The sequence below is a fragment of the Pinus tabuliformis genome, chromosome Q (genome assembly GCF_031772625.1).
Source record: "Pinus tabuliformis cultivar Carrire ecotype Pingquan chromosome Q, CPIR1, whole genome shotgun sequence".
NCBI classification, from domain to species: Eukaryota; Viridiplantae; Streptophyta; class Pinopsida; order Pinales; family Pinaceae; genus Pinus; species Pinus tabuliformis.
In genome coordinates, this window is record NC_142296.1 from 1,312,796,177 (window position 1) to 1,312,868,265 (window position 72,089).

The following is a 72,089-nucleotide window of genomic DNA, read 5'->3' on the forward strand; positions in this document are numbered from 1 at the left end:
GTGGCAACACTGGACCCCAAGGAAACTGCACAAGGAAATAGTAGGCTTGGAGATCAGAGGAGAAGGTTTGTGAGAAGCGTTTGACTGTATATGAGCAATAGAGGGATTGTACTGATATCTGGATAGCTTCCAAGCTAAGGCTTTGTGTAATCTAGACTATATTTCCACTTGTATGATAATACAAAGTTGGGGTTTTAGGCTGAGGCTTTCCTCGGGTAAATTATTCTGTGTTATGTGTGATTGATTCCTTCTTATTAGTTATATGGGTTCTTATTGATCTTGGTCATGTCCGATTAAGCTTCCGCTAGATTGTTTGTAGAAGTAGATCAAGTGTTTTTCTTTAGTACATTGCATTACCTCGTGATTTGGAGGTGGGAAATTTCTACATGGTATCAGAGCTAGCTGATTTCTTGAAAAAGTTCTACATGGTATCAAAGTTGACTGGTTTGTAGAAAAATTCTACAAAATTCCACAATAGGTGCACCTCTTGGAGTATTCTCAAAAGCTGTAATTATGTCGTCAGCTATAACTATTCTCTTCGCTTCAACTCCTCTGTACTCAAAATAGCAATTAATTTACTTATAGGACAAAATTTTGGTATCCCTTGTAAATATAATGTTAAAGAATAAACCTGCTCTTGGATTCTTCTCATATGTGTCTTCCAAAAATGGATCGATAAGTTCCTAAAGTGGAGCCTTTTTCTTAGATTTTCCTTCTTTCTTCATGTTTCCGTAATGAATAGAATTAGAGTTTACATGTAGCTGATAGGAATAAGAACCTAGAAAACTTACTAATTAGCAACAAATTAGTGCTCGTGTAAAACAAATCCTTCTAATAAAAATACCTTTTTTGGAACAAATTAATAAAATGAAAAAAAATTAATGTAAACGTTTTAAATTTTGCGATAGATTAAAAGCACATTTAAATCCATTCTGTGAAACAACGGGAAGCAATGTGAATATTACCACATAAGATTTCAGGATTGGAATATTCGAGAACAATTTAAAATGGACTTACATTATAATTACTTTCCAAAATAAGAAGCTACGCAATGAAAATCCTCAAAATGCAAAGGCTTCGACAATAAAGAGTCATGAATTAAGTATATCGATAATAAAATATATTGAAAATCTTTCAGAAGATTAATTTTTCATAAGTTTTACCAAATAACAATTGCGAAATCCACAACTCCAATCTGGAATTAACTGAAATAGAATGATTTCATCATGAAAAGGGTCATTGAAAAATGAAAATTTGGAGGTGGAACATCGAAAATATTTTTAAAAGGTCCCTATATAGAACAATTCTAATAATATATGATTTAGCATTGGGAATATAACTTCATAGGTTCAAGCCCCAAGCATTAGCTGAGTTGGTAAAAATTAGTGCCTCACCATTGGGAGGACACATGGTCCATTCTCCCCAAACTCCTTGGGGTCAGGCCTAGCTAGTAGACAATAGGGCTAGATTCCCTTCAAGGTCAATCAGCCCAGATTTTTCCATGGATGTAACACCACCAATTGACCATGGCTTCTATGAACCATAGCCAGAAAAAAAGAAAACTTCAGAGGTCCAATTTATTTTCACTTATGATATTCGAAGTCTCGATATAAAGATATTTTTTAAATATTAAATGAAAGTATCGATAAATCATACTTTGGAACAAAATTATTTCGTAATATTTCAAAAATAAAACTTACAATATAAAAATCCCCATTACAAGTGACCCAATGAATAAAAAACTTTAGAGTGTGGGTCCATCGAGGGTTAACATTTCATAACTTTTTGTAAAATAGCTCTGATAATGGAACTCCGATGATATTCATTCTCATAAAGTCAAAGAATAATTTTTATTTTAATTACAATTACAAACTTATTACCCTATTGTCCTTTTACTAAACGAAGATGATTTATGTACTTAAAACTTAAGTGAAGTGACAAGGGTCCCATTATTTATTTGAAACTAAATAAAAATTGGGGATTATTGTTTGCTATAACAAGTCCTTGAAAGGATCCATTCTGATGTCTTTGGATATTTCTTGATAACCTAAACTGCCAAGCATAGGGATTATGTTATGTTTGTAGATGATTTCCCACATAAGTGCTAGATTTTGTTCATGTAGAAGAAAAAGCATATATTCTCCAATTTTGTTTAATTCAAAGCACTAGTTGATAAAAAAACTCGAAAGAAAGTGAAGGCTCTTAGAAGTGTTAATGGAGGTGAGTACGTGTCGAATGAGTTTAAAATTTGATGTGTAAAGGAAGGCATTCGATGGGAGTTGATAACATCCAACAATCCAAAAGAGAATGAGATGGTTGACAGGAATAAAATAATTATTATGGGAGAAACAATGGCGATGTGGCATGAATAAGGCCTACCATTGCACTTGTCGGCTGAAACATGCAACATAATGATCTACTTTTAGGATAGGAGTCCTCATCGTATTATTGACATGAGTACATTAGATGAATCTTTTTTGGGAAGATTCCAAATGTGTCACACTTTACGATCTTTGTTGCAATAGTTTATTGCCATGTCTTCAAAGAATCAAGGAATAAGCTAGAGCTGACAATAGAGTTTGGGAAATTTGTGGGGTACAAAAAAATTTCTCACAACTATAGTTTGTACATGTCATCCCTCATAATGAAAGTTGTGTGAAGGGATATGAATTTTGATGAGGATAAGAAAATGAGATGTTCTCTAGAGAGGGAGCTTCAGTTGCATTCATATCAGGATATTTTAGCTCCAAAGGAAGAACCTCAGGAACTTGTGGAGAAATCAAAAGTAGAGGAGAAAAGAATGGAGAGAGACACTCAAGGAAAGACATCAATATAAACAAACCAGGGAAGCTAAAATATTATTGCATGATGCTAGAAAGAATGTAGGAGTACCCACTTGATAACGCAGAAAGATGAGGTCACCAGATTGATACACTGGCTAAATGGCTCTAATGACTAAGCTTATAGAGACTGAGCCATCCTCATTTGAGGAAGTAGGAGATTAGCATGTATGGTATAAGAATATGATTCCATTATTAACACTAGTATTTTCGAAGTGGTCCCAAGACAAGAAGATAAATTAGTGGTAGGTTTGATATATATCTTCAATGTGAATCATGTAGAATATAGAAGCATAAAGAAATAGATGATGATATTTGTGGCCAATGGGTTGTGTTAGGTTGAGGGAATTGACTATGAGGAGAACGTTTTTCCAACAGCAACATACTGATCCATCAGATAAATTATAGCATTGGTTTCACAGAAGGGGTAGAAGATCCACTAGATGGATGTGAAGACCACATTTTGCAATGGAGTTATTAAGGAGGAGGTGTACATAGAGCAACTAGAGGGTTTTGAGACCTTTAACAGAGAGCCACATGTGTGGAGACTCAATTAAGAGTTTTATGGATTGAAGCACGCACCCCATGCTTGGTACACCAGGTTCAATAAGTAGCCCTCTTGGTTTGGATTCACTAGAAGTGAAGCAGATGTAAACCTTTATCATTGTTGGCTTGATGGGCCCTCACCCATGTTTAGCGTTAATTAGCCAAGAAAATGCCTACACTACTGGCACTTTTGGCAAGAATCGTGGAGTCCGAACTGAAGTTTTAGCCGAAGTAGTGTGGGGGGAACCATGGACAAAGTTTCCAGACCTTGAGATGGCGCTAATGTCACTTTATACCCTAACACTTCCTTCCCGTAGATCGATAAGCCTTTTAGAGTTGATCGATATAATTCCCTTAGTTTTCCTCTAGACCTCTGCAAAGGCCTACAACTGTCTTTCACGTACCCTAAATAGTCAATCCAAACACTTACATGCCTCTGTAATTACTCTTACTACTGCGTTTACCCTAATTAGCTTATGTAGTGGATAACTTCAACATGCATTATGATTATCTTCCCATAAATAGATATTATTACTCACATTTACATGATAAAGTAAAACACATAGATTCACGCATCAATACCACATTAGATCATAAACCTAGTATTCAACATAACATAGTCACATGCATTCATAGCAAAAGTAAAATAGCTCATACATAGGTAATTCCGGAATAATACTCTTTATTGAGGTTCAGATCTCTCTTATAGAGTTTAACTACCCTGTGCACATAGCTTCAGGGCTCCATGTACTTAGTTGTGGACTTCTATCCTTGGCCTCTGTGAACTTATCTATACAACCTCTTTCCTATGCTAAGAATATTCTCAGTTAGCCGTCACAGACCCATTTCACCAATCAATTGCAAAAATATACCAAGAACTACCTTAGACTCTTCTAAGACTCTCCCTTTTAAACATTCCCATGGTCTACAGACCAAGGATGGATCTCATAAATCCGTTACAAGTTACCTAAACTAAGAGTGGAAATCATTGATGACTCTTTACATATTCGTGCTTCATGGCCAAAAAACGTGGAGACTTTACATTAGTTGTACAAAAATTGAGCCTTTAGCCCCAAAACATGGCCAAGGATGGATGTCATAAATCCGTTACAAGTTACCTAAACTAAGAGTGGAAATCATTGATGACTCTTTACATATTCGTGCTCCACGGCCAAAAAACGTGGAGAATTTACATTAGTTGTACAAAAATTGAGCCTTTAGCCCCAAAACATGGGATTTTAACCCCAAAATTGAGCCTAGGGGACCCATTCCCAATAGGAAACCATTTTTTGGCTTGTTGGACACTGATCCAAGTTCAATGTTAATTAGCCAAGCCAATCCCTATAGTACTTACCCTTTCGGCATTAATTCGTGGACCACGGACAGAAGTCTCACCCGAAGTTGTTATGATGTTAACCTGCAAGACCAAATGTTATGAAACCAACTCAAGAAAAGATAGAAAAGATAGATCAACGCCTTAGAATTCAGCCTCTTCGAGGGGGCAACCTCCTTTACATTACATAAATGAACAATTCTTGGATTATTCAAATGACAAAACCTCCTTTCTATATATAGGAGTCTAAGGAGTCACAATATAATCTAGCCTACCTAAAAATAATAATATAAAGCCACAACAATAACAATAAAGGGATTCTATGGGCACATTAATAACAATATGGGGGCAATGGGGGCACAACGATATAAATAAGGGCTATAACTACAATAGAAATGGGGTAATAACTAGTATTATAGGGACCCAACATGCCCCTCTCCTTCAAAAAAGTGTTGTCATCAACGCTTGAGTAGTTCTGGATATTTCTTCAAAAAATTCTCATCCTCCCATGTGGAATCTTCAGCGGATAAGTTCTTCCACTTGATAAGGTACTCTGAAATTGATTGATTTCGTAGCTGTCGAGTTCTTGCTTCTATAACTACTTCCGGTTACAATATAATTTTTCCTTCCTCGTCAAGTTCTGGCAATATTGTTTGAATTGGGAGCTTGTCGCCTATAACCTTATTTATGCATGAAACATGGAAAACTGGGTGCAATCGAGAAGCTGCAGGAAGCTCCAATTTGTATGCCATAGTACCAATCTTTTGCAACACCTTGTACGGACCATAATACTTTGGTGATAATTTATTATCCTTCTTAGCTTGCTTGAGGGACATTTTCTTATATGGTTGTAGCCGTAGGAATACCCAATCACCTACATCAAAACTTCTTTCACTGCGATGTTGATCTGCCAGTTGTTTCATTCTATTATGTGCCAACACAAGGTTATCCTTTAAGAGTTGGAGGACTTGTTGTTGATGTTCGATGTGATGTTCCACTGCCTGAACCTTAGAATTTTCTCTAAAGTATGATGTGATGGATGGTGGTTGATACCCATAAAGTGCCATAAATGGGGTCATTTTTGTTGTTGTATGAAAGGAAGTGTTATACCACCTTTCAGCCAGAGGCAACCATTTGACCCATTGTGTCTGTTTATTAGATACAAAGCAACGAAGATATCCTTCCAAGAATTTGTTTACTATTTCAGTTTGCCCATCAAATTGAGGATGATAAGATGAGCTATGAGCTAACTGAGTACCAAGACGAGAAAATAATTCTGTCCAAAAATTTCCAGTGAAAATGGGATCTCTGTCACTTACAATAAACTTTGGGTTTCCATGTAGCTTTTGAATTTCCATAAATGCAGTAGAAATTGTACTGGCTATAAATGGATGTGATAATGCACAAAAGTGTGCATACTTGGTAAGTCAGTCAACTACCACCATGATGACGCTCTTTCCCTCAGACTTGGGTAAACATATGATAAAATCCATTAATACCTCCTCCCAATGTTGGCTTGGAATGGATAAAGGTTGTAATAGACCTGGTGTCTTAATTGTTTCCACTTTATTTTGTTGGCAAACCAAACATTCTCCCACAAACTTTTGAATATCTGATTTAAGGCCATCCCAAAAAAATTCCTTCTTAACCCTGTGATAACTTTTTAAAAATCCTGAGTGCCCTCCTAAGGGAGAAGTGTGCAATTCCATAAGAATCTTTTGTTTTAGCTGGGAATTCTTACAGAGGTATAAGCGATCTTTGTACCATAACGAATAATTTTTCCAGCTAAATGTATTAGATGTACTGAAATCTTGTTGTAGATTTCGAATAAGTGCCCACACTTCTTCGTCATTCTTCCATTCCTCCCTTGCTTCATTTATCCAATCTGGTTGGATGATAGAAATAGCGCACAACAATGCTTCCACATCCTCATCCTTTCTTAAGAGTGCATCTGCCACCACATTTTGCTTCCCTTTTTTGTAGATGATTTCAAAGTCATAACCCAACATCTTTGTGACCCACTTTTGTTGCTCTTCAGAGGATAATCTTTGTTCTAAAAAGTATTTAAGGCTATCATGATCCGTTTTTACCTTGAAGTGTCTTCTCATTAGGTAGGGTCGCCATTTCTTAAGTGCATGGAGTATTGCCAACATTTCCTTCTCATAAATAGCTTTTCTTAGAAACTTTCCCTTGATTGGATGACTTTCAAAAGCAATGGGTCTTTCATCTTGCATTAGAACAGCACCAATTCCATTTCCTGAAGCATCACATTCCACAATAAAGGTTTTTGTGAATTCCGGTGTAGCTAAGACCGGTGCTTGGCACATTGCCTCTTTAAGATGTTCAAAGGCCTTTTGTGCTTCCGGAGTCCATGAAAATGCATATTTCTTCAATAATTTCGTTAGAGGTGCTGCTATTCTCTCATAATTCTTAACAAACTTGCGATAATACCCTCTCAACCCAAGAAATCCGTGCAAATGCTTTATGGATGTGGGGATTTTCCATTCCTTAATGGCTTTAATTTTGCTAGGGTTTACCTTAACTCCTTCATGAGATACAATATGACCCAAATATTCCACCTCCTGGACTCCAAAAAAACATTTGGATCTTTTGGCATATAATTGTTTCTCCTCCAATAGTTGTAGCACCCTGTCAACATGTTCAACATGATCCTTCCAATACTTGTTGTAGATAAGTATATCATCAAAAAATACTAACACAAATTTTCTAAGGAATGGTTTGAAAATTGAATTCATCAAACCTTGAAATGTTGAAGGTGCATTGGTAAGGCCAAAAGGCATGACCAAAAATTCATAATGACCCTCATGAGTTCTAAATGCCGTTTTCAGAATGTCTTCAACCTTCATTCTGATTTGATGATATCCTGAACGAAGATCCAACTTGGTGAAGTAAATTGATCCATGCAATTCATCCAGTAATTCATCAATGACAGGAATGGGGAACTTATCTTTAATATTGAGCTTGTTGAGCTCCCTATAATCCAGACACATGCACCATGATCCATCCTTCTTGTGCACCAATACTACTGGAGCAGAGAAAGAACTTTGACTTGGTTGAATTATACCAGCCTCTAGCATTTCTACAACCATACGTTCAATTTCACTTTTTTGGACATAGGGATATCTGTACGGCCTGATGTTTGGAGCAACACTTCCTGGAATTAGATGAATAGCATGATCATGATCATGCATAGGTGGGAGACCTTCGGGAGTCTCAAACACCTTGGAATGATTGTCCAAGACATTTTGGAGATCTGGAGAAATAGATGATTCTAATGTGGAAACATCTAGCGAACATAATTGTGCAATTACACCCCTTTTCTCCTTTTTTAGAAGCTTTGTCATACCATTAGAGCTGATTATCTTTCCTAGTTCCCTAAAATACCCCTTAATTCAACTTCCTTTCATTCCGTAGAAAATTTGATGAAAAGTTCTTGAAAATTAAAAGCTATTGTACCCAAGGATTGTAGCCATTGGACTCCTAGTACAACATCAACACCTCCCATTGGAATGGAAAGCATTGGGCTCGTCAACACATATTCTCCCATGGATAGCTTGATATTATGGCACTTTCCAGAGAAATTTATTGTTCCTCCATTTGCAATCATCACTTGACACTATGGTGCTGGATATACGAAGCAATTCAATTCTTTTTCTACCCTACAATGAATAAAATTGTGGGTGCTTCCTGAATCAATAAACACTATTACCTTTTTCTTCTTGATTTGTCCTTCTATCTTGATGGGTTGAGGAGTGGTAATTCCTGCCAATGCATTACAAGATATGGTCAGATTTATTTGTTCTTCATCAAGGCTTTGTTCCTGGAGCATATCCTGTTCTTTTGACTTTTCTTGCTCCTTTTCTTCTTCCTCTTCACAATCCATGTAGAATAGTTTCTTCTCAGCACACTTATGACCTTTAGTGTATTTGCTATCACAACTATAACAAAGCCCTTTTTCTCTGTTTCTTCCAATTTTTGTGGTGTCAACCTTATAGGTTGTGGAAGACTAGGGGCAATTGCACTTCCGTCTTTATAGTTTTGAGTGGTATGCTTCCTGGTTGCCATAATTTTGCTTTCCATTTTTCTTGCTAACCTGAATGCCTTCTCTAATGAATCAGGTTCCCAAAGTCGAACATCATGTTGGATATTATCCTTTAAAGACCCCATGAACACATCAATTCTATGCTCCTCTGGAATATCTTTTACCCTTATGTTCAATTTTTGGAACTCCTCAATGTGCTCCATTATTGAACCCTTTTGTTTGAGACCTATCAATTGGCTAAAAAAAGTGTTTCTTTTTGTATCCTCATAATGTGCTATCAATTCTTCCATAAAAATTGCCCAAGTGATAAATTGTTTATGAGAGCAAAGCCATTGATACCATAAAAACTGATTTGGTTCCAAATATAAAGTTGCCATACGTACCTTTTGTGTGTTTTGCACATTATTGAGATCGAAGAACTGCTCCATCTGTAATATCCATGTGGCGGGATCCTTGCCATCAAACTTCCTCATATCGATTTTTGGAATATGGTGGGTCTTTGATCCAACATTAGAGTCTATGGAATCATGATTAACATTTCTTTTGTTCACATCATGAGTTTCCTTTACAACCTTTTCACCATTAATAAGTATTTCTTGTAGAAAATTTGTCAAATATGTCTTCAAATCTGCCATGTTTGTCTTCAAATTTGTCCTCAAATCTACCTTCAGATCATCCATCTTAGCTTACATGCCCTTTATCTTAGATTCCACGCCATTTATCTTCGCATCTGTTAGCTTTTGTGAGCGTGACATTTGTTGCACTTGTTCTTGTAATTTTGATATACTATGTAGCATTTTTTCCTCTTCTTCATGAGTCATGCTAGAGCATTCAGGTTCCTTACTAGGTGTTTGCATTTTCTTTCCTTGGGGAATCAGTTACCAATAATAATGCTTTACTATGCCCTTTGAATTCCTTCAAACCAAGCTTATGCAAAAATTAAAAAAAAAAAAAACTACACACCTTTTTTTTCTTTGTAGAAGCCTGATATTGAATCTGATATATCTCTGTAATTTTGAATCATCCAGTTCCAAAATTTTGACCTGTAGTAGCCTTCTATGTCCTCTTTCCAATGCCACTATTCTGATCCAAATTGGATTCTCCAAGAAAGAGTTATGCACAATCGCCCGCAGTGTCCTGATTATAGACTAGTTGAGTAGAGTGAACTTGTATCAAGGGCCACGTGTCACTGTTTCAACCTCTGACTCTAAAAAGTATATAAAAGAAAACTAAAGTCTGTCCTCTTTCTGTACCTTCTTATGAAATTTCAATCTGATGCTCAGAAAGAAAGTTATGATGATTTTCCCCAGGTCACCTGTTTTGAGTGTAATTCAGGAGTCTGCAAAAAGACCAACTTCCTCAGATCATATCTCCTAAAATATCGTGCGAAAAGCTATGAAATTCATACCCAAGGTTCAGCGAAATTGTTTCTAAAATGGGTTTTTTTTGCGACTTCTGAAACATCACAGGAAAAAACTTATAGCGAAAATTCCACGATGACCTGTTTGGAGCAGCGAAACCCTAGAATCCAAAGCTCTGATACCAAATGTTATGAAACCAGCTCAAGAAAAGATAGAAAAGATAGATCAACGCCTTATAATTCAGCATTTTCGAGGGGGAAACCTCCTTTACATTACATAAATGAACAATTCTTGGATTATTCAAATGACAAAACCTCCTTTCTATATATAGGAGTCTAAGGAGTCACAATATAATCCAGCCGACCTAACAATAATAATATAAAGCCACAAAAATAACAATAGAGGGATTCTATGGGCACATTAATAACAATATGGGGGCAATGGGGGCACAACAATATAAATAAGGGGTATAACTACAATAGTAATGGGGTAATAACTAGTATTATAGGGACCCAACACGATACCAAAATACCAAATATAAGAAATAATATACCTAGAACATAGAACAGTGAGAAATAACAACAAGTATTTTATTATTCATAAAGAAATGTTCACTTCCCTCTTTGAGGGGGCAACCTCCAATAGAGTAGAGCTCGATTACAAAATAAGACATGGTCCTCCTCGCAGGGAGTCTTTATCCTTTATATAGGATTGATACATGTGATACCATGGGGCAATACCATGGTTATTATTAATACCATCTATCTAATACAATGGCCCATTTGCAACTAATTGTGGTCCCGTCGTTAAATGTGAGTTAACCACTTACAATTATTAATATGGGCTTTATTGACTCTTTACTTAACTATAACTATGACTCAATCCTATTACATAAATAAGGGGGGGTTAGGGTGCGACCCTAATAGAAGCAGTATGGGGTGATCGCAGGAAACAAGGTTTCGCACCCTAAGATGGCAGTGATGTCACTTTATACCTTAACCCTTCCTTTGGACAAATCAATAAGCCTTTTAGGGCTTATCAATATACTTCCCTTAGTTTTCCTCTAGACCTGTACGAAGGCTTACGAATGTCTTTTGCGTACCCTAAATAAGTGATCCAGACACTTACGTGCATCTGTAATTACTCTTACTACTATTTTTACCCTCATTAGCTTGAGTAATGGATAAATTCAACATGCATTATTATTATCTTCACGTAAACAAATATTATTACTTGCATTTATATGATAAAGTAAAACGCATAGATTCACACATCAATACAACATTAAATCATACCAATATTCAACATAACATACTCACATGCATTCATAATAGAAGTAAAATAGCTCATACCGAGGTAATTCGAGAATAATTCACTTTATTGACCTTCAAATCTCTCTTACAGACTCTAAATACAATGCACACACAGTTGCAGTGGTCCATGCACTCAACTATAGACTTCTACCCTAGGCCTCTATGCACTCATCTATACAGCATCTTTCCTACACTAAGACTCTTCACACTTAGCTCTCACAGACCCATTATATCAATAAATTTTCAAAATAACCAAGTACTTCCTTAGACTATTCTAAGACTCTCCTTTTTATACATTACCATGGTCTGCGGACCTATGGTGGATCTCATAAAGCCGACACAAGCTATCTAAACTAAGGGCAAGAACCCTTGATGAGCCTTTACATATTCATGCTCCATGACCACAAAATGTAAAGACTTTACATTATTTATACAAAATTTGGGCCTTTAGCCCCAAAACCTAGGCTTTTAACCCAAAAATTGACCCTAAGGGACCCGTTCCCAACAATCATATTATGTTTGAAGCTAAATTATTTATTATTTTGTTATATTTAGATGATTTAATTTTAACTGATGATGATAAGTTGATCAAATATTGCAAGGAGGACCTTCCAAGAGAATCTGAATTGAAGTACATCAGACTCATGCATGATTTACTCAGTTTGGAAGTATGGAAAGGATATGGGGAACTTTTTGTATCTCAAGGCAAGTGTGCTAATCAAATAATGAAGAAGTTCTGCATGGATGGTAGAAATCCCATGGAAAATATTCTAGCAGTGAATTGGAGGAAAGAGGATGCCACTTCAGGTGAGGAAGTGGAAGCTACCATTTATCAGCAGCTTGCGAGTTCACTAGTGTATTTGGTGAACACATAACCAGATATGTGCTATTCAATCAATCAACTTAGTCAAGCTACAGTCCAGCCAACGAAACCTTATTAGAAGCCAAGAAAGCATGTGGTGGAGTATCTTAGTGGGCCCACATGGTTTTGACTATGGTATTGGCTGACAGAGGGAGTGAAGCTTCAAGGCTTCACAAATGCATATTGGGTGGAGATTCCATCAGAACAGAAGAGCACATGATGAAGATTTTTTAGTGTTGGTTCTACAACAATTTCTTGGTACAACATGAAGCAAATTTTGTGGAAGTTGCCTGAGCTCAGGTACAGTACATGGCTTCCAGTCATGTAGCATGTGAGGTGACCTGCATGAGAAATATTCTTGTTGGCTTATTTGGTCAGTTGATGGATCCTACCATGATCTATTGTGGTAATCAGAGTTATATCAAACTCTCACAAAATCTTGTATTTCATGATCGATTCAAGAATATTGATATCTGGTATCACCATCTATGAGATTATGTACAGAGCCAGATTATGTTATTGAAATACATTCCTATAGAGGAACAAGATGTAGATATTTTGAAAAGGGCCTTGTGAAGATAAAAATTTGAATTCCATAGAGGCAATATCAGGGTATCTAATAATCCGTTTCTTTTTTAGAGGGAGTGTTGAAAATGCAGCAATAAAATATCACTTTGACTTTGCTTTGGTCAAACTAGATTAAAATTAGAATTTCTATTTCAGTAGAAATATTGGAGGTAGTTAACTAAGATGACATGGAACTTATCACTTAGTTAAGTAAATTAATTTGAGTTGGGGAAGCTTGAGTTCAATTTAGTATGATTGATTGCCAATTTGTAGTAATCTATTTTAGTTAAATTGAGTTATGGTTAGTTAAGCTAGTTCAAACGCGTAGAAGAACTAGTGTAACAACTAAGCGTGGAAGTGTAACTTCAACTCACTCAGCGATAAACTAGTTAATTAACCAATCAACCCAAAATAATTGATGCATGCAAAGGATTCGACTTACCTAGTTGAGATGGAGCTTCAAATGTACTGTATTATCAGTTGTAGACTATTCTGAAGTGTACAAGTGGTGCATGCAGTCAGAGGATGAACCTAGACGTATTGCAAAATTCCAATTGATAAAATTCCTCACAAATAGGGACCTAAATAATCAAGGAAAAACACAACAAAATAGGATCTTGGAGGGCTTGAAAATTGACTAAGTGTTGGTCGGAGTGGATCTTGGAGGGCTTGAAAATTGACTAAGTGTTGGTCGGAGTGGCTCAGTGAGGCATAGGGATAGATTATATAGTTGCAAGCTATGCTCATGCTTGAGAAAACATTGTATTTCATCTCTATTCCCAATTAATGCAATACAAATAGGAAGGGGTTTGGAGAAGTTTCTTTCCCCTAGATAAATATTTTTGTATGTGTGATAAATCTTGATGCATGTTTATGATTTGTCTTCTTGATCGTGAATTGAATTCCATGGATGAGTAGAGTAGATTTCAATCTTATGTTTCTGTACACTACATGAGAAAATTCATATATACACATTAATTTCTACAATAATTTTCTCCTTTGATTGTCAAATTGTTTGTGTGATATATATTTTATTCTAAAACCAGCCCATACCATCAATGCATGCATCTACTATAACCACATCAAATTTTAGTGCATACATGCACAAACTAAAAAACTTTCAACGTTGGTTGCATTCACAGATCACTATGTACAAGGTCAATTAATTAAACCATATTTTATACTAATTGGTAAATGTTGAATCATGGATTGGCCCTTATGGGTAGGCCCAAAATTGGAAACCATAATCTTGATATCAGTGTGGATAATTGGTCCTTACCTAGCCATGATTTTTTCATTCATGGGGACTTATATCCTTAGAGATTGGAAGTGGGAGCATAAGAGGCATATAAGAAATTATGTGTGATCCATTGAGCCCGCATCATTCCTTTTCATATAAATTGAAAATAATATTAATATGAATATGAATGATCTTCTCTTTGTTTCATGAATAATATATTCTCCAATAAAGAAGGCCAACCACATGGAGGTGGAAGCTCATATGCCCCCACCTCCCCCTCACATCACTCCCAATTCCACAACAACCAATATATCTACTATAAAATATTTTAACATGAAATAGAAATAATCAAGCACAAGAACTAATAATTTTTTTTTTAAAGGTAAATGAAATATAAAAAATCAACGGAAAACATATAAACACATACCTTGTATGTTTCAAAATTTAGATATCAACAATCTTATTCATAATCCACCACAAAATATGTATCATATACTTCATTATTGATGTTGAAAGGATTGGTCATATCAACATCATCATCAATATCATAATTTTCAATCATATCATATCATTGTCTCCTACATTTGGTTCAACTTGTTTAATTTCTTCATTTACCATTGATTGTCGATATTAGCTTCATCTAGAAGATTTCCTTGAACATATACTTCATGAAATTCTTTTACGTATTCATATAACACATGAAGTAACTTCTCTTCTACATCATATTATTCCTCAATAAAATATTTTTCCACTACATTATACTTTATCAACCTTCCTCTTGTATCATATCAAACAACATATGACCAACTCCCTCTACCCATAAATTATGAGTAAAATACCTATTCAAATTGGTTTGGAAGAACATGGGAATCTCATCTTGGCTCGATATTCCTTTTATTAACCATGGTAAATCCATTAGCATACTCAATAATAGTTCTCTCAAGACCATGTTCATTATTTTGTATCATGTACCATTTGATATCCAAAAGAGCTATTTTGGACAATTTAAAGTTACACTAAAGTAAGTTTTTCAAATACATATATTATTGATTTTCAAAGAATTCTATATGTCTATGATTTCTAGAGGAAACATTAATAATATAAAATACTATATTTATCCCATTATCATATGTTTTCATCTTTCTATCCATTTTTTTATGCAAAATTTGTGGCCATTGCACCACATAACATTGTAGTGTTTCAACTGCAATATGTGAGGCACCTAAAAAATCAATTCTCAATTGAGAAACATATTTATACCTATAAATTATGGAAATCAAGAATAAAAACATGTCGTATAAATCAATATAACATTATAAAAAATTAAATAATATTGGTGGATATGCTTTCCTATTTATCTTTTAAATTAATTTCAAAATCAATTTCCCTCTCTATAAGATTGGAATCTCTTTCACATTCATCTTCTTTGACCAATGTAGCCACACCATGACATGATAAGTTACCATCATTATATTTTTTACACCATTCAACCCATACCTTCATACAATCAATATTGTTTGCAATGTATAATTGTATTGCATCTCACTCTCTTCCAGCTATATTAAAATAAAACAATAACCATATAATTTGTTACCATAGTATATGTTCATAATAATGGGGCATTTAGAAAGACTAAAAGTTAAATAAGTATAATGTACATATAAAAAATTCAAATGTGTTATAAATCTCCACCATCTGCTTATATGTCACTTTCCTCATTCTAACTTTCCCCAATAGGTGATCACCTTCAAATGTGATGACAGAGTTGGCATCCCAAATGAAATACACATTAATACTTGTAGTGAATCTAGGAATATATTGAGTAACATAAATCATGGTTTGATATACCATATATCCCTTTACCATAAAACCCTTAGGCCATGTTCTTTATCTAACCAAAGAATTCAATGATTTCAAGTGCATCTCAACCATCCACATTGACCTTGTCTATACAGATCCAAACCTTTCAAACTCCTTAACTAGGTGTATGAGGTAGTGTTCTTGTGCATCAAATATTTTTGGAGGTAGATACTTTTTCATTGCAAAAATTACACAAGGAATTTGTGTCCTCCAATACCTTATTTCTTCTTTATCAATTTATTTATATGAAAACCATCTATAATTGATGCAAGAAAATGACAAGTTTTAATAAAAAAGGTATATGCAAGTAAATTACCAGTAAAGAACATGCAGTCAAATCTAAGTTGCATGACAAATTGGAAAAATTACACTTTGAAAATAAATCACCACTTACCTCATATATTTACTAAGTTTACATATAAATCATTTTACATTGTAGTCAAAGATGTCTCAGAGAGATAGATGTAGAACATATTTCAACAAAAGAAATCAATCATTATTTATTCCTAAATTAGTAGAAAAAAACTAAAAATATATTTGACCATAATAAAAATACATACACCAAAATAATTACCTTTATCAAGGTGTGTCAATCATGAGCTTTCACCCCACCTAATTCACCTTTATTTGTTAGGATATTCTTTATGTTTGAAGAAAATATAGGGGGAAGTTTAATATTTTCAATGACCACATTTACATCCTTTATTTGTTTCTCCATCAACAACCATGGAAGGGTGCTTATATTTTGGTCTTCATCACTATTTGAATAACACTTTCCATTGCATGATTCACCTCCTTAATTTCATTACAAATCTTGACATTTTTTTCTTTGTCACCCCAAACATCTAAGATTCAGTATAATTATTCTATTAAATTCTTCCTCACATGCATTATATCAAACAAATGAACAATTTCTAGGCTATAATAGTAAGGGAGCCTAGTGAATTGTACAGGGTAAGTTTTCTTTCCTCATGGAAGTTCCTCATTGTTAATTCCATCATGACAACCTTCAAGGTGAAGCATAATTAAGGATATTGCAATAATTCTTGTGAATTAATACAATGAACAAAATACAATAAAAATATAAAACATTCCAAACATTTCATGTATGATACATAGATGAATTGTCAATCCATATATTGATGACTAATTCTATTACATAGCAATTTCCATAGATGAGGTTTCATTCTCCATGGTTGTAATATAGTCCCTTCTTTCCCATTGAAAATATAGTTTTTGGTACTTCTATACCTATGGTTATTATAGAGAAAGTTTCTATACTCACAAAACACATCCTTTCCTAAACTTCTAGGATGATAATATTTCATCTTAGGACCACAAATTACACATGCAATTTTACCATTTGTTTGAATACCTATAAGAGATGGATTAATTTGTATACCAATTATTTGAAGTATGTACAATGAAGGGATTGTTGAAAAAAATTCATGTCATGAAATTCATAAAATTAAACAGTATTAAAGTGTAGTGTAATGCTATAACACTCCATATAAATGTGTTAGTCTTTGGCCATCATGAATTTTCCATACAAGCATTGCATGGAATTGAAATTCCCTTTTCACACCTATTGGTCTAGAGATATCATGCATACATATGCCATTCTATAACACTATTAACTCATTTATTAGAGGATTTATATATACATTCATATTTTTGACTTGATACTTACCTAAATGATTGATAATACAATACATAATTACTACATATATGGGTAAATAAAAAAATATCAAATATCAAACATCAAAGACATTTATGAAACAAGAAAAATGAGATGTTACATTGTTGAAAGAAATTATTCTAAACAAATACGTGGAACAACCATTTCAAACATTATGTGCTCCCTTTATATTGACATATGCAGAGGAATGTTATTGTTGATAACAAAAACATGCCACAATGAGTAAGTATATATGATCTCTACAAATGGATTGACACCATCAGCTTCGAGTGAAAGCCTATTCTTATGAGATTCACCTTTAAAATGTGGTCCTATTTCCTTTATATTATTAAACAAATATCCATCTATAGACATTCAAAGAACACCATGTTTACCTTTTTTTCTTTCCATGGTAATCCATAAACTGTGCCATGCTTTTAGACCTGAATAATCATTGCAAAGGTGGAATTATGAGAATGTAAGAAGAACCTTGTGAGGGACATTTTTTGTTTATTAATTTGTTCAATATCTACCAATTTGACATTTCAGGAATTCTTAGTTGAACACTTTTTCTCCATAATAAATAATCTAATCATTAGAACATCCATGAATATCTTAATACTAGATTCTAATATATTTCATCATGGCATGTAAATATCACTATGTGTGAGGTAAAACATTTGATGATGGTAACAAAAATTCACCTAAAAATATACAACATAATTAAAAAATAAGTACTACTTAACGTAAATAAAATTAATAATACATATTATATTGAAATTTTACAGATCATCATCTTGTACAAAATGTTACAAAATATATTACATACCTTACAAGTTGCATGACACAAGTTTCTAGAAAACCATTCATATGCTTTAAGTTCACCAACAACAATATAGTAGAGAGAAGACATACTTTATAGCCTTCATAAAGAGGTTGTGTTTCCTTTTAAGGTATAAATATGTTATGAAACTAGCTCAAGAAAAGATAGAAAAGATAGATCAATCTCCTTATAATTTAGCCTCTTCGAGGGGGCAACCTCCTTTACATTACATGAATGAACAATTCCTAGATGATTCAAATGACAAAACCTCCTTTCTATATATACAAATCTAAGGAGCCAGAATATAACCCAGCCGACCTAACAATAATAATATAAATCCACAAAAATAGCAATAAAGGGATTCTATGGGTCACAGTAATAACAATATGGGCGCTCCCGGATGCGGGTGTCTCACACGCGTAGCAGCCCAGTGGCTCGTCACATGGGCATGTGTCAACCTGGACGAGCCACGCAGTACCCGGAAGATGGTTTCATAAGGGTGTTGGTGGTTGATCCTGTGCGAGAGTTAATACTAGTCCTTTCAGTCTTAATTGTTCTCCTACGAATTGGTATAATGGCGCTACAAAGGCCTGAAACCTCTGTCACATTCCTGCATTCTTGCATAGCGTATAAGCACTCGGCGGCAGCATTGGAACATCCTCTGGTTCTGTGGGGGATAGTGCAGGGACATTCCTGCTCTTTGGTTAACCTGGCGATGCAGCGCGAGCGTCTGAGAATGAGCAGTCGTCGAGGAAGCTCAAGGGGTCGTGCTTTGGCTTAGAGGTCTACAATTTCTCCCTCTTCCTCAGTTGAGGTAACTTCCGACCATCACCGCTCCCGGGGTTGAGCAGTAGGCCGTGGCAGGGCACCTGGGTATGGAGAAATCATGGAATGCGGACACACAGCACATCCCACTGTCAGGTATAGAATACCCTGCTCTCTGGTAAATTCCACATTCATCGTTTCGGTTTCTGTTGAGCATTGTGGTAATTCCAGAGGTCAATAGGAAGCACCGCAGGGAAACCCTCCTCTGGTTCATGGGATTGTACCCACAATTGATATGCAGGTGCGTATTGTTGATCTGTTATGCCCTATCAAGGAAAGCTTTTCCCCAGACTCTCAGGCTACCCTTGCGGGCCGCAACGAACCGGCTCAGAGGATCCAGCTCTCCGACTCGGATGTCCCCAAGCACTTCAGGGGCAAGGTGGAGGACGAACCGTATACCACCAACGATGAATAATTTGACCTACAGTTCGCTCTTAGTCGTCAGGAAGGGAAATTGTTTCTTTTTTTTCACTCATTTTTATCTTGTCTGTGTTCGGATTCAGTCCAGATCTCAGAATCTATGTGTTGGCTATCCATATGTTCTATGTGTCAGCCATAAGCAATGTCATGTGTCGTAATGTTAGTTTGTCATCGCATCCAATTTTTGTACCTGTTTAATTTCGGATATGTCTAAACTTGGGAAAACTGTCAATCTCTCAGCAGGAATTACAGGGCTAAGGCCCTGTTGTAATACTGATGTAATTTTTTACTTTTTGTAATATAATAGAATAGCCTGATTCAGAAAAAAAAAAAATAGCAATATGGGGGCAATAGGGGCACAACAATATTAATAAGGGGTATAACTACAATAGTAATGGGGTAATCACTAGTATTATAGGGACCCAACAAAATATATAAAAAAGAATGATTTAGTTGGTCGTCATGATCATAAATTCAAACATTATTATATTTCTTACATATCAATATATTTGTCCCCTGTTTTTCAACCGTGTTATTAGCATCATCATCTTCCTACATAGGATAATTAACTTAATCTTCAATATTCTCTCCATGTTCTTGAAGAGGTGCTTGTAGAATGGCCACATCATCCTAATCCATGGCCAGTGCCCTCGGGCACTATTTCTTTATAATTATAAATAGTCTAGCAATATTAGTGTACATAACAATTTAAAACAATGCAAATGTTTAAAAATATGACATAGGAAAACAAAGGTAACAAAGACAACAAAAAACAACTTAGTTAAGAGTGAGAAAGAAGAAAAATGGTCAATGATGAAGCTTATGCAATTTATCAATATGTTTGTGAATCTATTTAAAAAATATAGGAAAAATGTTAGGTTTCTTGACATGTAAAAAGAGAGACATTTTGTGAGATATATACTCACAACTAGGAAAAAAAACTTATTTTTATTTCTCCTTCATAATTGTTCCATATTTTTTCTTTATTTCACTGAGAGGCCACAAGTCTGGTGCGTATGGAAAATTTCCCTAGACCAAGTAATTGGAGGACACGATTGAATTCGTAAGGGGTTCAAAGATAGGGGATTAGGCGGTAATCAATTAGTGTTTATGAAGTTATTGGTCATCCAATCATCAGGTGTACTTAGGAGTTAGTATTTTAGATGGATAAATTATCTTAGCTAAAAGTAAGAAATAAAAAATAAAAATCAATGATGAAGTTTGTGCAATTTATCAAGATGTTTACAAAATATGTTGGAAAATTTTAGGATTTTTTTCTTTTCTTGACATGTATAAATCGAGACACTTTGTGAGATATATAGTGGAAACTAGTAAAAATAACATATTATTGTTCTTCCTTCATCATTATGTCATATCCTTCCTTGATTTCACTTGGTGACCATCTGGGATATTAAGTCAATGGAAACTTTCCCTCTAATCCCTATCCATTAACACACACATAACCTATAAACCATTAATTGTCCAAAATCATATATATATAAATATATATATATATATATATATATATATATATATATATATATATATATATATATATATATATATATATATATATCGTTCTCCAGCTTCTCATGGAAGGGAGCTACAACCCGCTTTGATCTTCTACTAGCTGATGTACTAGTATGTAGGTGTTGACCTACAGAAGGCTACTACCTTCTCCTTTCTTCCACGGACCACGTTTCATATATTTTCAGACTAGATCCTTTAATAAAATCAATCAAACATCAAATATATCTGCATCAAACAATCTCCTTTGCCCCAACCAAAAACTGAATCAAACAATCACTTCTTCAAATGTTGTAACCAGAATACAGTAATAGTAACCCGAAAACAATCCTGAACCCAGAACACTGTAGCAATAAATAGAAGTAGCTAAAACATATTTTATGAGATGTACACTACTTCAATATATAGAACCTATGTGCATACGTTGTTATATTAAGGCAAACATGCATATACATCATTTTGAATTACCAAACCAGTGTGTATACGTGCCTTTGCTATGATGAACCTATGTAAAGATCTATTAAAGATAATTTAAGCTTTTCAATTATTCAAATATTAGTTATACCTAGATTATTAGATTTATAGATCAAGTCATGCACCAAATATAACATATCAAAATCAAACAAAGATACTTCTCTTCAAACCTTAAGATCTTGAGCCATCAATAGAAATTATCCTTCTTCTAGCGCTTAGGTTCCTCCTTTATTCAGATTCAGCTATGCACCATAACCTAATGACAATTATTCTAGATCTTTCTCTTCATCAGATATTCAATCCTTGAGTGTCCTTTCCTAATGATCTCCTTCCGCTTTTATAGTCTTAGGCCTTGCTCAATACCATGGTTCAAAACCACTTAGCACCAATACATGGGTTCATATGAGATACCATGGTCCAAAACCATAGGTCCAAATACCAAGGATCAAAGCCAAATTATCCAAACTATACGCAATTTTCTGTGCATGAAAGTGCATGTATATGCATATGCATCTTTGGTCTGTGAATCTGTGTGTATACATGGCTTGGTCAACAGGAACCTGCGTATACCTCCTTTTCATTTATTTTGAGATCATGTCAGCCCAAACAATCATCTGAATGATTTACCGAGTGAGTTGCCATCAAGGACAATACCTGTGCCATAGTGCCATGCCTATTTCATAATGCTAACAATCTCCCTTTGGACTTGATGGCAACCCCAAGTCACTCTCCCCCTTTGTCATCAAGGGTAAAGGGTTATGCTCCCTTTGAGTACATGCTGAAATCTCTACTCTGTTATGTTGTCGATATTGCCCCTGACTGTAGGCAAGGTCTGCAAAAGGATTTTCTAATAACAAGATTACTCTATACATGATAAATGACCTTCCTATCATTGAAGACTCATACATACATCCATCTCCCAACCAAGTGTGGATACATCAAAAGTTTATACATGATAACACGAGAACCGTACATCATCCATCCCAGGCATAGTGGGGAGACAAAATGGGACGCTACATGATCTTGATAATAAAAGATATATATGACATAGAGATAAAATATCTAAGACAAGACTATGATAGTCATCAACAACTATCATCAGCAGCATCTGTTAGTCACTATCCAGACCAGAAACCATGATCTCCCTTTGCACTCGTTCCACCTAAATCAAAATAACTATGAAATTGTACAAATATCTTCGAGGGTAATCCCAATAATGATAATGCATTATATTATGCCCTCGAACCTGTGCCAGATGATCACTGATATATCATAATCTTTTCATCCTGAGTCTAGCCCATTAATTTCCTTCAAACCAACATATACATGACTGTATCCATAGGAGCAGGTGTATGTACATGGATGCTCTTCATGAAACTTGCGTACACCCACTTTTCTCTAAAATAGATACGTGTGAACAACAAGATGGTGCATAAACTACTCCCAGCTTCTGTCTAAGGTATTCAAATGTCTCCTTGGGCAGTGGTTTGGTGAATATATCAGCAACATGTTCCTTTAAGGGAATGTACTCCAATTTGACCTTTTGTTCAAGCACTTGTTCCTGGATAAAATGATATTTGATATGTGCTTGGTATTTGAATGCATGACTGGATTCTTTGAAATACTGATTGAACTTATATTATCACATAAAATGGATATGGGTGGAGTACAAGTGATTTGAATGTCTTGCAATGTTTGCATCATCCAAAGGAGTTGTGTGTAGAAGATGAAGTAACCTGATATTCTACTTTAGTTGTAGATAATACAATTGAACTTTGTTTCTTGCTGAACCAAGATACTAATCTGGACCCCAGAAAGAATGCACCACCAATAGTGCTTTTTCTGTCACCCACACTTCCTACCCAATCTGCATCTGTATATGCATGAAATGTGATATCTATATCTCTAGGACACCATAAGCCATAATTTTGTGTTCCTTGAAGATATTTGAAGATCCTTTTAACTGCCTAAAGGTGTGCTTCTTTTGTATTAGCCTGGAATTTTCCAGCTATTCCCACTACATGGATGATGTTTCTTCAGGTTCCTGTTAGATAGAGAAGTCTATCAATCGTCGATTTATAGGTTGGTTGATGTACTACTACTGATCCATCATTTGTGCTGAGGCTGCATCCTGTTACCATAGGGGTACATACTGGTTTCGAATCTTCCACACCATATTTCTTCAAGGTCTACGTGAGGTACTTGGTTTGTGATAGAAATATACCATCTTTGTTTTGTTGGACTTCTAAACCAAGAAAATATGTGAGCTCACCCAACAGGGACATTTCAAATTCTTTCTGCATTACCAAAGAAATTTTTTGACTCATGGCTTCTTCACTGCTACCAAAGATGATATCATCAACATAAACAACAAGTATTAGCAATTTATCATTGTCAACTTTTATATATAGATTGTTATCTGCTAATCCTTTTGAAAAACCTTTTTGATGGAGGTATTTGTCCAAACGATAATACCAAGCCCTTGGAACTTATTTAAGACCATAGAGATCCTTTCTGAGTCTGCATACAAGTTTTGGATTATTACCAAGGATAAATCCATCTGGTTTCTCAATATACACTTCTTCTTGTAAGTCTCCATTTAGAAAGGTAGATTTCACATCCATTTGATATACTTTGAACTTTTGAAAGCTAGAAAGAGCATGGAACATTCTTATGGCTTCAATTCTCACAACCGGTGCAAAAGTTTCTTCAAAGTCTATACCTTCTTGTTGAGCATACCCTTTACAAACAAGTGTGCCCTTGTTTCTAATAACATCTTGATTTTCATTCAGCTTGCTTTTGAATATCCATTTGGTCCGTATGACATTCTTATCAATTGGTCTAGGAACAAATTCCCAATTGTTATTCTTTCCAATCTGCTCAAGTTCTTCATTCATGGCCTTGATACAACATTCATCTTTGCATGCTTCACTTACATTTCATGCTTCAAGAGGGGAGAGAAATTCTACATATCCTAAAGCTTCTGTAATATTTCTTCTTGTTTGTACGCCTACCTCTTTCTGACCCAAAATTTGAGTCTCTGGATGGCTTTTCTGGACATACCTAGATGGAGCTTTTTCTTCTACCCTTATCTATTCTTCTGGTCCCTCATATGTTTCTTCTTCAGCATTAGTATGATCTGATGTTGAAGGATATTCCTCATCATCTTCAAAATCTTGGATTTTTATCTACTTTGGACTATTGCCTGCTTCATAAACCACCACATCAATACTTTTGACAAATTTTCCAAGTCTTTTATTGTAACACTTATATCCTTTACTTCGGGAAGAGTGACCAAGGAGAATGCCTTAATCTACTCTAGGTTCAAATTTTCCAAGCTTTTCATCAGTCCTTTTGATGTAACATTTTCTTCCAAAAACTTTGAAGTATTTAATAGTAGGAGTCTTACCATACCAAAGTTCATGAGGAGTTTGAGTTCTATTTACCTGGATGTTTGTTTTGTTGAGAATAGTAACGGTAGCAAATGAAACTTCACCCCAGAAGGTTGTGAGAGTTCCATACTCATCAAGCATAGCACGAGCCATTTGTTGAACCATTTTGTTCATCCTTTCCACCACTCCATTTTGTTGAGGTGTCCTTGTAGTAGATAATTCCCTTCTTATTTCATTTTCTTCACAAAAGTCGAAAAATTCATTCGAGGTAAATTCCCCTCCCCAATCAGACCTGAGGCATTGGATTTTGCGATCTGATTCATTTTCAACCAAAGCTTTGAAAGCTTTGAATTTTTCGAAAGCTTCATCTTTACGCTTTAGAAGTCCTATACAACACATCCTGGAAAAGTTGTCAATGAACAATATAAATTACTCTTCTCCGCGAGTTGATTTTTTCCGTGATGGACCACATAAATCAGTATCAACAAGTTCAAGTGGCTTACTAGATGATCCTTCCTTGAGTATGTATAGATTATTTGGAGTTCTTATGGCTTTGATCACTGTTTCTCCTATATCAAGCTCACGAACAATACGTCCATTTGATCGAAATATTACCTCATTTCGATCACTTTGATCACACATTTGGCTAACACTTAATAGATTATGCTTTAAGCCATCAACATACATAACATTTCTAGCTTTGACTTTTTCTTTCAAAAGAATAGAACCTTTACCTTATATGAGTGCAGGGGTGTCATTTCCAAATGATACCTTCCTTTCCTTTTCTAAGTCACTATATGACTGAAGCTTTTCTTTATCACCTGTCATATGTTTCGAGCATCCACTATCGATGTACCACTGGTTTTCCTATCCTTTCACATATAAGGCTATACCACATCTTTCTGGTTGTTGTTCTTTCTTTCTCCATGTTTTGGGACTCAATAAAGCTTGCTCCTTCTGAAATGTTTGCCAAAACTTACTCTTGCATTCAGAATCTTCACGACCAAAGTTCTTACAAATAGCTAATTCTATTTCATTTTCAAGAGTAGAAAAGTTATTGTAGGTCCTCTTCATGATCCCAGTAACACTCCTATGATTTAGTGCTTCTTGAGTCATGATGATATTGTAGGAAACACATTATGCAGCTTTGTGTCCAACATTATGACATGAAAAACATTGGCCATTAAAGAAATTCCTGCGATTCTCAAATCTACTAACCACGTGATTCATTCTTGAGGCAAATTGAGAATGATTTACCTACGGTTAGTTGTACCTTCTATTCATCCTTGAAGTAGATTGACCCCGATTTACTTGGTGATCTTTGTTCATCCTTAAAGTAGATTGACCCTGATTTACCTGGTGATCTACTTTATGCCTTTGCTGACGATTGTCAACCTATTCACTTTTCCTTGCTACATCAAGATAACTTTTGGAGGTGGATGGCTTCTGTGCTTGAGATGCTTCTTCAGTATATCCAAGACCTATCTTGATTAGAGTAGAATGGTGTACATTGATAATCTCATCCAAAGTTTCAGATCCTTTAGCAAATCTAAGGTTAAGAGCTTTTGTTTTCTCAATATCTCTTCCAAGTCCCACAATTTCACATTCTAGCTTTTCATTGTGTTTTTCCCTTTCAGCAAGTTGGAATTTCAGATTATCTATGATCATACTCTTTTCTTCTAAACACATTTTAAGTTTAGAAATTTCTTCATAGATATCATCTTCATCTATAGCATCCAAGAAATCATCATCTTCAAAAGCCATCAAAAGTCTATAATCATTACCATGTTCATCTTCATCACTATTTGAAACTCCATCATTGTCTTCATGTGTATAATAACTCTTCTTAATTACGTACTTTTTTCTGTTCCATTTAACTAGTTCCTTACCTTTATCAATCTTATCTTTATGAGGACATTTGGCTACATAGTGATTGACTCTTCCACAAGCAAAGCATTTGAATGGTAGCTTACCTCTGAATCTTCTAGAACCCATTGAAAGTTCTTGACAAAGTATGATTCTTGCTGTCCTTTTGACGTATGCCCTGACTCATTGTATTCTCCTATTCCTAAAGCTTTGAATGTTGCTTTTCTCATGCCTGATGATCCCCCTTTTCTCATTTAGAAAGCAGTTATGATTTCGTGCAACTGTGACATAGTAATACTCTGAAGATGTTTCTTTTCTTCTATGGCAGAAAATTTTGATTCAAACTTAGAAGACAAAGATCTTAGAACCTTTTCAAGTAAAGTAGCTTCTTTTATCTCTTCACCGATGTTTTTCATGCGATTAACAATCTCATCTATACATAAGAAAAAATTAGCCACACTTTCATCATTTTGCATTCTGATAGTTTCATATTGAATTCTGAGAGATTGTAGTTTTATGGGTTTTACCTGATCGTCTCCTTCATAACTTAGAATGATCTTGTCCCATATATTTTTGGCGGTTTCGAGCTACATAACCTTGATGAATTCTGATTGAGACAAAGTCTCCAATAGAGTATTGGCAGCCTTTGAATTTGTTTCATACTACTTTTTACCATCCATATCTGTAGGAGATGCTGATGGAAACGTGTATCCTCCTTCCATGATATCCCAAACTTTTGTACCAAGATATTGAAGATAGGCTATGGTTCTTACCTTCCAATAGACAAAGTTTCTCCCATCAAAGATTGGTGGCTTCATGGATGCCTCTTTTTCATAGTTGCTCATGATGATAGATCTTCCTTCAAGTGATCAAGCTTCTTCTGAAGGACCTGCTCTCATACCAATTGTTGGAAATAATACTGAGAGGGGGGGTGAATCAGTATTTTCAATTCAATAATTTTCCATTTCCATAAAAAAATTAATATACGCTACTTCTTTTAATTAAACCTGTGTATATACGCAACCACGTTTAGATAAAATAACATATATCTTGCAGACTTTTGATTTAGTTAGCTAATCTTAATCTGTGTACCATAACCATAAAACAATAATCAAGTGCAGTAAACAGTACAAGTAATCACACACATGAGCACAAGATATAATGTGGAAACCCAATGTGGGTGAAAACCACCTGCTACAATTCGTCTCTATCTTCTTTTAGTAAGAAACTTCTTTTTATAATATTTCTGTATTGGTACAGTCTTATACTAGTACACATGCTTCTACCTGCAGAAGGCTACAACCTTCTCTCGTTCTCCGGCTTCTCTTCGAAGCGAGCTACAACCCCCTTAGTTCTTGTACTAGCTGATGTGCTAGTACGTAGGTGCTGACCTATAGAAGGCTACTACCTTCTCTTTTCTTACAGGGACCACATTTCATAAATTTTCAGACTGGATCCATTAATAACATTAATCAAACATCAAATATATCTGCATCAAATAATCTCCTTTGCCCCAACCAAAAACTGAATCAAACAATCACTTCTCTGAATTCTATAACTAGAATAGAGTAACAGTAAGCAGAAACCAATCCTAAACCGAGAACATTGTGGCAACAAATAGAAGTAGCTAAAACATATTTTATGAGATGTACACTACTTCAATATATAGAACCTACGTGCATTCACTGTTATATTAAGGGAAACATGCATATACGTCATTTTGAATTACCGAACCACCGTGTATACGTGCCTTTGCTATGATGAACCTCTGTACAGATCTATTAAAGACAATTTAAACTTTTCAATTATTCAAACATGACTTATACCCAAATTATCATATTTATAGATGAAGTCATGCACCAAATATAACAGATCAAAATCACACAAAGATACTTCTCTTCAAGCCTTAAGATCTTGACCCATCAATAGAACTTATCCTTCTTCTAGCGCTCAGGTTCCTCCTTGATTCAGATCCAACTATGCAACATAACCCAATGACCAGTATTTTAGATCTTTCTCTTAATTAGGTATTCAATCCTTGAGAGTCCTTACCTAATTATCTCCTTCCCCTTTTATAGTCTTAGGCCTTGCTCAATACCATGGATCAAAACCAATTAGCACCAATACTTGGGTTGAAATACCTAGGTTCAGATGGGATACCATGGTCCAAAACTATAGGTCCAAATATTAAGGACCAAAGCCAAGTTTTCCAGACTGTATATGCTTTTTTGTGCATGAAAGTGCATGTATACGTGTACGCATCTTTAGTCTGTGAATTTGCGTGTATACATAGCTTGGTCAACGGGAACCTGTATATACCTCCTTTTCTGTTATTTTGAGATCTTGTGAGCCTGAACTATCATCCGAGTGATTTGCTGACTGAGTTGCCATCAAGGACAAGACCTGTGCCATAGTGCCAAGCTTGTGTCATAATGCTAACACAAAAACCCTAGCCTTTGCATGTGAGAGAAATGACAGTGTCATCACATTCCTTTCTCCTTCTCTTGGGTATATTCTTTCTCGTATGGAATTCTACTTCAAAAATAGTCCTACTTAATGCCCTATCTTCACTTCTATAATTCAGATTTACTACTGCAATATTTGCCCTAATTTATTCACACGTGTGGAGAGTATTAGCTGAGGAACAACCACATAAACTTTACTTTATCTTCCTCATTTCTCCTCTTCTTCTCTGCACTCATTTTCTTTCTTATGATCAAACTTGAGTGAGTGAAATGTGTTGTCAAAGTGAGGTCAAGATATCCTTTATATAGGCTTCTCATTGGTTTGAATTACTCCTTTTAGGTTGACTTGGTCATGATTGTTGACCAACTTGGATATTTCATCATGACTTGCTCTTGGAGGGTTTTTTACTCGGCAATCGCTTGAATAAATTATTTTCACAATATGTAACATTCCCAATTGAATTTTTCATACTTGTCGATGAATCATCGACCCTAGAAGCTCGCAATGGCAGCTTGACCTATAAAATAAATTCCTCTTGATGATGGAACCCATGTCTCAAGAAAACAATAACTAAATTAGTTTTATCATTACATTAAATACATAAAATCATGATTACATATGTCATTGTGAATATTGAACTGAATTACATATTTCACCACTCCCTATTAACTACGGAGGTATTCATAATTCATAAAAGGTACTTGGACATTCTAAATCTAGATAATTCTCATAAGAAGAGTTGGATTGGCAACTCATCTATTTATCATCATATCATCAATCATGGTCACAAAACAGGGCCTTTACTGACATCTCTATCTGTCCACAATATTAGAGCACAATGTTGGTGAGACCAATGATTTCTAGACACCTTCATCATTGTCTTTCAAGGTATATAACCCACCAAGGTTGTCTCGGGGTATGTCCTTCCATGAATATTCTTATTTTGGATTCCTAATCCTATTAGACTATCAACTCTTTATGACTACTCTTATCTTGTCTTCCCTACCACATCCTCAAAGAGTATTGGATGTTAGATGTTTACTCAATCCTTCAGTCTCTCTTCCTGAATTGAATACAAAAATTATTTGTCTATCTCTCCCTATCAACCACAGAGGATACACCCATTCCTATGAAGGAATGTACCCATTCATATAGACAGAATGTACCCAAGATCCATATTAACAAGGGATTTGACCAAGGTCCCTCCTAATAAGGAACTTTCTTCTAACAAATCTCTCATTGGAGATCATGGGATAATTAGCTCCTTGTAGGGATCCCTCTTTTAATGTCATGAATTTAATCTTCCTTGATATGGGGCCTTAATAGTTTCGGACTTGTAGGGTATAGACCATAAATCACTTTCATTCATGAATCATGCCAGTCATTTCATCCTTTCCTTCATTTGAAAGTGATATATTAGTCCATATCTGGTTTTCCTTCATACAACTACCTTCTCCATGTCATGTTTCCTTCGGGATCTTTCATCTCAATACATGATTAATAGATCTAGATTAGATCCACAACTCTTCCTTCAGTAGTATTGTATAATCCCATGAAGATATTGTTTGGAAAATAAAAATTAACATAAAATTAGCATTACCTTTGTGATGGCCTTACATCATGACAACTACTTGTTACCATGTCAACATTTTGCATACATATTGACACATCTCCAAAAGTATATTACATCTCAAGGGTAAGATTCCTTTCTAGATTTCATTAGATTCTTCATACCTTTTCCATGGATATGTTTTGGTCAAGTATTTTATACATTAGATGTTGATATCCTTTTCTATGTGATCATAGTTTCATATTTCAGAGCTCTCCTTACTTTCTTCACATATTTCTCCTAGGAACTTCGATTCATAGTTGCTTAATTTTATTAGTGACCTCATATTCCATATGAGGACTTATTATGTCAATATCATCTAGTCAATATGTGAATCATGCTTTCATGCATCCTTCCAAATGAGGATATCCCTTTCTCTTTATCATGCTTATGAGGTAGAACATTTATTCATGATATCTACAACTATTTGACATGACTCATTTTTTATGTATACATACCTCATTTCTTCTTTTTGGTCTTCTAGACTTCCTTAGACAACATCCTTGATTAAAAGTTCTTTAATCATATTTACCTTATTCACTTCTTTGTGACTAGAATGTCATCCCATGAATCCCATACAAGGTGGGATTATTGGTGAGTCACTTGCTTCTTGCAATAGGTGAATCTTCCAATAATTTTTCTAACAGAGCATATTTGTTCATCCTCATCCTGGAAATGCTCCTTTTGAATGAAGTATGATGAGATCTATAATATATGACTTTATTCTATACATAAGTACTACTTATCCTTCTAATGAGGTTACCAATACCTACATCCTTCTATTGATGACTACCACAGGCTTCTATTTCAGTTATCCTTTAAGATTCCTATGATGATATCATGAGATCTTGCTTTAATTATATGATTTTGTGATGTGATCCCCTAACATGATGCATCGTGTCATGCTTATGATTTTTTTTATAGTGTTATATCTATACTTTACAAAAATTTAAAATAGAGACTTAAAAGGAACTAGGTGAAGAAGGTTATCTAAATCATAGTAGAAATATTTTTCTTCCTCCTTGTAGGATTTCTTCTTTTCATCCTCTTCTACTTCTTCAATGATATGCACTTCTTCCCCTCCTCTTTTTTTGTTATCCTTTATAAGCTTATAAAAATCTATTTTGAGTGCCCATATTCATGAAAACCATAGGAGTGGAGCTTTGACATATTCTACTTATTTTTCTGAGGACCATACCTCCCAAACTTCCACTTTCTCTTAGCCATGGTAGAAAATTCTTCTCATTGCTCCTTTGGTCCTACTTCAATTTTTTCTTTTGGTTAGGTGGCCTCAATTTTGCATAATGAACTTCGCTCATTAAATGAAGTATATTTTGTGTTCTCATTGATGCTTTATGTGATGTTACCCCATTCCTTTGGTAGTGCATTGAACACCATAATATTCATTTCCTTGTGAGGAATACTTCTCCCAACTCTTGGAGTTCGTTTGTTATTTATGACACCCTATTAAAGTATGAGGAGATTCCTTTTTCTCTTGATATCTTAATTTTTTAGAGTTCTTGTACTAATTATATCACTTCTCAAGTTGTACTTATGGATAAGGATTCTACCAGTTTGTCATATACTTATTTTGATATCTCCAACATTGATACATATCGTATGAGGGGATATTTGATGGATTCAATCAAAATACTTTGAGACCTTACTTCCCCTTTCATGTACTTTTCAAAATATTTATCTTCTTCATTTCAAGGTTTACTGATTAATTGCTTAACATGTTCCACAACTGCATTTTATGTTAGGATCAAATCAATTCTCTTCTTCCATGCAATAAAGCTTTATGACCCAACCAACTTGTTTCTGTCCTTGCAAAAATACATTTTGATAGATCCAAATCTGAACATAAAGATAATTAGTTGTGAAGATACTCCTTGATGCCAATAACTTCAACCTTCTACCTTCTTTGATTTGATGATGATGTTGAGATAGAATATTTCTCCTTGAAGAAGACGTCTTTCTTCAAATAGTGATCATTGACTTAAAGAGAGGAATATCACCTTGAATTATTGGTGAAGACAAAAACTCATTTCTTGTTGATTCCCTTGGATGAGTAGACTTCAAGATTCTTTCATTTCTAAATATCTTTAATTTTAGTGGAGGTAGGGTCTTTTGAGGTCTTCTTCTTTGACAATGATGATTGAGAAAGGTTCCCAAGAATTCTTCAAGTGTAGAATCCTTGTCTGAATGAACTAAGTTTTTGCAATTTTCTTTAGTGGCTTCCTTTAAGATGATGATGTAGTCCTGATTCTTGCATCTCTTTTCATATGATAGGTCCTTCTAGATGATATATTCTTTTGATGATCTTCTAATGCTTCGTCCTGTGAATGTCCTTTATTGAGCTGCCCTTCCTTAACATGTCACCTTAGCTCTCATACAATGTGGAGAAATCTAGGGGCAACAACATAGGATGATTTCTCAAACTTTGGTAACTATTTGTGATGTATTTTTAGTTTTATTAATTTAATTCCTCTTGTTATTGATTATTATTATTATTATTGTTTTCATAAAACTACTACCAAAGCATAAAGAACAGTAAGAGAAAGGAAATAAGATATAGACGATCAACCAATGCAAAAGCCTCTCCGACTCAGACAAGAAACCGATAATAATTTTTCTTCTTATAGATTATTCAATTGAAGAATTCCAAGAATTAGAACCTTGGTAAAGACCCTCCAAGACTAAGTCAAATATTGCTTCCAACTTCTCTTTACAATTAAAAATTTCCGTTGCTTCATCTTGCAATTTTGACCTCCCTAGAAGATTCTTCGGTAATTTTGACCTTTCTAGGAGATTCTTCTACAACTTCAATCTTCACAAAAAAATATTCTGCAACTTCTACCTACCTAGAAACATACCTGTAGAACCCATAACATTTGCATGTGAGATAAATTATGGTGTGATCTCATTCCTTTCTCCTTCACTTGGGTAGAATATTTATCCTAGAGAATTTGACTTCCAATATAGTTATTCTTGATGCCCTACCTTCACTTATGCAATTAAAATTTATTTTTGCAATGTGTGCCCTAATTTCTACACAAGTCTAGAGAGTATTAGCCCAAAAACAACCAAAGGAACTCAACTTTCTCTTCCTCCTTTGTCCTCTTCTTATTCTCACTACTTTTATTTCTTGCAATCAAACATGAGTCAATGAAGTTTATTCTCCAAGTGAGGTGGATGTCTCCTTTATATAAGCTTCTAATTGAGTGAAATTTTTCCTTTTACTCCAACTTAATCATGAGTGTAGGCTCACTTGAATATTGCATCATGACTTGGTATTTGAGGGTTCTTTGACTTGATTTTGACTCAAATAAATTCTTTCTACAATATGTAACATGCCGAAATGGGTCTTTCAAACATGACAATGAATAATAAACTCTAGAAGCTCTCAATGGGAGTTCATTTATAAAATAAATTCCTCTTGAGAATGAAACCTAGGCCTCAAGAAAGTAAGAACAAGTTTATTTTTCTCATTAAATTTAATACATAAAATCATGATTACATGTGTCATTATGAAGACATATCCTTGTTAGATATTTCAACAAAAAGCCACTCAATTGATATATGACCCAAAAAGGGGACAACAGGATCCCTACACAAAATAACTTGTAAACGGAAAGGGACTACCCTTGGATAAGAAGCTCCAACGAATTTATGCAAAGGGATAGATTTGGAAGTTAGGAGTATCCCAGTCATATAGGAAAAGGAATTCAATGATCCTTTAGTGGTAGGTAAGAACTCCTCTGCCCCACTGATCTATCAAAAATTCCTTTAGTTTTGTTATCATAATACTTGTTGAGTGGAAGGATTTCCATCCCTAATATTTCATTGAAGAGGATTAGCCAAAATGCCTATAGCTCTTCATAATCCCTTTCCCTTGAAATAAATATATATTTAGTATCCATCACCTCAAAAGCAGCAAAGAAACATCCATTATCTCGAGAGATGTACAATTTGCAATCTTTGGATAAGGCTGAAGAAGTTTTCCAACCCTTTGAGGATGTGGCTCGAAACCAACCATATTCCATAAAAGTGGTTTGAAACTCTTTTATCCTCAAGGCTCAAGGAAAATATTCCTTAGAAAATAAATAGGGTCATCATTCAACCATTAATTCATTTTCCCCTAGAGTAGAATCCCTTAATATGGATTTCCCATGAAATTCCTCTCCATCAACGTGAAGGGGTTCGGGGCCACCTCTAAAAAATGTTCCTTGAAGCAGCTCATTCATGCCCAAAATTACAATGTATTTAGATTCTAAGAAACTATGGTGTTAGGAGAAAAAGTAGATAAAATTTTAGGAGAGTGGCTTCAAGGTTTGTCTTTTTATACCTTAGACATAGAGGGACTATCAAAATATTTAGTTAAAGTGTGAAGCTCGTTTGTCTTTACACATGCTTCCTCCTTTAGTAGGACATCTATTTATGTGGATTTAAAACATTCAGAATTAAACATAGAGATTTGAGTGGTGAATGTCTACACTTACTATGTGAATAAAAAATACTACTACGAAAAAATTTGCACCCAAGGGATTGTATAGGCTCCAAAATTACTTATAGAAGGGGATCTTAACTTCACTCTATGTCAAAGATAATTATGGGGAGTGTGGGTAAGGAGGGATTCCCTCGGTGATTTTCTCTTGCATTGTTTTTAGGAAATAAAGTTAGTGGATGTAGAAACAATCAAAATAGCCCCTACCTAAAGAATTCTTCAATGTGGGGAAGGGGCACTAGAAAAATGGCTTGATAGATTCAATGATTCCATAGGATGTACTATATGGGACATCCTTGAAGTGGTAAACATGTTCCCCAATGTTATAACATAATAGATGGACCTTTCATTGAAGGCCAAAGTAATAGAAAAAAAATTGCACAACGTTATTTTCTCTATGAGAAAAGGCAAAACCCCTAGCTCAAATGCGTTCATCGTGGAATCTTTTTTCATTATCGTGCAACTTGTTGAAGAAGGACTTGGTGGAGGTAGTCATGAAGCCTTGGAACTTGAGAAAATTCCCAGGGTAGCTAAAATCCAATTGTGTTGATCTCCAATGAGCAGTATGCTACTTCTATGGATAATTTCATATGACTTCATGCTACAATATTATATACAAGATAGTATCAAAATTAATTGCAAGAAAGTTGAAGCCAATTTTAAGTAAAATCATCCTAGAGGAGAAGTTTGGGTTTCTAAAAAAATCAAAATTCATGAGTAAGTATATATCGGTGAAAAATCCCTACTCTCCAATGGAAAGGAGAGGCAACCAGTAGTGGCTTTAAAACTAGATCTATCTAAAGCACACAACAAAGTAAATTAGACCCTTGTCAAAATCCTCCTCACCAAGATGGGAGTTGACATTTCATGGGTCAAGTGGATAATGGGATTTCATCAATTATATTCTTTCACATTTCTCATTAACGAATTCACGTAAATGTATTTTAGAGCCCTCAGAGGGTTTAGATAGGGATTCCTCCTATCCTCGTTCATTTTCTTTCTATTTGCAGAAGGGCTAAGTAGGATAATTTCTCAAGTCAAATATACAAGAGACCTTAAAGGAGTCCAATTATCAATCTCAAAATACTTGTCTCATCTCTAGTTAGTAGATGATGTCTTCCTACTAGGTGAAGGATCTCATTCAAATTTGTCTATGATCTCCCGATGCCTCATGCTTTTCTACAAAGAAACCTAAATTTCTATATACAAGCTAAATTAGTGCATCATTTAAAACATTCTAGATGATTCTTCGTAGTATTTTTTAACAGAATAATTTCCCTGTTAGATAAAGTTCATAAGGGAAGGGTAAAAGTTATAAGATTCAATTGGAAGCCTCATTCGCTAGATATGGATATACACCAATGTGGAGGCCAAGATTGGGATATGGACCAATATATTTTTTAATATAGGAGGCCATTTGGTTCTCTTCCAATATATTGTTCAAAGCATACCAATTTATTACACGTCCACAAGCTTCAGTTTCTAAGGAAATATTAACCATCATAAACAAAAAAAAAACCATCAATTTCTTATGTTTGGGAAGTAAATAGAAGGAGTGAACTCTATGGTCAGAGACAACATGAACCATTTCACTATGAGTTTAGATTTCAAAGAATATAATTGTTGAAAATAGCAACAAGAAATGCTAAAAATAGAAGTTCTATAAATAGCATTGCTATAAATATCATTTCAGGTACCAACATTGGATATAGCAACAAAGAATGATAAAAAAGAAATGATAAAAATAGCATTGTTATAAATATCATTTCAGGTACCAGCGTTGGATATAGAAACAAATAATGATAAAAAAGAGATGCTAAAAATAGCATTGCTATAAATAGCATTTCGAGATACATTCCAATTTTAGCTAGTCCCTAAACTAAAATTGAGAATTAATATTCAAATTTGATCTTAGCAGTTGTTTTTAAATTAATTAATTAATTCATCTTGAGTTAATTAGTTGGAGAAAATCAAACATGAAGTATATGTGAAGACATGCAACATTTTACACTTTGATTAAGGAAGTTATCCTTTGATTAAGGAGATCAAGATGAGTTGTACTTTGAGCTGTAATTAGTTAGCTCATTTGACTGAGTTAAGTCCAGTTAGATTAGTTCTAACGATTTGTGGAACTGATTGTGAGTTCAGTCAGTTAATGCATGCATGCATGTAACTACTGCACTTCAGGGAACTGAATATTCTCTCATAAATAAGTCATGCATGTCAGTTCAGTCAGAGACCCAATTGAGATTAGAGGAAGGGACACTATACTATTAGTTGGAGGAATTTTCCTATATAGGAAACTCATCCATGCAGAAGGAATTACCTCCTTCAGGATTGTGCAATTACTTTTAAGTTTGGTGAGTTGTGTGAGAGGTGAATTCACACAAGTGGCAGCATTAGACCCTGCTAGAAATTACACAAGGAAATAGGAGGCTTGGAGGGTAGAGGAGAAGATTTTTGAGAAGCCTTTGATATTCTATGAGCAGCAAAGGGATTTTAGTGAGAGCTAGATAGCTTGTGAGCTAAAGCTTTGTGTAATTTGTACATATTTCCACTTGTATGATAATACAAAGATGAGGGTTTTTAGCTAAGGCTTTCCCCAGAGTATTTTTTTGTGTTTCATGTGTATGATTTCTTCTTCTCTGTTATATGTTTTCTTATTGATCTAGCTCAAATTGATTAAGCTTCCACAAGTTTGTTTGTAGAAGTAGATCACGTATTTTTCTTTAGTATATTACATTATCAGGTGATCTACAGTGGGAATTTCTACATGGTATCAGAGCAAAGGTGATCAAAGAAAGGAACAATATAAAATGAAGGGAGAAGTCTGAAGGTTGAAGTTCCTGATTATAGAATTTGAATTCTTATCACATCTCAAATTTCACTAATGGCATTCAACGGTTTAAGACTCGAGTATTCCCTTGATGGTAACTCGAATTATATAGCTTATAAGAATTGCATGGAATCAATATTAGAGGAAAACAGTCTAAAGGACATCATTGATCAAGAAGTCCCCAAGCCAGCAGCAGTTAATAACCAAGAATTGGTAGCATTGAAGAAATGTGTGGCTAGAGAGAGGAGAATCCTTCTACAGGGAGTTCGAGACCACATAGTCTCGATTATCCATGCGAAGGAGACACCATTTTCAATGTGGAAAATGTTGAAAGATCTATATTAAAGCAACATCGATCAGAGGAAGTTGGCTCTGAAGAGAAAGCTTCAGAAAATAAAGTGTGGAAAGGTCGAAACAATCTCTACATATCTAAACAAGCTCACCACTTGCAGGGATGAGCTTCAGAGTGTATGTATCATGACATACGATGATGGCATGGTGAGTCTTTCTCTCCTTGGTCTTCCTAAGAGCTGGCATAGATACTGAGAGTTAGTAAATGGAAGAGAGAAACAACTAGATTGGGAATGACTTTGGTTAGATCTGATGTAAGAGGTGATAAGGAGGAGCACCAGAGATGGTTCTTCATCCAAGGAGGATGAAGAAAATTATGGCTTACCGAGTAAGGCAAAGAAACAAATTTTCATCGCAAATCAAGTTCCTCCTATGGTGGGAAGAAGTTTGACAAATTGAATGTGCGATGCTTCAATTGTCATGAGATGGGCCATCTTGCTACAAATTGTTCACTATAGAAATCCACGAAGAGATCTAAGGAAGGATCAGAAGCTGGGGCACTCGCCTCACAATTAGAGATGGATTTCACTCTCATCTCATGCATGGATTCATCCATTGTGGGATATGGTTGGTTTCTTGACAATGGAGCGTTGTTCCACATGACCGACGATAATATTTTGTTCAATATCTTGGAGGAGAAAGACCTCTAGATACTCATAGAGATGGGTAATGATGAAAAGTATAGTGTCTCAAAAGTAGGCACAATTTTTTCAGAGGGAGCATGGAGCTCGCATTACCTTGAAAGATGTGAAGTATTTTCCAGGACTGAAGAAAAACTTGCTATCGATCACGATGGTGGAAGACAAAGGCTATGATTTAGTCCTCAGTAAGGGAAAGGTTTTCCTTAGACACAACAGCACTAGAAAGGTGAAGCAGATCAGTTCACGAGTCAAGAACCTATATGCTCTTGAGGTTCAAGATGCATGAAAAGCCTTGAGGAGCAAGGAAACTATTGGAGACTTGGTGGTTAAGAGGGATAGTATGTTACCTCTCAACATGCAATTCCAGAAGAAGTCTCAGACAATTAGGGAGGAGCCACAATTGGTGAAGCAACTTCAGGAGGTTGTGGAGCAGCCACAACTGGAGAAGCAAAGAGGAGATCGATTCAAGGCATCCACTCATGTAGAGACCTCTAGTAGGGGGAATTTCGAGTCAAGTTGGAAGATGGATCACATGCATCCATACCTCCAGGTAGGAGGTGGGGTGATGTGGAGTGATAGTCCCAAGAAGTCTGGAATAGGGGCAGGAACATTGAGGTACCCAACCTCTTTGATTAGACCTTGCTATGGAAGCACTGATGAGGAGTTACAGGACTAGCTAAGTGGGTAGAGATGGATGAAGATGGAGCGGAAGAGGAAGCTTCAGCATCATAGGGTGACTCTAGCCCAACCGGGAGGTCGGTTGTAAGATCAATTACTTAGTTCTCAGTAATTGAGTTCAAGTGCAGCATTGGGAAGCACGATGCAACATGATGAGTGGAGGTGTAGTGTAGATGCATGCTAGGAGATAGGACCAGCAATAGCACGAATGAAGTAGCATGAATCAGTGTGATTGGTGCAGTCAGAGAGCAAAGTGATAGAGGCTAGAGAAAAGTGATAGAGGAATAGAGGTGTAAATTTTTCAGTTGACAGAGGCAATAATAGTCAAGGACTTTGATGGCAGAGGCATCGTTCTGATTTACGATGGATATTTTTTTGTTTCTAGAGTTGCTAGAGCAACAACATCGGGGAGAAGTGTTGCCTGCAGAACATTCCAAAGGTTCAGGGTCGGTTTCGAGATGAATGCCTTTCTTGTTGAGAGGGAGTGTTGAAAATAGCAACAAGAAATGCTATAAATAGAATTTCTATAAATAAAATTTTAGGTACTAGTGTTGGATACATTAATAAGGAATGATAAAATAGAAATGCTAAAAATAGAATAGCTATAAATAGCATTTTCGAATACATTCCAATTTTAGTTAGTCCCTAAAATGAAATTGAGAATTAAGATTTGAATTTGATCTTAGCAGCTGTTTGTATAATTAATTCATCTTGAGTTAATTTGTTGGACAAAATCAAACATGAAGTCTATGTGAAGACATGCAACAGTTTCCCCTTTGATTGAGGAAATTATTCCTTGATTAAAGAGATCACAATGAGTTGTACTTTGAGTTGTAATTAGTTAGCTCAGTTAACTGAGTTAAGTCCAGATAGATTAGTTCCAAAAATTTGTGGAACCGATTGTGAGTTCAGTTAGTTAATGCATGCATGCATGCAACTACTGCACTTCAGATAAATGAATGTTCTCTCATAAATAAGTCATACATATTTTTTCAGTCAGAGACCTAGTTGAGATCAGAGGAAGTGACAATTTACTATCAGTTGGAGGAGTTTTCCTATATAGGAAACTCATTCATCGAGAAGGAATTATCTTCTTAAGGATTATGTAGTTAGTTATGAGTTTGGTGAGTTGTGAGAGAGTTGAATTCACACAGGTGGCAACATTGGACCCCAGCAGAAACTGTGCATGAAAATAGGAGGCTTGGAGGGTAAAGGAGGAGGTTTGTGAGAAGCCTTTGACTGTCTATGAGCAATAGAGGGGTTGTACTGAGAGCTAGATATCTTGTGAGCTAAAGCTTTGTGTAATCTAGACATATTTCCACTTGTATGATAATATAGAGATCGAGGATTTTAGTTGAACCTCTCCCCAGAGTATTCTTTTGTGTTTCATGTGTATGATTTCTTCTTCTCTGTTATATGTGTTCTGATTGATCTAGCTCAAATCGATTAAGCTTCCGCAAGTTTTTTTGTTGAAGTAGATCAAGTATTTTTCTTTAGTATATTGCATTATCACGTGATCCACAATGGGAAGTTCTACAATAGTCACATTCTCCAAGGAATTGGAAATGATTATTTCATGGAGACTAAAACAAAATATAACTCTGTGGAGAAGAGTAAGGGCATAAAATTATCTCCCATGGTAGTCAATTATCATTTGGAATTGAAATCCCTAAAGTTAGTCCAAGAATACCTCCATAATATCAAGATAATCAGTGGATTCCTTCCCTTTTCTAGGCGAGTGGCTAATCTAGGGAATTAGGGATGGAAAAACTGTAAGATTTAGAGAAAACCACTGAGAGATGCCATAAAATAATTTTTTTTTGTCTATGGTAGTGATTAAACCCTCACACTCCCAAAATATTTTTTCCTTGGGAGATGCATTTGACCTTGATTTTGAGGTCAAGACTAACATATCTCAACTAAAGCTATAGGCACTACTAGGGGGGAAGAAGAGGAATGGAGACCTTAGGTGTCCTATTTATGATCCAAGTTTATACTTGTCTCTCAAAAGATGAACTAGACTTCATTTTATAGTCCAAAAATACAACCATGAGATATTTTACAAGAGATTATGATACTTTCCAAAAACTGAGGTAAAAGAGGCCCGTGAGAGGAAATGGTGTTGGGAACACCTCTAGAAAAAACTCATACCTCTCAAATACAAAATCACCTTATGGTTGGCTCTCAACAACAAAACATTGACATGGGACAACTTACTTAAGAGGGATTTGGTAGGGCCAAGGACATGAACATTATGTTTGGAGAAAGAAGAATCAATTAATCACCTTTTCATTCATTGTACTTATGTAGGGCACATCTAGAACATGTTGGATGTTGAACTCATGACGTCCATGGTATACATCTCATCTATCCTAGAGAATTGGATGAGTAATTGGAAAAAATATAGGACAATGAAAGGTTATGAAGCCTTTCCTTGCTTGTTGGTGATAGGTGTTTGGTGGGCTAGAAACTAGATCATCTACTAGGACAAACAAGTCTAAGAAAAGGTGAGTGTGGAATTGGTGAGGAGATGGTCAAAAAATTTCAAGATACCACCAAATATGACAAAAATTTAGAAATTATAGATGCCTCTAAGGGATCAGAGTTAGCCATGGGGATTCTTTGATGGGGCAAGAAAGGATCAATCTTGAATGATAGGATCATTGGTGATGTTATTCATTTCATAGAACCACCATTTTTGCATAATGTATACATGAAGTATTGCATTGAACATGAGGGCGAAGTTGCATTATCTGTTGGATCTACTCCCTCTCGCTCAACAAAAAGGGGTGGTCAAAATACATGAGTTAGGAGACTCATAGGTGGCCATTGAATCAACCTGCCATAGAGCTCGCATTGAAGCTGCCACCTTGGGACCTGTGCTATAGGAAATCTAAGGATACATTGGGACCTTCTAGGACATCTCATTCTGGCATGTTTCTAGAGAACTTAATCACTGAGAAGATAAGCTCTCTAAGGTAGCTTTTGTTCTTCCTAGCAGCATTTTCTTCTACACAGATTTAATCAATTGTCATGTCACAAATGATATGGACTAGTATTTGTACTTGTTTGGCTCTACGAACAACTCGTTATTTCTATTTTGCAGTGGTTAGTTCTAGTAACATTTGAACGTTTTTCGTGTGCATTTTGAAGTGGAAACAAATAGCCAACAACTAGATCTCGTAATGGGATAAAATAGAAGGAATATGTTGTAATTGTGTACATTTTGTATTGGAAACAAATAGAAATCAACATTTTCTATGATATTGTAATGGGATAAAATAGAAGGAATATGTTGTTTTTGTGTACATTTTGTATTGGAAACAAATAGAAATCAACATTTTTCTATAATGACATCAAACCCGACAAGATTTAGATGTAAAGTAACCTAGAGGGTGGGGAAGATATGTGGATATGTTATGGACAACATTATATATATATATATATATATATATATATATATATATATATATATATATATATATCAAGGAAGAGTTACTGAGTGACTCTAGTTAGGATAAACATTGCAAACTTGGTTGTAAAAGGAGCATGAGGTCAGTGGGACTTGAACTTAGGTGGCAAGGTTATCAATGAGCCCTCCCAACCATAGAAAATTTGGCGAAATTAAGGGGTTCTAAATTTTTAGTGGGCGAATATTTTCTATCATAGTACATTTTTACAAATCACGTCAAATAGCCCACCTTATTTTAAGGGAGAGGGTAAAAAATGGTAAATTTAGCCCTTCAAATTAGGAGTTACAGCCTTCCATTCACCCATTTTCAAGAATAGGTTTTATTTAACTGAATTCTATGGGCCAAATACCATATTTATAAAAAGAGGTATGGTAAATTAATAAAAATATAAATAAATGAAAGGTATGGTAAATAAATAAAACATTTTTTATATTTACTCCATAAGTCACCTTATATACATGCAAGGGCGTAAACAAATAAAAATATAAGTAAAGTAGAGGTATGGTAAATAAATAAAATGTCTTTTTATACTTACTCAAAAGTTATGATAAATAAATAAAAATATAAATAAACTAGACATATGGTAAATATATAAAACCTCTTTTTATATTTAGTCCATAACCTTTTATTTAAGTGAATCCTATGGGCCAAATACCATATGTGTAAAAGAGGTATGATAAATTAATAAAAATATAAATAAACAAGAGGTATGGTAAACAAATAAAACATTTTTTTATATTTACTCCATAAGTCACCTTATATTTACGAACACTCAAAAAATGGTGAAACCTATGGGCAAAATGCTATGGGACAAATACCATGGACTAAATTGTTATTAATACCATGCAAAAAAACATTATTAAGAGTATTAATAAAAATAAAAATGTGATGGCGAGGCTGGAGGCGTTAGACTCAGTTTACTCAATCTGTCAGCGAGTTCCTCTATGCCTTGTTCAATTTCCTTTCCCTTTAGATTGGGCGCACCAGTCATTAAGCTAATGTTTCATTTCCAAAGTCCTGATATCATGCGTTACTAATTAATCTTGGCTCTTGGAGACGGCTTTAAAAGTGATATCTCTTTGGTGGATTACATATACAATATAGATCCACGGATCTATATGTACGCGCAACATATAATGGAAATTACGATGGCAAAGACTCGCCTATCGTGGACTGACAACACTATATATATATATATATATATATATATATATATATATATATATATATATATATATATATACTCTGCGCTCTATGCTATTCTCGGGCTGTATACGTGTATATATCGCTTACCTATATCCGCATTTCAGTTGGACAAGCCGAAGCATAACCAAATCCACATCGCTTTATATATACTCCGCACTTAAATTGTGTGTCGCCGGTGTATAATCAAATCGACGATCGCTCGACATATCCTTCTCCCTCCAGATCCGATACAACTATAGGCAATGGTTTATACTTCGCCGGTTCCGTATTTCGCTGGTCGTTACAAATCACAACCTTGTTGTCTCCGCGATAGTGGACTCAACGATATATATCAATTCAAATTTATATGATGTCGGCTCCAAACTTATTATTCCCCGGACTCAACGATATATAATTACAATTAATAAGGTTCATTCTCAGATCCGAAACTCGCTCTTGACCACCCTAATTCTCTGCTCGGACGGAAGGCTTTATGAGACGCATACAATCCAACGAACAGTGAAATAAACCCCTTTCGATGCTGATATGGTCTTGCCCAATATGGTTATGCACCTTCGGCTTATGAACTCTCAACAACGCCTCCGCTGATTAACGAAACTACAAGCGCTCTTGCCCTACCAAGAATGATATATGCGCCATCTCAAAATAAGAATCAAGGCAGTATATTTATGAATAAAAGGCAAGGAACATTCGTTGATTTATAGACAGTATCAGAATCATTCAACAATATTAAGGCGTCATAAAAATAACCTATGCAAGCAATTTACAGAATCATTACATTAGAGACATCGAGAGAACAAAAATTTCAATAGTAAAACTAAGGCACTCGCCCCTCTCCTCTGTCTGATGAGAGCTTTGCTGCCATTTTATTTATAACTAAGGATAGGCCCTCTCGTCCTTATCCGATACAAGAAAAGCATGCTTTACAGGTGATTTAAAGCTTGAAAGGTATGTTACAATTAGCATGATTTATTGCTAGATTTATTCTAATTTTAACTAAGAAAGCATAGAAATTGCAGGCTAAAGGACCCCACTCCCTTGCATGTAAATTTTTTTTGGATTTTTGGAATAATTTGGAAGATCCTTCCCCTCCGAGTCACATGCTCCCGCATCAAAATGGCACATGGTATTGACCCATGGTATTCACCAAAATGCCACATGGTATTGAACCATGGTATTCAACTAGAATGTAGCCTATTTAAATGGGGGAATTAAACCAGCATAGATCCATATTTACTCTAGATCTCCGAGAGGTATCAAATATCGTCATATGCAAACTAGCATAAAGTGAAAAAATATTGATATCTCCGAGGGCTTGGTGGATCAAGAGTAAAGATGGATGTTGTAATTTAAGGAGTTGTCTATAATGCGACTTTTTGGAGATTGCGGTGACGGAATCCAGTGGAAGAAATTGAGGTTAAATCTTGATTTGTTGCACTTAAGAAATTGAGGTTAAATCTTGATTTGTTGCAGTTAAAATGGTTTTTTAACTGCATATTTGGATTCAACACCTCAAAAACCCCTCGGACGCTTTGATTGTGCACAAACTAGCTATCAAACTTGCGATTCCAATAAATTGCTGCCGGATTTTGACCGAAAAAACCCACCAGAAAGGCTTCCAAAAAGTCTCATTATAGACAAGTGCGTAATTTAATGTATGTTAAACAATTTAGGTTGGTTAAAATAAAAAATAAAATAAAAATCAACTATTAATTTTATTAATTTTTATAAATTACTAATAGTAGTTTTTAAGCTCCCATGGTATTGACCCATGGTAATACCAAGCTATTACAAGATTTTATAATTGAGTAAAATATTCACCAGCCTTGTGAGACATTCACAAAAATATTATAAATCCATATTAAGGAAATGAATCCATAAAGAACGAGTGCAAATTATTATATCATATTTTCACCAAAAAATTGAAAACCTATAAGAGTTAGAAAGCCCTCACACACACATTACTTAATATGTTAATATGTAAAAACATGGGAAGTAGTTGGTTGTTCTATATATATATATAAATATATATTTGTGTAAATATTATTTTTTATATATATGAAGTACACATTAAAATATATTAAGTAATATAGATATTTTATTTGATTTAAAACTTAAATTAAAATAATTTTATTTTCAATCAATTGACATAAACTCACATTATTTAATATGGATATAGATATTGAAATATTTTATTAATAGTTAATATAGAAATATTTTTTAAATATTACAGGTCAACTTTATATTGAGTAGCAAAAGAATTATAGATACTTTTTGATGTTAGAAAACACCTCACACAAATTTTATAAATAAAATTGGAAATGTCATATATATAATTACTTTATCTTTATATATTGCAAAATTAAAATATATTATTATTAATATTTATAAATAATTTTTTTTTAAAATTTTGAGATAAATCACATAAGCAATAATTGATAGCCTACCTTTGGAACTTACTAATTAGGTTGAGAATAAATCATATAAACCATAATTGATGGCAACCTTTTTGAACCTACTAATGAAGTTTATCTTGAACTTTAGTAAGTTCAAAAGATAGACCACGAATTATTGCTTATGTGATTTATCCAAAAACTTAAAAAAAAAATATCAAATATTTATAAGTAATATTAAAATGAAAACCTCATTAATAATTTTTATATGGTTTTGAAACAAATCCTAATATATATTTTAAATATATATTATTTATATACCATATTAATTTAAATGGTAAAATGCCTTCGAAGTATTAAGATGTACGAGTTTACATTATCTTAATAAGATAGGAATATTTCAATCAAATAATTTAGTGTTGTAAAAGGTAAAATTGATGATTTTTATTTATATATTTTTAAATAACTAATTTTGTTTTATGAATTAATATATAACTCTTAAAGTTTATAATGATAATGATTGTTCTGAAGGAGTGGTATAAAAGAGTTTTTTTATAAGTATTTTATAAAAAAATTATTAGATTTTGTTAATTGACAGTGTTATGTTAGAATTTAAAAAAATTCAACCAGTCCCTTATTTGAAATTAACCATTTTGTTCCGTAAAGAAAATTCGAACAGATTTTCCCATCATTTGAAATTAACCCCTATTTGTTGTTGGTTTGGCTTTCAAAGTTCGCCTATCTGACAGTCGACTCAGACGGACCATTCTATGAAGTAAGTGCACAGTTGAATGTATGGGAGCCGAAGGTGGACATTAATGGTAGTGGTATATTCAGTGCGACCGACATTTGGGCACGAAATGAATATATCGATGTCAATCAAGCCGAAACTGTTCTGGCTGGATGGGAGGTAAGCTCTCTTCAGCATATCTAAATATTTAACGATTTTAAATATGAGTAATGCAAATATTGTTTCAATTAATAACAGGATGGATTTTCTTTTATAATATTAATTAATAATATTTAACAAAAAATTATGATTAATCGGTAATTAATTTATTTTTTAATAATTATTGTAGGTATATCCATCACTTTATGGAGATACTAATCCAAGATTTTTCGTGAGTTGGATTGTTGTAAGTATTTTTTTGTCTTATTCATATTTAATTTGGGTATTATTTTAAAATTATATTATTATTATTGATTTTAATTTTTTGTTATATATATATTTATTTTGAAATAAAGTTTTAGAATTTTAATCTAGTTATTAATAATTAAATAATAGAGATTTAATTTTCATAATTAAAAATCTTGTTACATGTTTTTCTAAATAGATATATCTTATAGCTCATAATTTATGTTTTTTAATCACTGATATAATAATAATAATAATTTAAAACAAAGTTATAATTTAGCTAATTATCAACATGAAGTGTTATCCGGTGTTTTAGTGTTATGAAGGGTTTTGATATTTATTTTGGATTGATATCTATTAGGATTGGAGTCCTCTATGGCAATGCAAAAAGTGTGAGGAATCTTGGCAAAAGAAATTCAAGAAATCTTGTAGACTTAGTTTCTGAATCATGTTTTTGAGGGTGAAAATGGATTGAGCACCATCAAAAACTTCCAAAAGACTTAAAATTATAATGTTTAATAATTTTATCAGAATATAGTGAGAATGCAAATTTCCATAACTTTCATGGCTAAAAAGCTCTCTTTAAACTAAGTCATTCAGATTTACCAATTATTTAATTCATATGGCTAGGCTAGTATATTAAATATTAATAAATAATCATTTTCAAATTGAAAATATAATATATCACTTTTAGTTACTAAATAATCTACAAACAATAACTAAGATTTACATAAATAGAAATATGGTGCATATTTATTTAAGGCTAGTATATTAACTATTAATAAATAGTGATTTTCAAATTAGAAATATAATATCTCATTTTTAGTTACTAAATTATCTATTAACAATAGCTAAAATTTACATAAATAGAAAAATAGTGCATATTTAAATGATTAAATAACCAACATATATTTATATTAACTCAAGATCTACCAGTTTTTAGAGAAATGAAATCTATTTTTACTGTAAAAAAAACAACATCTCAAAAAAAAAATTGATATTTTTAACTGTTAATAAATGTAAAATTAAAATAAATTTAAACTAATTATTATTTAATTTCACTCACATATAAAATTATTTACATTACAATTACACCTCTCACCAATTACATATGAGATTTACAAAACTTTACAAAGTTTTCTATCATAGCCATGTTCTTCAGCTTTCGTTTATAAAATATTACTTAATTGAATATTGATTATCTATGATGCAGAACGATAATGGGAATTTGGATAGTTGCGAAAACACACTGTGTCCAGGGTTCGTGTTAGCACCTGGTGCTACTAACTATCTAGGTGCACCAATATCCCCGGTGTCTACATATAATGGGAACCAACAACAGATCGATGTGAAACTTATCCATGTGAGTAACCTCTGTTATTGTGGGAGATAAATCTCTATTCTGATATCCTTTATTTGTATATTTAATTCTTTTTTCCGCTGGCTTATGTGATTTGCTAGATTTTATTTTCTGTGTCCACAGGAGTATCCAGGAAGTGATGGTGATGATGCCAGATGGTCTGTATATGTAAGCAATGAACTTTTGGGTTGGTGGCCTGGTTCACTGTTTTCAATACTTTATGAGAACGCAGGTAGTGTAGGCTTGGGAGGTGAAGTTTTGTTTTATTATGAAGAACCGTCTAGTAAAACAGAAATGGGGAGCGGGCATTTACCATCTGAAGGTTTTGGCCGTAGTGCATTCATAAGGAACATAAAAATTTGGAATGATTACGGAGAGATGGCGCATTTCGATACGAACCGGTTAGCACATAAACCAAAATGTTATGACGTGTCAGATGTTACTGATGGCGATGGTTTGGGTGCATATTTCTTTTTCGGCGGACCAGGAGGAGATGCCGTTGATTGTGCTACCTGATGTATATTTCTGCATTTCGAGCTATGAGTTGATAATTCCTTCTACATTTTGAAAAGATAGGCCATTTAATATTATAAAAATATTTTTTACTCTGGAATCTTTTTATATGTTTTTAATTATTTCAATAAAATAAAATAATTTCTGCATTTGTAGCTATATGACTTGTAATTTCTTTTCAAAATGTAAAAGATGGACAATTTAATATTATATAACTTTTTTATTTTGACAATTTTTTTTTTATATATTTTTAATTATTTTAATAAAATAAAATAAAAATTTAAGCAGTTTTTCTTTAGAAGTTAGATAAAGAGAAATTTTAAGGAAGAAGTGTAGTTATCATGAAAATAAGATGAAGAAAGAGACTATTAGAAAGGTTTAAATAGAGAGCAATGTAAAGACATAATTTCAAGTAAGTGTTATATTTGAACAATAATATTTGAAATATGATATTAATTTATTAGCATATTATAAACAAATATTATTAAGTAATTGTTATTTTTGAAAAATAATATTGGTTTATTAATTTCTTAAAAATATTAATTAATAAGGTTATCTTAAAACTTAATTTATTAAAAGAAATTTTAAGGAAGAAGTGTGGTTGATCATGAGAATTAAATGAAGAGGGAGACCATTGCAATGGCTTAAATAGAGAGCAATGTAGAAACATAATTTCAATTAACTGCTATATTTGAACAATAATATTTAAAAAATGAGATTAGTTTATTAATTTATTAAAAATATTAATAAGTAATGACTATATTAAATAGGTAGTTTTTGAAAAATAATCTTTAAATTAATTTATTAATATCAAATAGTAATATTTTTCTGAAAATAATATTTAAATTATGATATTAGTTTATTAAAAACAAATGTTAATAAGTAACCCCTATATTAAACACCTAGCTTTCAAGAAATAATATTAAAAAACAATAAAAAAATGAAAGTCAAACTTTAAACAAGGAGGGAAGTAAAAAACAAGTCAAAACCCTAATCTAGACAAGTTTATTTGATAGATGAAATAATTAATGGAAGTAAAATAAAAAAAATGTACACAAGTAAAAAGAAATATATATATATATATATATATATATATATATATATATACACACACACACACACACACACACACACACATACATATATATTCAAAGAAAAGTAATCAATAAATAAAAAAAGTTCAACACTAAAATATGGGGCTGAGACCCATTAAACAAATAACAAAAATGATAAAATACATAAAAAAACAAGGAGGATCAACAAAAGAAACTTTAATCAAGAATAAATCAACAAAAAATACTAGTGATCCCTAGGTAGAAATGTGGATTACCATAAAACCTAGAGACTAAGAGATAGGAAAATTCCTCGGAGTGTAGGTGGAGAAATCTCGTGGCATCACTACTTGTTTAAGGGCTAGTAATCTAGTGAGGATTATAGTAGATCATGATTCTATTTATGAGGGTGAGGTGGTTTAGCCTTAGGAAGCTTGAGTTGGTTCTTTTGGCTCAACCAATCTATGGTTGGGTGGAAAGTGGTAGTCTCATAGTAGGTTCGCTTTTGCATTCATTAATAAAAATTCCTTTCCATGGTATTTTTGTTTAACGGTACTAGATTACATATCACATTTATGGTTGTTGTGTCCTCATTATTTCTATTGTTTATATGTTGGTTATGAAAATGTTTTATGATAGTGAAAAATTATTGTTATCATCATGTTTTGACATGAAAATGATTTAGAAATGAATATATGGCCTAATATATGATAATTTAGCTAATATATTAACGTGATTCTTAAGTATGAGATTTCTATGTTCAAATATGTTATTATGACATGTATATTACTTGTTCATGATGTGTTTGATGAAATGTATGTCATGGTGATGCTTGGTTAGGTCAATTTGATCAAGTTTTGTCTTAGAGGCTTTCTCTTGGTTCCATTTATTGTCTTGGAAATTCTCGTGAGTTTCCGTGCAATGATTTGCAAACTAGCTTTTAAAAAGTGGCTTAAATCTTATAGTCTCTAGCACAAAATTAATTGAAAAAGACAACATTCTCTCCCTCACAAGAATTGTGAGAGTGACTCGAGGGTCCCAATCATATGCATGCCCATGTCATCAGAGAAACTAGGGGTTTTTTTTAGTGAAAAGGGAATTTGACTTAGGGCTTGGGCACCTAGAGGAATGCTTTCGCTCCTGTGGGTTTGGTAGCTCCTAGGGAAGGCCAGTAGGGTTTTCTTGTGTCGATTATACTTCCTTAAGGTGATATATGAGGTTGAATCATATCATAGTAACTCTTCATCACAATTTTACCCTCGTTGACCAATTAGATTAGGTAAATGTGGGAGGAGGGCATTACAGAGTGGTATAAGAGCATGGTTCAACACTTGGACTAGATGGGTTGAATGTGCTTGCCATGCATACGTGTTAATTGCATATGTGTTCTTTATGTATGTGGACTATGTGCTTGTTGTGTATGCATATTGGTGGTCATTATTACAGTTGTGTTATCATGTAGGAGTTATGATGTTGTTGTTGGGATGCGTTGGTCTTGAATTCATGTGAGTTGTATATGCAATTTTTATACATTTGAGTGTCTATATGTTGTTATGTATGCATTGAATTCGTTAATTTTGTTTTCCATGAGCTCGGTGTATGAATTTGGTTTAACTTGAACATCCTCATCATCAGCCTGTGTGTATTCAATGTGTTTTGCTGGAACTTGCAATTTTTTTTGCCAAATTAACATTGATAAAATTATGCTTGTAGATAGGATTTATAGAAACAATGATCTTCTCATTCTGAATACATCCATGAACCTACAATAAGGAGATACCCGTACAAAATAACCCTTTAGGTTTCTTTCTTTCCTCCTTTCCTGTAAAAATAAAATCTTTGCTAGGTTGTGTGCCTGTCTATTTAAGCTTAGTAATAGGACCCAAAAAACTACATTTAGGGTCAAAGTAGTCACAAAATGGATTTTTCGAACATCTGCCAAGTAATTGTCCTTGGATAGCATTTAGAATTCCCTTGCCACCATTGCCATCCTTCTTGGTCCAAGTAAAGGTCTGCCACAAGTAGTTTATTTTCATCATCTACGATGTGATTCAGATTGAAATGTTGTTCAATTTTTTCTAACCATATTTCTGGACTAAAGCCATCAAATTTGTACATCTTCGTCGAATTCTGATCTAGGCACTCGAATTTCAGATTTGCACTGAAGTTGTCCTCCGTTCACAAAAATTTCTAAAAGTGTTGATTTTAAATTAGTGTTGTCTCCCTCATATCTTGTCAGATTCAACCATTTTTTTTTTGAAATTGGGTATTTCTTAACAAAGAACTCAGACCTATAATTAGATTCTACAAATAATGCCCCAGAATATACAATTCTGATTTGTAATCTTGTTGCCCTGAAAAATGTCTGCAACGCAGCTGATTTTTAAATCAGTGATATCTCCCTCATTTGGACTTCGATTCGGCCGATTTTTTTTTCAAATTGGGTATTTTTCATAGAAAACCTAGATCTGCAATTAGATTCTGCTAATTTGCACCAGAATGTATAGATCTACTTTGAAAACTCACCACCCCGAAAAAATGTCTGCAACATAGCTGATTTTTAAATCAGCGATATCTCCCTCATCCGGACTCCAATTCTACAATTTTTTTTTTGAAATTGGGTATTTTTTCACAAAAAACCCAAATATACAATTATATTCTATATATTTTGCACCAGAACATATAGATCTGATCTGCAAAGTCACCACCCCAAAAAGTTCTTACAAAAAAAGAAAAAAAATTGTTTTTCCCAAGAAAGTGCTCTAATACCACTTGTTATATATTTGATATGAAAATACAAATATACCCATAAAAAATAATCTTGAAATAGATAGAAATGCTTCTTTATTGATCAAACCCTTAAGGTAGGGCAACACCATACATTCACTCCTTAAGGAAGGAGAACACTCCACAATCCATACACTCGTCCATACAATATTCCTTGACATCTCTCAATGGGGAGTCTCTAACCTTTATATAGGCCTCATACGTACAATACCATGGGTCATTACCATGGTTCCCTCAATACCATCTATCCAATATCATGGGCTTATTACATTATTACTAACTACTTTTGGTCCCTTAGATGATAAAGGTTAACCACTTCATTTATTACTATGGCCCAGCCAATTATTACATTATTCCCTTTTGTACCTCCCTCTGTACCCCATGTTATCCCCACTAGGTATATTACACTGTGATCCGTCATACTTGTGAGCACTACTATGTGCAGACCAGTAGTGATGTATTCCATAGCCATTATGGCTTCCACACCACAAACAAGCCTAAAAGGGGTCTATCCCATTAGCTTCTTACATGTCGTTCAATAAGCCCAAAATACTGCAGGTATGCATAGGTCCCAATCACTTCGCTGAGAATTACAAACCTTGGTTGCCGCATTTTCAAGAACTTTGTTGAATGCCTCCATTATCCTATTAGCCTGTGGGTGATAAGGTGTGCTCTTCTGGTGCTATACCTAAAATTCCTCCATTATGGTGTTGATCATCTCATTCAGGAAGTGTGTACCTCGATCACTCATCTCGATCCATAGACATCCAAATCGTGTTAGTACATGTTCAAATGGGAACTTTGTGGCCATCATCTCCGTGCAATCCTTCACCGACTGCTCTTCTGTCGAATGAGTCAAATACTCTATCGTAGTGATAATGTACCTCACCCCTCTCTTCCCTTGTGGTTGAATGAGCCCTACAAAATCTATTGCCCACTTCTCGAAAGGTTGCAACGTCATTTGTGGATTCAAAGAAGTTTCATCCCTCCGTGATGGCCTACCTATTCTTTGGCATGCATCACATGCCTTGCAATATGCTTTTGAATCTTAATGAAGGGTTTGCCACCACAACCCTATGCGTAGAATCTTCTATACGGTTGCTCTCCCTACATAATGTCCTCCCGTGGTGCCTCCATGAGCGTCTGAAAAGATTTTGCTTCATTCGAACTTAGGTACATATTGTCGCAATATCTCATCAATCTCCATCTTGTATAGATGCCCAACAATGATAGAGAGATCTATCGCGTCCACCACTAAATCCTTGTTTTGCTAGATAGAGTATCCTTCTAGTGTAGTTCTTGTTTTTAGGAAGTATATTATATCCTTAAAATGACCATCCATGACACAACCTATAAATATTTGCGCATCAGGAAATATTTCTTCCAAGTTAGTAGGTTCCTCCCCTGTTTCGATGCACGAGAGATGATCTGGTCCCATGCTCAATGGTCTAGGCTTAACAACAACTTCAAAATTGTACTCTTGGAACAATAAGAGTCGTTTGTAGATTCCATGCCAACACACTCTTATTAACCAGATACTTCATCGCGAAGTGATCTGTATACATCTTAAAATGGCCTCTTAGCAACTAGTGTTGGTACTTTTGGAGTGCATACACCATAGCTATCCCCTCGCATTTAGTGGTAGAATAATTCCTCTCTTCTTTGGATAATATGTAGCTTGTGAACGTGATAGGATGGTCCAAGCCTTCTTTGCCATTCTGTGTTAGTATTGCCCCTAGTGTTATACATGACACATCAACATGTACATGAAACTCTTTCTTCGAGTATAAGAAGACTAGAATCGATGTGGTAACCATCTTTTCTTTCAATATATTGAATATTTTCTTATAATCATCTTTCCAATAGAACGTGACATCCTTCTTCAACATTTTTTCAATCAACGCGGTGATTTGGGCATAGCCTTTGGTAAACTTTGTCTAATATGCGGTATGTCCGAGAGTAGCGTGCAACTGCTTCAAATTCCTAGACACTTCCAAGTTCAATATCACAGTGATCTTCACGAGGTCTACCATCTGTCCTTGTATACAAACCACATGCCCTAATAGGCTCCCAGAAGGAACACAAAAAAGACACTTCTTGAGATTGAGCATGATCTCATATCTTCGACACGTATCCAACATCAAGTGCAAGCTTGTTACGTGGCGCTTAACCAACCCAAATAGAGTGCAGTCATCAAAATATGCCTCGATGAACTTATGAATAAATTCCTTAAATGCCGCAACAAACACACGCAAAAAGATTACAGGCGCATTTTTCAATCCAAATGGCATTATGGTGTATTGAAAACAACCCCACTAAGTCATGAACGTTGTCTTGCTCCTATCCTCTAGCACGATTTTGATTTGGTGGTACCTAGAGAACCCATCAGTGAAGGAATATGCTTCATGGCCACCTACATTGTCCAGCACTTCATCCGTGAACCAATTTGGGAAAGGATCATGCACACAAGCATGATTCATTTTTATGAGATCCAACCATATCCTTATCTCATCCTTCTGCTTTTTCTCTTGCACCACCATAGGGCTTACCCAATCAGATTCTTCCACAGGCTCAATGATGCGTGTCACTAGCATCTTTTCTAGCACCGAGTGGACCTTCTCCCTGTATTTCGGATTGAGGCAATAAGGCCTCTGCTTAACTGGATTCGCATAGGATTTTAACATGATATTCATCACTCCTAGGTCTCTGATTATTCCTTTCAGATACATAAACATGGTAGGGAATAAGTCCTTGTATTCGCACAGAAATTAAGCAACCTTATCCACCACTGCGTCATCCCAGTAGTCTCCAATCTATTTGAATTTTGGTTCTTCCTCCATACCAATGCTCACTTGTTTTGTTTTCAGTGGCGCAGTTATATCAGGGTTCTCAATCTATGGTCCTTGAACTTCATGGTGGCCTTCTGTTTCCAGAAGGTTAATCTTCTGCTCATCTTCAGTAGTTACATTATAGCATTCAAGCATGTGACTCAGCTAAGTAGCCCATTCAGGTTGAATTAGGTCTAAAATATCAAGCGGTATCCTAAAGACGGTTGCTTTGACCACTTGTAGCACCTCATCAATACTATCAAACACGTCCTCAAAACCGAATGTCACCATGAGCCCTTCATGTAGGATATCCCAGTTGCCTATCCCATGGTAGAGCTCTATTTCTGTACACCAATTCATTGGGATAACATCCAGGTATGATAGAATAGTTGCACCTACTCATGTTGGGGATTTTCTCCATAACCTTATGTCCATTTGGCCAGATGCAAGCGCGGATCATTCTGCACATCGTACTTGTCTATCAGTCGCATCTTAGGCTTCTCAAATCGTGTTCCCATCATCCTCCTACATTCACGCCAATCATCAAAGCTTCCCTTGTGCGTACGCCACCATCTTGTAGGTGCAGCGTGCAGTGCCCAGTCCAAGGCATATATACTTCCTTAAGGTGATATATACTTCCTTAAGGTGATTGTACTTCCTTGTGGTGATATATGAGGTTGAATCATAGCATAGTAACTCTTCATCACATTTTTACCCTGGTTGACCAGTTATATTAGGTAAATGTGGGAGGAGGGCATTAGAGACTTGTATAAGAGCATGGTTCAACACTTGGACTAGATGGGTTGAACGTGCTTGCCATGCATATGTGTTAATTTCATATTTGTTCTTTACGTATGTGGACTATGTTCTTGTTGTGTATGCATATTAGTGGCCATTGTTATAGTTGTGTTATCATGTAGGAGTTGATGATGTTGTTATTGGGATGCGTTAGTCATGAATTCATGTCGGTCGCATACTCAATTTTTATACATGTCAGTGTCTATATGTTTTTATGTCTAAATTGTCATGGTTAATTTTGTGTTCCATGAGGTCAGTGTATGAAATTTAGGTCATCATGATGTTGTTGGTATGTTGTGATGTTTATGTGTTGGTTGACATAGAGAAGGAGATGCAGATCGTCAAAGATAGTTTGTGACACTAGACTTTGAGGTGAGAAATGATTTTCATATAGGTTTGTACGTTTGGCACACAAGTATGTTGGTTAATGGTTGTTATAAGCATTAGGGTTATGTACATCATTGTATTTCTATTATTTTTATAGTTACATGCATAATAAATGTTATTTTATTAGTGTAGTCATATGCACATGTGTTGGAGAGTCATGCATTGTAGTAACTTGTTCTTCTATGTCAGTTAAATTCATGATTACGTTATATGTTGTTGATGAGTATGTTATATGTTAAAGTTTTGTTTCTATATGTTAGTTAAATTGATGATTATGGCTATTTCATTTAAGATATTGATGTTATATCTATTTTTTTAATCTAGATTGGCCTATGTAGATGGTTATGGTTATGAAATTTAGGTATGAGTCGACCTATTTGTGATATCGTGTTGTACTAATCTAGACTGACTTTGCATATGTGATTGTTATGCATGAATGATAATTATTTACGAGTTTATAACATGAACATTTTAGCTAGTTACTATCATGGATATCATGACCTTATTTACATTGGATTTGATGTGTTGTGAAGTTCTATCATGCTAAACTAGATTCATTGTTTAGACAAGATAGCCTCCCTTGAGATAAGTCAAGGTATGAGTTTGATTATGTCATCTATTTGGTGTTTCAGTGTTCGATTATCTCATCTAGTTGATTTATTGAACATGGTATGTTTTCAAGTTCTTTGAATGGTTTATTACTTGCATGACATGAGTATGTGTCTATAAGATTTCATGAAGAAATGATCTTTTTTTAAGATGGTTGTACTAATACATGTGTTGAGACAATTGATATCTACTTGAGTGTAAGTAGGTGATAGTTGTAGCATTATGTATTATGACTAATAAATTTGAGTTGATGGTTCAGTATGACATGGTCATTAGACTTGGTAAAGGTTGATTTCAAATTCATGGAAATGATGCCTTGATTTTTGGAACATGTGTCTAACATGCCTGAACAGTTGCAGGGAAACATGCTTGGTATTAGCATGACAAGGTAATAGTTGAATTTTTTATATAACTAACAATGGGGTGATTTGACAATACATAGTAAGACTTGATTACAACATGGTAAGAAGGTAGAATGAGGGAATTGGGTGAGGATTCCTTTAGCTATGTTTGGAAATGACAATTCCAAGTGAATGAATTCTTTGAATACAGGAAGTATTCTTAGCCCTAATCTTGTTTGACATTATGTGGATATGTGCTAGATTCATGAACATGTGTTTGATAAGTATATTAGCTAGTTTCTAGTTATAGCAATATTTGTGAAGGGAACCTAATTCCCTTGAGAGATGACATGGATATGTCCAATTATAAGGAAATGTGCTTGGCACAACAAGGTAAGATAGCTAGTGTATTGTTATGTTTAGTTATGCACCGAAAATTATGTGTGTATGGAAGTATGATGTACGGAATTGCATGTAAAAAGAGACTTCCATGAAATCTTCAAGAAGTCTCAGGTTGAATTTTCCCTTGGAAGCATTTGGAACCATGGGATTGAGTCATGGTGCTTGTTGCTAGTCTTGTCCATTCAGTGTTTTGTGATTTTCTTACGGTTGATTTATATTTTTCTTTGTGTCATGTGCATGGCCATGCCACTTTGTATGTGGTGTCATATTTCTATTGGCCTTTCATCATTTTCTTATTTTTTTACTTGATCTTTCCTTTTATGTTTTGAGAGTCTTGGTAATTAGTTGTGAAAGAGGAAGGGATGAATGAAACCCAACAAGTAATGTAAGGCTCAGATGAATCTCGGTGCATGTATAAGGGTAGTTGAAGGAAGAAAATGATAGTCAGATGAACTCGTTGGGTCTGTTTTGGTAAATGGACGAAGAAAGTACAAAAATAAGAATATTAATCAAGAAAGTAAAAGAAAATATATTTCAGGCGTCAAATGTCTTAGTTATGTTGGGAATTTTTTCTCTTGATGGTGTGCATGTGTTGCATGGATAGAGGGAGTTCTCTTAACCTTGACCTTATGATATTTGGTATTTATAGTGTGACCACGATAAATATATATAGATAGATAGATAGATAGATAGATAGATAGATAGATATACACACACACACACACATGTATATATATGTCATTGTCTCACACGGTTGTAAGAAATCATGGCTTTTTAATGATAATATTTATATGCTTATATGTATGTATGTTATGAAACCAGCTCAAGAAAAGATAGAAAAGATAGATCAACGCCTTAGAATTCAACCTCTTCGAGGGGGCAACCTCCTTTACATTACATAAATGAACAATTCTTGGATGATACAAATGACAAAACCTCCTTTCTATATATAGGAGTCTAAGGAGTCACAATATAATCTAGCCGACCTAACAATAATAATATAAAGCCACAAAAATAACAATAGAGGGATTCTATGGGGCACAAAAATAACAACATGGGGGAAATAGGGGCACAACAATATAAATAAGGTGTATAACTACAATAGTAATGGGGAAATCACTAGTATTATAGGGACCCAACATGCCCCTCTCCTTCAAAAAAGTGTTGTCCTCAATGCTTGAGTAGTTCTGGATACTTCTGCATAAAATTATCATCCTCCCATGTGGAATCTTCAGCGGATAAGTTCTTCCACTTGATAAGATACTATGAAATTGATCAATTTCGTAGCTGTCGAGTTCTTGTTTCTGTGGCTGCTTCCATTTCCAATATAATTTTTCCTTCCTCGTCAAGTTCTGGCAATATTGTTTGGACTGGGAGCTTGTCGCCTATAACCTTCTTTAAACATGAAACATGGAAAACTGGGTGCAATCGAGAAGCTGCAGGAAGCTCCAATTTGTATTCCATAGTACCAATCTTTTGCAACACCTTGTATGGACCATAATACTTTGGTGATAATTTAGTATCCTTCTTAGCTTGCTTTAGGGACATCTGCTTATATTGTTGTAGCCGTAGGAATACCCAATCACCTACATCAAAAATTCTTTCATTGCGATGTTGATCCACCTATTGTTTCATTCTACTTTGTGCCAGCACAAGGTTATAGTTTAAAAGTTGGAGGACTTGTTGTTGATGTTCGATGTGATGTTCCACTACCTGAACCTTAGAATTTTCTCTTAAATATAATGTGATGGATGGTGGTTGATACCCATAAAGTTCCATAAATGGGGTCATTTTTGTTGCTGTATGGAAGGAATTGTTATACCACCATTCAGCCAGACGCAACCATTTTACCCATTGTGTCTGTTTATCACAAACAAAGCAACAAAGATATCCTTCCAAAAATTTGTTTACTATCTCAATTTACCCATTAGATTGAGGATGATAAGATTATCTATGAGCTAGCTGAGTACCAAGACAAGAAAATAATTCTGTCCAAAAATTTCCAGTGAAAATGAGATCTATGTCACTTACAATAATCTTTGGGTTTCCATGTAGCTTTTGAATTATTTCCATAAATGCACTAGAAACTGTACTGGCTTTAAATGGATGTGATAATGCACAAAAGTTTGCATACTTGGTAAGTCTCTCAACTACCACCATGATTACACTCTTTCCATCAGACTTGGGTAAACCTGTGATAAAATCCATTGAAACCTCCTCCCAACGTTGGCTTGGAATGGATAAAGGTTGCAATAGACCCGATGTCTTAATTGTTTCAACTTTATTTTGTTCGCAAACCAAATATTCCGCCAAAAATTTTTGAATATCTGATTTAAGGCGATCCTAAAAAAATTCGTTGTTAACCCTATGGTAAGTTTTTAAAAATCCCGAGTGCCCTCCTAAGGGAGAAGTGTGCAATTCCATAAGAATATTTTGTTTTAGCTGGGAATTCTTACAGAGGTATAAGTGATCTTTGTACCGTAATGAATCATTTTTCCGGCTAAATGTATCAAATGTAATGGAATCTTGTTGTAGCTTTCGAATAAGTGCCCACACTTCTTCATCATTCTTCCATTCCTCCCTTGCTTCATTTATCCAATATGGTTGGATAACAGAAATGGCGCACAACAATGCTTCCACATCCTCATCCTTTCTTGAGAGTGCATCTGCCACCACATTTTACTTCCCTTTTTTGTAGATGATTTCAAAGTCATAACCCAACATCTTTGTAACCCACTTTTGTAGCTCTTCAGAGGATAATCTTTGTTCTAAAAAGTATTTAAGGCTATCATGATCCGTTTTTACCTTGAAGTGTCTTCCCATTAGCTAGGGTCGCCATTTCTTAAGTGCATGGAGTATTGCCAACATTTCCTTCTCAGAAATAGCTTAAAACTTTCCTTTGATTGGACAACTTTCAAAAGAAATGGGTCTTTCATCTTGCATTAGAACAACACCAATTCCATTTCCTGAAGCATCACATTCCACAATAAAGGTTTTTGTGAATTTCTTTGTAGCTAAGACCGGTGCTTGGCACATTGCCTCTTTAAGATGTTCAAAGGCCTTTGTTGCTTCCGGAGTCCATGAAAATGCATCTTTCTTCAATAACGTTGTTAGAGGTGCTGCTATTCTCCCATAATTCTTAACAAATTTGCGATAACACCCTATCAACCAAAGAAATCCTTGCAAACGCTTTATGGATGTGGGGATTTTCCATTCCTTAATGGCTTTAATTTTGCTAGGGTCTACCTTAACTCCTTCATGAGATACAATATGACCCAAATATTCCACCTCCTGGACTCCAAAGAAACATTTGGATACTTTTGCATATAATTGTTTCTCCTCCAATAGTTGTAGCATCTTGTCAACATGTTCAACATGATCCTTCCATGACTTTCTGTAGATTAGTATATCATCAAAAAATACTAACACAAATTTTCTAAGGAATGGTTTGAAAATTGAATTCATCAAACCTTGAAATGTTGAAGGTGCATTGGTAAGGCCAAAAGGAATGACCCAAAATTCATAATGACCCTCATGAGTTATAAATGTCGTTTTCGGAATGTCCTCAATCTTAATTCTGATTTGATGATATCCCGAACGAAGATCCAACTTGGTGAAGTAAATTGATCCATGCAATTCATTCAGTAATTCATCAATGACAGGAATGGGGAAGTTATATTTAATAGTGATCTTTTTGAGCTCCCTATAATTTGGACACATGTGCCATGATCCATCCTTCTTGTGCACCAATACTACTGGAGCAGAGAAAGAAATTTGACTTGGTTGAGTTATACCAACCTCTAACATTTCTACAACCATACATTCAATTTCCTGGTTCCCTGCAAGACCCCTTAATTCAACTTCCTTTCCTTCCGTAGGAAATTTGATGAAAATTTCTTGAAAATTAAAAGCTATTGTACCCAAGGATTGTAGCCATTGGACTTCTAATACAACATCAGCACCTCCCATTGGAATGGAAAGCATTGGGCTAGTCAATACATATTCTCCCATGGATAGCTTGATATTATGGAACCTTCCAGAGCAATTTATTGTTCCCCCATTTGTAATCATCACTTGACACTCTGGTGCTGGATATAGGAAGCAATTCAATTCTTTTGCTACCCTACAATGAATAAAATTGTGGGTGCTTCCTGAATCAATCAACACTATTACCTTTTTCTTCTTGATTTGTCCTTCTATCTTGATGGTTTGAGGAGTGGTAATTCCCGCCAATGCATTACAAGATATGGTCAGATTTATTTGTTCTTCATCTAGGTTTTGTTCCTGGAGTATATCTTCTTCTTTTGACCTTTCTTGCTCCTTTTCTTCTTCCTCTTCATAATGTATGTAGAATAATATATTCTCAGCACACTTATGACCTTTAGTGTATTTGCTATCACAACTATAACAAAGCTCTTTTGCTCCTTTTTCTTGCAACTATTGTGGTGTCAACCTTATATGTTTTGGAAGACTAGGGGTAACAACACTTCCATGTTTATAGTTGTGAGAGGTATGCTTCATGGTTGCCATAATTTTGCTTTCCATTTTTCTTGCTAACCTGAATGCCTTCTATAATGAATCAGGTTCCCAAAGGCGAATGTCATGTTGGATATTATCCTTTAAAGACCCTATGAACACATCAATCCTATGCTCCTCTGGAATATCTTTTACCCTTATGTTCAATTTTTGGAACTCCTCAATGTGCTCGATTACTGAACCCTTTTGTTTGAGACTTATCAATTGGCTAAAAAACGTGTTGCTTTTTGTATCTTCATAATGTGCTATCAATTCTTCCGTAAAAATTGCCCAAGTGATAAATTTTTTACGAGAGCAAAGCCATTGATACCATACAAACTGATTTGGTTCCAAATATACAGTTGCCATATGTACCTTTTGTGTGTTTTGCACATTATTGAGATCGAAGAACTGCTCCATCTGTAATATCCATGTGACGGGATCCTTGCCATCAAACTTCCTCATATCGATTTTTGGAATATGGTGGGTCTTCGATCCAAAATTAGAGTCTATGGAATCATGATTAACATTATTTTCGTTCACATCATGAGTTTCCTTTACAACCTTTTCACCATTAGTATGTATTTCTTGTAGAAAATTTGTCAAATCTGTCTTCAAATCTGCCATGTTTGTCTTGAAATCTGCCTTCAAATCTGCCATGTCTCTCTTCAAATCTATCTTCGAATCATCCATCTTAGCTTCCATACCCTTTATCTTAGATTCCATGCCATTTATCTTAGCCTCTGTTAGCCTTTGTGAGCGTGACATTTGTTGCACTTGTTCTTGTAATTTTGATATATCATGTAGCATTTCTTCCTCTTCTTCATCAGTCATGCTAGAGCTTTCAGGTTCCTTACTAGGTTTTTGAATTTTCTTTCCTCAGGGCATCAGTTACTGATAATAATGCTTTACTATCCCCTTTGAATTCCGTTAAACCAAGCTTACACAAAAATTAAAAAAAACAAACTACACACCTTTTTTCACGTTATAGAAGCCTGATATCGAATCTGATGTATCTTTGTAATTTCGAATCATCTAGTTCCAAAATTGTGATCTGTAGTATCCTTCTACGTCTTCTTTCCAATGCCACAAGTCTGACCCAAGTTGGATTCTCCAAGGAAGAGTTATGTGAAATCTCCCGCAGTGACTTGCTTCTAGACTAGTTCAGTAGGGCGAACTTGTACGACATGCGACGAGTCACTATTTCAACCTTTGGATCTAAACACGCACACAAGAAACTGCAATCTGTCCTCTTTCTATAACCTCTTACAAAATTTCAATCTGATCCCCAAAGAGAAAGTTATGACGATTTTCCCCAGGTCACCTGTTTTGAATGTAATTGAGGAGTCTGCAAAAAGACCAAATTCCTCAAATCATATCTCCGCAAATAACGCGTAAAAGGCTCTGAAATTCGGACCCAAGTTTCCGTGCGATTTCTTCTCAAATGGGATTTTTTTTCGACTTCTGAAACATCGCAGAAAAAAAGGTTATAGCGAACATTCCATGATGACCTGTTTGGAGCAGCGAAACCCTAGAATCCAAAGCTCTAATACCAAATGTTATGAAACCAGCTCAAGAAAAGATAAAAAAGATAGATCAACGCCTTAGAATTCAGCCTCTTTCAGGAGGAAACCTCCTTTAGATTACATAAATGAACAATTCTTGGATGATACAAATGACAACACCTCCTTTCTATATATAGGAGTCTAAGGAGTCACAATATAATCCAGCCGAACTAACAATAATAATATAAAGCCACAAAAATAACAATAGAGGGATTCTATGGGGCACAAAAATAACAACATGGGGGTAATAGGGGCACAACAATATAAATAAGGGGTATAACTACAATAGAAATGGGGTAATCACTAGTATTATAGGGACCCAACAATGTATGTATGTATTTATGTATTTGTGATGTTTTCTAGAAGGGTTGTTATGGATCATGCTTGTAGAGGAATGATTTCTTATTCAGGTGAAGGGCATAAAAGTGGTTCTTGGTCTTATGGGGAATCAAGTGGGAAAAGTAGTCTCGAAATATTTATGAGGTGAGTATCATGTGGATATGAGCTATTATTATGTGTTTATACCATGCCTATGTTTACGTTATGGACATGTGATGCTAGGAGATACATCAACTAAATGGAAGCATTATGATCTATGGCCTACTAGGATAAGCATAGATGGTGGAGAGACACTCAAAGCAAGGTTGCTTGGTAGAGAAAGTGTGGCTTTGGATGTGTAGTACTACTATTGTGTACTGGTTGTACATGATGTATCTATAACATTGTGTGCATGTTTCATATATGGTGATGTGTGCATGTAACATATGTAGTATTGTGTACATATGATGTTGTGTGTCTGTTGTACATATGGTGTTTTGTGTATATTTCATAAGAAACACTGGGTATAGATGGTTCTATGTACATGATGGGTATTCATTGATGTGTACATATTGTATTGTGAACATGAAGGATATGCAATGTTGTGTGCATGTTGGATATGTGGTGATGTGTAGATATGGTGCTATGCACATGTTGTATGTGTAGTGCTATGTACATATGGTGTTGTGTGCATATTCTATCCATGAACACCAAGCACTATGATTGATAATCCTTATTTTTTCTCTATAAGGTAAGTGTTGAGGCACTTTTCCTATAGCAAGATAGTTAGAAATATATGCATACCACGAAGTGTGAGTAAAAATTACAAAAAGATGTTGATATGGAAAATTATCCTCTACAGGGGTACATTCATCACTAGTATCCTTTCAAGATAGTAAATTTTCAACAACATTATCTTTCCCTATCTTATCTACAATGGTAATATCAAAGTCTTTAATTAACAACAACCATCTTGTAACACGACCATGGGTTATTGGATTATTCATTAGATACTTGATAGTTGTATAATCAGTGTGAATGAAAGTAGGATACCCTCTAATATAATGCTAACACTCATTAATAACATAAATAACATCCAAGAAATATTTTTCAATTACTGTATAGTTTAGTTCATAAAGGGTCAAGTTGTTGGCTTGAGGGGGCCTGACCCAGGTTCAGTGTTAGTTATCCAAACAAATCCCTACCCTACGGGCCCTTTTGGCATCGGCCTAAAAAGTGTGGACTGAAGTCTCACTGAAGCAATATGTGCGGATTTTGGAACGAAGTTTATCCACCCTTCAGTACCTTCCCAAAAGGGTACAATTGTCTTTCGTGCAGCCCTAAGCTGCAGCTTAGGGAGTTTCGCACTGCTAGGGAAGCAAACCATGATATCTCCCAAACTAGGTTAAGTGTCTTACTTATGTTATTAACTAATCTTAGTTAGCTTCGTGTAAATAGATATTCTTACTCGCATTCACTTAACCAACACATTTACATAAATTTTTGCATCATATAAGAATTATAAGTGAAATTCATACCCAACATACCAAGATGCACCGAAAAATTGTAGAATACTTCTCGTTATTGATAATTCTGGACGACTATATACTCGACCAAGCACTCAATTGCAGGGATTCATGCACTTAGTTGTGCACTTCTACCCTAGGCCTCTATGCACTCAGCTACAGATCCTCTACCTAAGCTATGACCCAAACTTAGACTTCTTCCTCAAAGATATTTTTGATACATCATATCTTTGTGTGTCTATATTCTATTTTTGATATCAAACTACTAAGAGCTTAGCTCTATTTATATAATCCCATGGTCCGCAGACCATGGGTATATATTTTACAACCAACATTATATTTTCCAAATAAGGGCGGACAACCCTATGACTCTTTAACACCTACACGCTTTGCAACCACAAAATGCGGAGTCTTAACACTTGGATTACAAAATTTGACCAAAATATGGGCTTTTAGACACAAAAACACCCTTAGGGGATCCTGTGCCCAATAGGCCCCCAAAAAAAACACCGTCACTCGCGCTCGAGTCACTCTGCAGGTGAGAAGACCTCCTAGCTCTATTTGGATGACTGCAACCTCGGTAGCGCAATGAGCGACCACCTGCTGGACTTCTTCCAGTCTCTTCTTGGTGACTACCACTAAAATGCCACCTTCAATATTCTGCTGAGTTGCCTGCAGTGTCACGAGCTTTCCTTCAATGGAATTTGTGATCGTACAAGCCTCATTTATATATGGCTATACTCGCACTTTTAGAACTGCTTCTTTGTATCGAGAAGCATCCACCTATTCCTTAAGCACCTTTTCCTCTTACATCCATGCATGCCTCTATGTAAGGATGACCATCTGTGCAATCCCTTTGACCTCGCTAGATCTTTGTTGTAGCTCACACACATCTATCTCTAGGCACTCTACATTCAGGTCCTCATGCTGGGTGGTCAGGACCTTGAATAACTGTGTTATAGCTCCAAACATCACCCTTGGTATTTGTGATTCTTTGTTTATGGCCTAAGGCAACCCTTCCTTCCATACTTGGTCCAAATATTTAAAAAATAGTGTTTTATTCCATGTACGTTACTTTGACCTGAGATAAAAGCGTGTACACATGGGTTAGTCAATACCCAACCCACGTATGTGTTAAAACACTTTAAAAAATAAAATTTTCTTTGTTATGGGCGAAGTTCACTGGTTTTACCTGTTGTTTACCTCCTAGTGACTGTGGCCCAATTTCTTCCCAACTAGAAAAATAACGGGAGATGTATAAATAGACTTCTATGGGAAGGCCTAAAGGGAGGAAGAAGAGATAAGATTACTATAATGAGACTATCCCTGACTGAGTCTGAAGTATCCTTGTGCTTCAAGCAATTCCCCAAGTTTCAAGAAAACCTTGTTTTCTTGAGTGTGGATATTCTCCCACTTGCTTGAGATATCATGGTATTGGTTATGGAAGGAGGTTGTTGAAGACTGGGACTGGACAGATCTGGAAGATGGTTCCGCTTGGAGCCAGAAGAAGAAGACTCAAGTGAACTATTTCCGAGTTTATTATAGCTTTCTACAACAAAAAGAAATGTTGTCTTGTTCCTGAGATTGACTTTGTTTATGAATGAGATGTTGTTGTAATTCATGTATGAATGTTATTTTGATGTATAACTAACCATTTCCTTATATGATATAAAGTTGATTTCATTAAAATGCTTTAGCTATATGCTACTATGTATGTTCAAATTGGTTGATTTGCAAATTCGAAAATCATCAGGAGTTACAAAGGGTCTTAAACCTCTTGGAACAACCCAAATGGAAGACATCCGGGTATGATCGCTATCACATAGTTTATTTATATAAGCATGTTTCATGAGTTGTATGTGTGTTTCTTACGGTAGATTGCTCTTTCACTATTGGGGTCCCAACCCAAAACCCTATGGTGCTTATTCTCGTAACAGAATTGGTGACTCCACTGTGGATAAGAATCTTGTTATTCTTAGTTTGGGTTGTCCAGTGTCAATCAGGGCTCAGTTCTTGGTTTGCTTGTTGTGATAGTATTATTTGGTCCTGTAGGAACTCAGACCTCAAGTTTGATCTTTTTGATCTAGCCTTGTTTTTTATTTTTCTTGCAAAACTCAATATATGCACTTTTGTCTGTTTACATTAGCGTACATATGCTTGTTTCTGTGAAGTAAACCCACGTATAAACAAGTTTCCTTTGTCAGAAGCACGTGCACATGCCTCTGTGCTTGAACACAGTCGCATATGCCATTTTTTGCATGCTTTTTTCAAATCTTTGTGCACAAAAAGGTTTTTTTCTTTGTCTGTTTGGTTTCTGAGTGGTCAGTTTCTGTCTTTATAATTTAATTATTCAATGATCTTATTGTTTTGAATTCTCTTTTACATTGAAATTTTTTTGGCCTAGGTTTGCTTTTGAGTGAGTTTATGATTTGTGTTTTGACACACAAGACTTCTTATAGAGGTTCTTGATTGTTGAGGTTCTTTGGAACAACAGATTGTTTTCGATCTTTGTGTCAAGCTTGATTATTGGTCTACTTGCTTTTCTTTCTATCATTTTGTGGTCTTACACCTTTTCTTTCTTTTTGAAAGTTTCTTTTTGATGAATTTGGAAGTGTTTCTTTCTTGACTTCTTAGTCAATTTCTCAAAGCTCTTTGCTACTATTTGGGTCAATTAGTGCGAGTTGAAGCCCTTTTTGTTCAAGTCTTCATTCGTTGTTGAATTGGTAACTTGCAAAGTTTCCTTGTGCTCTTCTTTCAGTCTTTGAGTCTTTGCTGGCATATAGAGTGCTTTCGAAAGGTTTTTTTCACTATTTATTGAAAATGAAAAGTCTTTAGAAAACATTTCTTTTGTCTTCTTTTTTGAAGTTTGATTTTTTGTTTCTTTTGATTTCTTGAAAGTGATTTGTGATCTTTTTTTATTAGTCCTTGTTGTTTGGAGAAGATTTTGTATTCGAAATTTATATTCTTTTCAAACACTTAAGTTGGCTTATTAAAGTTATAAGCAATTGCTTTCATTTATTTTTAGAGTAATATAGGATCTTACATTATCATGTACACCTTGGATTAGTGTAGTTTTGCATTATTAAAGAATCAATAGTATTTTTAGTTTTTATGAGTCAGAAGAGTGCTATAAAAAAAGAAAAGAAAAAGTTTTTTGCTTTATAGAAGTTTCTTTGAACTCAAGTAGAAATTTATTTTCATTAAAGAAAAAATGATTGCATTTCATATAAGTTAGCTTTTCATTAATTTCTTTTGTGTCATACAAACACCATTAGTTTCATTTCCATATTGTCTCTTAGACTTAAAAGAAATGCCACTTAAAATCACGTGGTTAATAAAATAAACTACAAATTTTTGTATTGTCATTAGAATACACCAACAAGTTTTAGGTTTATTTAGGGCCTTGGATTATGTGAGAGGAGAGTAAACTCTCCAAGGCCACTCTAAATTGTAAAACGTAGAATTCTTATTAGAGAGTGAAATCCAATAGCATTAGGGAGACTCGGAAAGCTCCGTGGCTCGGAGTTAAGCACGAGGGTTTGTGAAGATAAGGATGAGAGATACCCCCTCTCTTGCTTGTCAAATCCTACCTCACAACTGTTCCACCTGGCCTCTGATACGAGTTGGTGCCTTTCGTTTCCTATCCTAGGGATCCACATGGGTGGTTGTGGAGGTGAATCCCATGGCACCTGAGGTTGACGTTGCATCACATTTAGCAGTACTTCTTGAGGGTACCCTTGCGAAGTTTGGTGGCTTGCATTGGCATAGGTTGTTATCTGGAGGTCAGCATAACTACCTCTGATACCTTTGCTAGTAGATCTAGTTCATAACTACCCTAGTCTATTTTTGGAAGGCCCTCATTATAAAATTTCTTATATTTTGGTGTCACGTCATATTCAACCAGAGTGGAAATACTTGGAAGTTCTTTGATTTCTGATCTCATTAGGACATTGTTAGTGTGTGTTTTGTGCTCCTAGTTGGCCTAGCTTTTAATTTTCTTGAGTCTTTAAGTAGATCTTGTAAAAATAATTCAAAGTGGCTGACCGAACACCTCGATGGTCTTGTACACTTTGTGGGCTCTCAACTATGAGTCCATAGCCTTCTCCTAGAAGGCGTAGGAGCGATTTTTCCAGTGGTTTTCAACTAGTCGCATCAGAGATTGATCTTCCACCTAGGGGCATTAGTTCACAAGATTGACCCAGTCCTAACACAGAGTTACAGAGGAATAAATGAATTCTTTCTCGAGTACTCGCCGAGTCAAAAGATAGTATTGAAGTAGAAGAGCTTTCAGAGTCTTGCAGCTTCGAATTCTCCTCTCCCTCCTAATCATCGAGATGTATCGTTATACATTGGAACTCTGACTCATAGGGCTTCGAGCCCAGGTCCACAAACATCAATCCCTTCAATGACCACTGTTGGAAGCATGGCATCCATCATGAGTGTTACAAGCATAAAGACTCCCATATCTATGCAAGGGGGATGAACTATTTCCATCCCTTCTAACACTCCTAGTACTTCATTATTTGGGTCTACTTCCATTCCGTCAACAAGTGGAAGTTCTCAAGCTAATGAATCCAGTTTGGGATTTTTCCCTTTTGGAATTCCATTGAATATACCATACACTGCCTCGACATCCATGATGAGTGGATCAACTTATTTTTAGGGTTTCCCATCTGGGATTGGTCATATACAACATTCCAATCTGACAGTAGGGTCTATGTCTTTTCCTTTCCCAAGTCAAGGTGGTAACCCCTTTCAGAGTTGGAGTAACCCTGCAGTTAGTGGTATAGGAGTCAAGAATTA

At 34.9% G+C, this 72,089-nt stretch overlaps 1 protein-coding gene across 1 annotated transcript; it reads left to right on the forward strand.

The window, feature by feature from the left end:
* Positions 1 to 19,546: 19,546 nt before the first annotated feature.
* LOC149224660 (protein neprosin-like) lies at positions 19,547 to 50,161 on the forward strand. Its single transcript, XM_089388245.1, has 5 exons — positions 19,547 to 19,704; positions 19,815 to 19,890; positions 47,884 to 48,060; positions 49,499 to 49,648; positions 49,769 to 50,161. The coding sequence occupies exons 1-5, from the start codon at positions 19,547 to 19,549 to the stop codon at positions 50,159 to 50,161; spliced, it is 954 nt and encodes a 317-aa protein (XP_089244371.1).
* Positions 50,162 to 72,089: the final 21,928 nt, after the last annotated feature.

Bases quoted from the DNA above. Each gene is read 5' to 3' on its own strand.
- LOC149224660 (XM_089388245.1), top strand. From the start codon at position 19,547: ATGCAGGTGCGTATTGTTGATCTGTTATGCCCTATCAAGGAAAGCTTT. The intron at 19,891-47,883 runs GTTAGTTTGTCA...TGGCTTTCAAAG, and splicing joins GCAATGTCATGTGTCGTAAT to TTCGCCTATCTGACAGTCGA. The intron at 48,061-49,498 runs GTAAGCTCTCTT...TCTATGATGCAG, and splicing joins CTGTTCTGGCTGGATGGGAG to AACGATAATGGGAATTTGGA.